The 72,089-nt window shown below is 36.7% G+C and overlaps 2 protein-coding genes across 2 annotated transcripts in view; both read left to right on the forward strand.

The window, feature by feature from the left end:
• The window catches only part of LOC106055992 (uncharacterized), a 34,141-nt gene extending 33,886 nt beyond the window's left edge, over positions 1 to 255 (forward strand). Inside the window, exon 16 of the mRNA XM_056017491.1 lies at positions 18 to 255. Within this exon, the coding sequence (XP_055873466.1) occupies positions 18 to 61 (44 nt within the window). The 3' untranslated portion in view covers positions 62 to 255. The remainder of the gene's footprint in view (positions 1 to 17) is intronic.
• A 3,097-nt stretch (positions 256 to 3,352) lies between these two features.
• LOC106068371 (uncharacterized) lies at positions 3,353 to 52,610 on the forward strand. The gene is made up of 23 exons (XM_056017599.1): positions 3,353 to 3,820; positions 5,528 to 5,724; positions 14,628 to 14,832; positions 17,048 to 17,139; positions 18,203 to 18,291; positions 20,398 to 20,538; positions 22,424 to 22,504; positions 23,652 to 23,707; positions 24,818 to 24,913; positions 28,158 to 28,327; positions 30,462 to 30,598; positions 33,243 to 33,332; positions 34,853 to 35,060; positions 36,435 to 36,660; positions 40,597 to 40,650; positions 42,585 to 42,719; positions 43,831 to 43,986; positions 45,704 to 45,907; positions 48,215 to 48,427; positions 48,975 to 49,169; positions 50,591 to 50,956; positions 52,205 to 52,351; positions 52,523 to 52,610. The coding sequence occupies exons 1-23, from the start codon at positions 3,628 to 3,630 to the stop codon at positions 52,564 to 52,566; spliced, it is 3,495 nt and encodes a 1,164-aa protein (XP_055873574.1). The 5' UTR covers positions 3,353 to 3,627; the 3' UTR covers positions 52,567 to 52,610.
• Positions 52,611 to 72,089: the final 19,479 nt, after the last annotated feature.

The following is a 72,089-nucleotide window of genomic DNA, read 5'->3' on the forward strand; positions in this document are numbered from 1 at the left end:
TGTTTTTTTTTTTTCAGAATCAATTTCTGTCAAGTCTTCGAGATCGACAGACTACCGATAAAAAATTTACAAAGTTTTTTTTTGTCATTAATGTTGTTTAATTTTTACATGTTTTTTGTTTGTTTCAATGTAATACAATTTTAAAAAGTAAAGGAAAAAGGTTTTCTATTCTACTTTTTTTTGTAAATCCATTTCGTTTGACCTAGCCTGCACATATTTAAATAATCTGTCCAGCACAGGGCTTTAATAGTCCCTCAGGCCTGGACAGTCTCCCAGAGTCCGCAGACTATTTGCAACTTTCACTAGTAATCAAATAGACCCATTTTCATTTCTGCATAGTCTTCAAATAAAGTTCCAGATTTATTATTAGGCTTAACACACACATTGTGTGTAAACTTTTTTTTTCTACAGATCCAATATTACAATCCTATCGCTTAAATTATACTGTCATTTTAAATGTATATAAATAGTCATTTTAAAGTTAATTTTTAGTAAATGTAATTGCTAATTAGTTTTCCCCAAGCGGAAGTTTAAAATGTAGTAGAGAGATTTTAAAAAATCTGGCACGTCATGAGTCTCTTTTGAATCCCATTTAGCAAACCCCCCCCCCCCCCCTTCCAAAAAAAAAAAGCTAACAAATATCAGTAGTTTTGAACATCTCAAAGCTATGGTGACAGATGAATGAACCGAACCTGGACTACTGACAGAATTGCACAGTCCATAGCAGCACTTGTAAATCTCAAAAAAAAGTATGGAATGGAAAAGACATGGTCACGCCACTAAAGTCAGTCTGGTGCACACCATGATCACAGCCCCATGTTTATATGCTTGACCAGGGGCGGACTGGGTGTCAAAATCGGCCCGGGCGTTTCTATAAAATTCGGCCCACAAATTCTCTATCATGTGATGGGCTTCCATTTCTAGGTGTATGGGCCCTTAAAAATCATTGTTAAGTCTGATAATGTATTGATATGCATCCATACAGTGAACTCTATATCTTAATAAGCAATAAAGCGTCTTTTTAAACCAGCAATTATGTAGGCCTTAAAAAGATGAAGCCTACTAGTAGCACTGTCTACATTTTATTTTCGGAAAATGTGTTAAATTAAAATAGTATTACACTGCAATGTCTGTGAAAGTTTTTTTTTAAACACAACGCTCAGAGGGCCTTTTATAAAAATAATAATAATAACATAATAAGAATATTATAAAACCTTTAACAACTTGATATGTGCCATAGTGACTTCGATCAGGCCATTTCGGTGGCCCTACCGGCCCATTTGGGTACCGGCCCACCGGGCATTTGCCCAAATGCCCATAAAGCAAGTCCGCCCCTGTGCTTGACGTTGACCGCAGAACAAGACATTCCTACCAATATAACCGAGAAGCTACTGAAAATAGTATAGTTACCACATACAAAGAAAGCATCAGAAATGAAGAGAATTTAATTAATACAGCGATTGAACACAACGATGACAAAAAAAAGACAGAGAAAGCAATGTTTTGTTTGTAAAATGTTTTACATAATTCGGATGTTCCTTCAGAGTTGACGATAGTTTACTTCTTAGTCCAAACCTCCCGCAGGACGACGGGGGATGGGAGCGGGCAGGGTTTGAACCCTCAACCGTCGATAAATCCGAACGACAGTCCAGCGCGCAAACCGCACGACCAGGCAGCCCATCCATGGAAATATAACATATATCTAAAGCAAAAAAAAGGTGAAAGACATTCAACAGATCCTGGTTGGTACCTCAACTGTCAAAAAGACTAAGAATAAGTGAAGGTAATAAAAGGTAATACAATTTATGTCATATTTTTTTTAATGTCGTAAAAATACTTTGCAATGCCAACGTTTATATCAGAGAAAATGTATTCAAACCTTGATCTAACATGCAGCTCAAATAAAAATAATATTTAGGAAGCAGCCTACTACATCAAATAAAACATATACAAAATTATGTTAAATAAGCAAACCATTCCTGTGACATTTTCCTGAATAACATAATTGGATTGCCTACCTCTTAGACAGTAGGTCTACGTACTTTATCAGGTTGCCTCGATTGTCCCCGATTCATACCCTGCCCCTTCCCCCCCCCCCATCCCCGCTGTCCTGTGACAGACTTGGGCTACGAATATTAGATCTATGCACTTCATCAGGTTGCCTCGATTGTCCACGATTCATACCCTGCCCCTTCCCCCCCCCCATCCCCGCTGTCCTGTGACAGACTTGGGCTACGAATATTAGATCTATGCACTTCATCAGGTTGCCTCGATTGTCCCCGATTCATACCCTGCCCCTTCCCCCCCCCCCATCCCCGCTGTCCTGTGACAGACTTGGGCTACGAATATTAGATCTATGCACTTCATCAGGTTGCCTCGATTGTCCCCGATTCATACCCTGCCCCTTCCCCCCCCCCCATCCCCGCTGTCCTGTGACAGACTTGGGCTACGAATAAGATTATCCTCAAATCTGAAGGAACATCCGAAACAAGTATAACAGGCTTTTCTCGACAGAGCTTTTAGGAAACAAAATAAAAAAAAATTAACAAAAGATAAGCAGACAAGAAAATATAAAAGAAATACTTAATGTAAAAAAAAATCTGTCGAGTAATTAAATTTGTCATAGTTCTATCTAGACTAACAATAAAAAAGCAAATTCGAATCCAAGGCTAAATCCTTCTCAGGCTTGTTTATCCAAACACGGAAACCACTCTGCTAGTGGAGAGCTTATTAACATGGAAGATTTTATAGTCATTGTTTTTTTCTATAGTGCCGGCCTATTTCTTTTCAGGTTTTCTGTCCACTGAGACTCAAACGACGACCTATAAAGGTGTCTAATGCCGCGTATACCACCACTTAAGTAAATGCAATTCTTGATCTTGTTCGAGATACCAAACAAAATGATTTATTACCAATAGTTAATTATGTAATTGTATTTTTTAATTTTAAATTTTAAATATAAGATAAGATATAAGATAACATAAAGTTCCCCTTTAAGACCTTGTGGTCTATAGGGCAGATGATGTAAAGGTCATCTGTTTCTGTGGCCTACGGTTAACAAGGGTGCCAAGTGGCCAGCACAACGACTAACCGCCTTTACTTTTCCCTAACTAATGTCAGGTACTCATTAGAGCTGGGTAGACTCAGATCCCAAAGCTCCCGAAGTTAACAATCCCAGTCTTAACCAGGATTCGAACCCCGCTTTACCGCTCAGCCACCGCGCCTCCAAGATAACATAAGATAAGATTATTGTGTTGTCAGGTAAAAGAAATAAATGTGCACAATTTTAGCTTGATCTGAGATTCGGTGTCGGAGATATAGCCCCCTTCTCTTTTGAAGTAACGTCTGGAATATATAACATAACATAAGGCACACATTTAAGGACCTCCCATATAAAACAAAAAAGAAAAACTCTTTCCAAAGACAACGCAGACGACAAAAAAAGAGAACTTAAAACGTCCAGTAGATAATGATGGTTTTGTCTTCCTCTACATAGGTCCATCTTTAGTAGAAAACAAAAAGTAGAAGGCTCCACAGTTACATTAAAAAGTGTTTAACAAGAGATGAACCAGGGTCGTTACGATTAAAAGAGGCCGACTTAGATCTACAGGGAGCCAACGTTAGCAAATGCGCACCAAACAAGTGCTCGACTGTACATCGCCTGTTCATTTTTCCGTGTTGTATTTTTCCTTTCAACACATTGCTCCATGTGATTCTAGATCTACAGCATGTTTCTTTCAGTATCAACACATAGGAAATATAAACATGTTTGAGTTACTTTGTTCAAACAAGTTACTGTTCTTGTGTTTAATTCTTTCTGGTAAGTTCCAGAAGCTAAAATTATTATTGTAATGTAAAGGATCTTCTTCTTCCCTAGAGCTTAATGCCTGAATCAGCCAGGAAAATACCAAAGATTTAGTGGGTTTTAAGTTGATCTATATCTTTTCACATACAAAGATGGACGTAATTATCTAATCATTTAAGAAAACGTTTGTAAGTTATAAGATTAGATTTCATAGTTTGAGATTCAATAATTGAATCATTAAAGATCTCTAGAACATCAAACTGGAGATATTTATGGTAAAGGTTATTCTCTGTAATCTTCGCTTTGATTGCATATTAAATTTGTATATTGATTCTATACCACCACCACTTTCTCCTATCTCTTAGTCTGTTGGGCCGTCGGGGCACCACACAAGATCTGTTCAACGTTTTTCTCCATTCATCTCTGTCATATTTAAATCATATGTTCAAAGATACTAGTATGTGGAAAAAAAAAAGGGGGGGGGGGTGAGCGGTCTTTATGGTCTGAACATAAAGGTACCGGGTTCAAATCTCATGAAAAATGAAGATTTTCAATTACCTGGCTTTTAGGATGCTCCTGATTCAACCAGCTTTTATGACATAAGTTGGAAAAAAATAAAGGCATTTACCGTTGTCATAGATACCTTTAGGCCTACATCACCTGTCTAAGATCGCATACCTTTAGGCCTAAATCATATGTCTAAGATCGCATACCTTTAGGCCTAAATCAACGTCTAAGATCGCATACCTTTACGCCTACATCACCTGCATAAGATCGCATACCTTTAGGCCTACATCCTCTGTCTACAATCGCATACCTTTAGGCCTAAATCACCTGTCTAAGATCGCATACCTTTAGGCCTACATCCTCTGTCTATAATCGCATACCTTTAGGCCTACATCCTCTGTCTATAATCGCATACCTTTAGGCCTACATCCTCTGTCTATAATCGCATACCTTTAGGCCTAAATCACCTGTCTAAGATCGCATACCTTTAGGCCTACATCCTCTGTCTATAATCGCATACCTTTAGGCCTACATCCTCTGTCTATAATCGCATACCTTTAGGCCTACATCTTCTGTCTAAGATCGCATACCTTTAGGCCTACATCCTCTGTCTATAATCGCATACCTTTAGGCCTACATCCTCTGTCTATAATCGCATACCTTTAGACCTACATCCTCTGTCTATAATCGCATACCTTTAGACCTACATCCTCTGTCTATAATCGCATACCTTTAGGCCTACATCCTCTGTCTATAATCGCATACCTTTAGGCCTTTATCCTCTGTCTATAATCACATACCTTTAGGCCTACATCCTCTGTCTATAATCGCATACCTTTAGGCCTACATCCTCTGTCTATAATCGCATACCTTTAGGCCTACATCCTCTGTCTATAATCGCATACCTTTAGGCCTACATCCTCTGTCTATAATCGCATACCTTTAGGCCTACATCCTCTGTCTATAATCGCATACCTTTAGGCCTACATCCTCTGTCTATAATCGCATACCTTTAGGCCTACATCCTCTGTCTATAATCGCATACCTTTAGGCCTACATCCTCTGTCTATAATCGCATACCTTTAGACCTACATCCTCTGTCTATAATCGCATACCTTTAGGCCTACATCCTCTGTCTATAATCGCATACCTTTAGGCCTACATCCTCTGTCTTAGTTCGCAATGAAAGCTGTTCTTTATTTCTTTTATCTTAAGAGTTTGGTAAGGCCATTGAAATCTTTGTAACCCCAAAAGCTACATTAAGTGTAATGGAAGATGACCCGGCCGAAATGACCTGCTCAGGAAAACTGTTCGAAAGTATGGTTAACCAGACATGTATAGAAAGTCTTGAAATTGCTAAAAAGGACTATACGGATTTGCTTGTGCTTTACCATCGAAGTGGCTATTCAATAGTAAGTCATTTATTTAACAGTGTCAATCTTGTTTTTTTTTAAATTATAAAACTTATACCAACTTATTATGACTTATTTATGTCTGTCTGTATGGTAAAAAGTTAGTACACGTTATTTCTCCGATATCCAATCAGGGGCGTAGCTAGAGATGTGGGGGCCCGAGGGATTGACCTCTTTGGGGGGGGGGGGTCCCTTGCTTTTTGACATTCACCATCATGACATGAGATAATGTACTAATAAAAATATATGAGCGTCCATATATATCATTCTCTTCATGGCTCAATAGTTTGGACGAGAAGAAGAAGTAAATGAAAGATCACTCTTTTATTGCTGCGGATAGAGTTACCCGACGAAAAAACAAGAGGGGGGGGGGAGAGAAAAAGTAGTATACACCCGTCACTACAGTTGGCTGCCTGGTCGCACGGTTTGCGCGCTGGACTGTCATTTGGATTTATCGATAGTCCTGGGTTTAAACCTTGTCCACTCCCACCCCCTTCGTCCTGTGGGAGGTTTGGACTAGGAAGTAAACTATCTTCAACTCAGAAAGAACATCCGAAACATGTAAAACATTTTACAAACACTAAATAGCAGCACCGGACTTAACCATTGTGACCAAGAAGTCACGGAAAGAGAACAAAACATTCACATATCACTAAATAGCAGGGCCTGGATTAACCATTAAAGGGCAATATGAAAATCAGATTTCGCGGGGCCAAGTTTTGCTAGGGAAGCTTCTTTCACCAGATTAAAAAATTACGGCTAATGCATAATGCCGATTTTTATTAATCGCGCGTAAGATTGGCGTTTTCCATATTGAATGACACCCCAAAATGAAAATTTTTGTCTGTATACTTCGGTATATTTTAAGGACTTTTTCGTATATTTAGTAATTTCGGGAGATTTCTAGGAATTCCTCGACAGGAGGGCACGAGAAATCTGTTTTCATTTTGGCAGTAAGCATAAAAGGTTTTTTATTTCTTTACCAGCTTCCCGTATGTGCAGTTCGGACTTTTTCAGTTTTTTCTGAAATATATTAATTGGGAGCAGGAGATTTGACCACAATTCCTGATAAGCAAAAGATTCATAATTTTCTACTGCATGAAGAAGATTCTGTGCACTGCTTCTAGTGTCAATTCTTTCAGTGGTTGATTAAAAAAGATTCTCCAAAAGCTTGATGGTTTTGTCGTGATGCAAGGAAACTGCCGATGTAGCTTCTTCTCTTGCGGACCACCTTGTCTTACTCTCCTTTTTTAAACTCCCTGCTCCAGCTTCTTTCGGTAAATTGGAAAAAAGGTTGAACAATTCATATACAGTTCCAAAATAAAGTGACTATTGCAGGATCTATCTCAGCAGAATGAAGAGCTTTAAGGTTCAGAGAGTGATTATCACAGTTCAGAAATGTTGCCTTTGGATTTATGTCTAAGAGACGTTTCTGAAGAACAGACAGACGCCTCTCATTGTGACTCTGCACAGAATAAAAGTCCATTCCAATGTCTTTAAGAGTTTTCAGAGCAAGTTCTTCATAATAATGTCCATCAAGTCTCAAAATTTTAAAGTAACCAATAAATGACTTTTTTATTTCGAAATCCAAGTAACGAACTATTAGAGATACCTGTTCTCGATGAGAAATATCTGTGGTGGATTCAAGCATCATAAATAAGTAACAAAGGTGATTGACTTTCCCGATAATTGATTCCTTAATTTTATTTCCCATCAAGTTAATGAACTCATTTTGAATTTCTGTTGGCAAATAATGCGTCTTCACATATTCGATTCTATGTAAGTGGTGTTTCGTAACTTTAGCAAATTCTGCAAAAAATTTCGAAGATGCTAGGAAGTTCCCAGGATTGGGTGAATTCAGTTTTTCGTTGTGACCACGTAAGCTTGAGTTTGTTTTGTTTTTTTTGCTAAGTACTTTATAGCTACTATTACACGCTTCCGAATATCTCTCCAATACTGCTGATTTTTCAAAGTTTCGCATGAAACAAGTGACAGTTCATCTGGTTCTGTCTTAAGCATTTCTTCTTCTAACTTCTTCTTCAAAGGAGCTTTTCTGTGGTGGACCTTCTTCATGTTCTTTCAGTCTCTCAGGTTTCTTTCATTTGGTGAATCCAACTCCAGGTTTGCTCAATGCACTATGTGTCTTTTCTGATGCCTCAGAAAACAGTACCCATGCAAAACAAAGCAGACATCCCAAGGGTGGAGAGAAGAGGAGCCAAGATCGGTTGTAAATATTTCCTGTTGGAAACTTTCTAGTGAACCATGATGTAAACTTCGTGATTTGTTCTGGGTAAACTCTACTGGAAACAAATACCGTTCATCTTTGTTTTGGAAAAATAATCTACCCTTTAACACAATCTTTGCTCGCAGTTCCTCAGATATAATGTCAGGCTGGATATGTCCAAAGTCTTTGTCCTTGTCACAACACTTTACATGCAAGATGTCACAATGTGTTGTGATGCCGGGGATTTTACTTGAAATAAAATAGTTGAATAAATGAAGATCTAGAATCACAGTAGAAGATTCTTAGTTAAAACAAAACTCTGGAGCTTTATTTAAATACAAAACGTAAGTACAGCTTATGTACAAGTTACAGATCAAATCAACACAAAATATCACAAAGGCTTTTAAATTAGAGCTCTTAGAAGACCGACTGACTACTATCAAAATATTTTATCGACTGACTTTCTCTCTACCCTCGCCAATTCTCTGGCGCTAACTCTTTAAAAAAAATGTCTTTGTTTAATTTCAAATCAACCAATAGATTTGAAACATCATAATCACGTTTTGGGAAAAACCTGAGGTGCTGTCAAGAGTCTAAATTTGTGGGGTAATTCCTGAGGCTCAGTAAGGGTTTATATTTCTTTTAAATGTGAAATGTACAAATAATTCTATAATGGCATCTGTGAAATATAACCCCCCCCCTCCATTTAGCATTTGTATGGTAATAGAAATGCTTATATGTATTAAAAATATTTAAATATACACAAAATACCATACATGAAATTATAGAAAAATGATTGAGGTAACATATGACTATGCTCTGAAAAATAAAGTCAACTTGAAGATAACAATAAAAACAAAATGTAAATGCAGTGTCAGGTATATGAGAATAAAATTATTGATGACTTAGAACACCTGTTTCACTATTCAAGTGGTTATGAAAATGAGACAATATCAATAGTTGAATAAATTAAATCTTGAATTGAATGAGTTACTTCTCTTCATGGTGCTTCATGATAAAATTAAAATATGACATTATAACTCATTTGGTTAGTACTAATGTGAAAATGTGTACATGGAAAAATATATTGCATATGAAAAATTGACATAGAAAAAATTGATGTATACATGACAATCTTCTGAGAAAATAATACTCAATGTGAAATAAATCTCAATATGTGTGAAGCAATGAAAAATTCCAATTATATTTCATGTATCTGTACCATTATAATAGGATATATGCAATAATATTATACCTGAAATAAAATACACATGATTTAAAAATGCATGTCATATGCATAAATGCTGAAACATAGTAAATAAAGTATCTTGAATGAGTGACCTTCCTCAGTGGATTGCTTGGTGCTGAAAAAAATACAACACAATCTGATGTAAAACTCCTGTGGAAATAATGAGAAAACAAATTAATTAATTGATTAAGTATAACTGGATATTGTTCTTCCTTGACGAGTATGAATGATAATGGATCAAGTGGCACTAAATATGCTATAGTACATATATAAAATGTAAGTGTGAAGTTCAGAATACTTCTGAGTTGCCGTCATGGATGTGTGTACGCTTTTTCTAAACTTGAAGAAAAGGTCTTTCAGTTTATGAAGCTGTTGTCTCCATGTCATAATGATCTCACAGATAATGTCTGATTGAACCGCGTTTGAGTTTGGTGAAAATAACAACTGTCCGAAACCAAAACTCAATTTTCTGGTTGATGAACGTTGACGCTGTAGAACAATGGTAGCAGAATGCTTTGCGTTATAATGTTCAATAGAGCAATGACTGAACATGTCTGAGTTCAATCGGTCGATACAGCAATGTTGAAGAAGTTCATTTGTTCCTTTCTGAAGAAAAGTTGCCCCTTGAGTGGACGGAGGATGAAACTTGGTGTTGTCAATGTTATTGCTTTCTGAGTTTCTTTCAAATTGCAGTACTGGAAATGTCTCAGAAACACTGGTAAAGAAATCTGCATGGTCTGGAAACACTTTAATGTTCTTCACTGTTTGTAGTGCTATGTCATTCAGAGTGATGACCTTGGGAATGTCAAATTGATTTGATGATATATCATCCAGAGTGATGACCTTGGGAATGTCAAATTGATTTGATGCTGGTAATGAAACATCTATCTCAGGAATAGGTGTTGATGATGTTTCTTCTTCTTCCTCAGGAATAGTTGCTAAGCTTGTAATATTATCAACTTCTGCTTTGATGTATTCATTATCTGTTTCATGGTAATGTTCAAACATATGAACATGAAATACTCTGGTAACTTTGTTGACATTGATTTCATAAAGCAGGTTGGAAATCTTTCTGGTGATGTGAAAAGGACCTTGCCATTTGTAGAACAGCTTGTTACTCAAATCTGGTAACAGTAGATTGACTTGATCTCCTTGAGCAAAATGTCTTGATTTCATGTGTTCATGTAATATTCTTTGACTTTCAATGTTCTTGGTTGTAATGGCTTCTTTAGTTGACTCACATTCTTTCAAATGAGGAATTTTTGTATAAATTGTAGAGTCAAGTTGAACTGTTTTCCTTTTGTCTGTTATAGCCAAAATTGATTGAAGATAAGTTTCTGCTTCTGGTTCTGGTTCATGAGACTTGTCTTGATTGTAGCAGAAATGTTCAATGCATATCATAGTATTGGTAGATAATGATGCAGATGCAGTCTTATTCAAGTCTTGATGTATGAAGTCATCATCAGTGGTTAGGGATGGGAAAGTACTTGGTAGAGATGGGCTTGTATTGTCAGGTAGGGATGGACATGTAGAACTAGTAGCAGGTAGGGATGGACATGTAGTAACAGGTAGGGATGGACATGTAGTAGGCAGTGATGTCCCTGTAGATTTGCTTGAGTCATGATTCATAGATTCATTGTTGTCAATTCTGGTTTTGTAGTCTTCTTTGTTCTTTGTTTTAGTTATGTTGCTTTTCTTTTGAGTTTGTTTCTTCTCACAATAATCATGTTGACAATGTGAACAATTATTAATGTATTTCTTGACATCTTTGTTCAAGCTAGGCCAATAATATTCTTTGGCAATTCTCTTCTTAGTACTTGTTACACTCATATGTATGGTTTCATAAAACTCATGCTTGGCTTTGATTATTTGTTTTCTGTACTTCTGTGGTACATATATTTGTTCAATTACATTGTACTTGCGGAAAATATACTTTTTGAGAAATCCATCTTCGAGATATGCTGTACGCTTTCTTAATTGCGCTTTCTGGTATATTCTTGTTAATGTTGCATCATTCTTTTGTTCAGCTTTGAATTCGGTATTTTTCAATTTTAATAATTCTCGTTTTAGTTCTTCTTGCCATCTTTTGTCGTTTTCTCTGTCTATCTCAGCTAATTTATTATCAAACCATCTTTCTCGTTCATGTGAAGGAATATTAAGTTTTTCTGCTAAAGCTATGGCTTCACCTATTATGTCTGTTGTTAAAGTCATGTTACAATGTACTTTTGCTTGATATTCTTTTTCTTCCTGTCGATGAACCCATTCATCTGGTTTAGGTACTTGTTTTTCTTTAGCTATGTCAAATAATTCTAACCATCTTTGTGTTCTTGTCTTTGGAGACATGTTGAAAAATATACCAACTTGGAATGTAGAAATATAGTAACGTTTTGAATATAACAAATCAATGTTAGTTATGCCGTAACTGGCTATGAAGTATAACTTTGTTTTACAGTAGAAGTACTACTGGAGTCGTTGTAGGAAGTGTAGATGTATGGATCTATTGAGCCGAGTACTTTTTTTTCTGGTTTAACAGTTGGTTAAATCTGGTCTTCTGTTTACTTTGTGCCAGACAAATGATTATTTACTGGTCTTCTTTGTAATGACTATAATGCCAGTTATTTGCTTTACTGGTCTTTTATATTGCCAGTTATTTGCTTTACTGGTCTTTTAATAATGCCAGTTATTATGTATATTGGTCTTATTCCTTTTGCCAATTACATATAATAAGATTTCGTGAGTTAGACGTAACTCTAACGAAAATCTTTATAAAAGAATTATCGATAACCAACTGACCTGTTAAACACAGAAATTCTGTCCTCCGTTAAATAAGAATGAAGTTCCTTTGAAGAGTTTAGAAATTGGTCCTAGATCTTGAATAAATTTCGTTAAAAGTTGTCCATAAACTTTTATTAGTCGGAGAGTGCCAAATATGTCACAACACTTTACATGCAAGATGTCACAATGTGTTGTGATGCCGGGGATTTTACTTGAAATAAAATAGTTGAATAAATGAAGATCTAGAATCTCAGTAGAAGATTCTTAGTTAAAACAAAACTCTTGAACTTTATTTAAATACAAAACGTAAGTACAGCTTATGTACAAGTTACAGATCAAATCAACACAAAATATCACAAAGGCTTTTAAATTAGAGCTCTTAGAAGACCGACTGACTACTATCAAAATATTTTATCGACTGACTTTCTCTCTACCCTCGCCAATTCTCTGGCGCTAACTCTTTAAAAAAAATCCAAATGTCTTTGTTTAATTTCAAATCAACCAATAGATTTGAAACATCATAATCACGTTTTGGGAAAAACCTGAGGTGCTGTCAAGGGTCTAAATTTGTGGGGTAATTCCTGAGGCTCAGTAAGGGTTTATATTTCTTTTAAATGTGAAATGTACAAATAATTCTATAATGGCATCTGTGACAGTCCTTAATTACAGATTCTTCTATTTCTGGAGAAAGTGATTTTGGAGGACCATCTCATGACTCATCATCACTTACTTCAGATGTTTTCTCTGACTGTGATAAAAGGTATTCCCCTGGAGTCTCTTCAATACTACTGCCTTCATCAAAACACATTGTCACTTCTTCGACTGCTGCATCTTTGTATGAGTCATCTGAATTGTGATACTTTTCTTCCACACGTTCATAGTATTCTTTGTTTTTAGAGCTCTCATCAGGTTTCTTCATAAATGATAAGGATGATGAAATGAACTGCCCTATATAACAAGTTACTTCCTTGGGAGTAACACGTCACAAGTCAGCGCTATGGAAGTTACTCCTTGAAATTTAGAATAACCCCGCACAGAAAGAGTTACTACTCTGTGTGGAATACATGCGACATGGTCACTGACTTACATTCCCACGTGAAAAGTAGGATAACATGACAGTCACGTATTATTTAATTCCTTTAAGAAACAAATTTCGGACACTCATTTAAGGGGCCCCCCTCCCCAAAGTGGGGCATAGGGGGATCTTTAAATTCTCCCTCTCCTCCCCACCCTAACTACGCCACTGCATCCAATCTAGGATCCACCTGACATTTTGCATACCTTTTTTTTTCTTTTATATGACAAAACAAGGATAAATAAAAAAAAAATATAGTTAATTACTATTGTCAATTGGTATCTGGAACAAGGGAAAGAAATCGTCCTTGACTGTTGTGGTGGGTTAAGCTAAACCATTCCTTTTTACATGTCCCCGCTTTAGAGTATAAGGCTAACAATAGATAATTATAAAACATATAATGTTTTCATAATCACTTCTCTAGCATTTAAAAAGTGATCACCCAGATACCTCCTTCTTTCTTGCAGACCTCTTTGTAAACTGGTCCGGGCAAGTGATAGGAGTATAGAGCACTGAGAAAGCTAAAAGCTTGAAATATCGATAAAATAATTGTAAAAATATGTCTAATCACAGAGTTTTATTATTATTAGTCTACGTCTGTTAATAGTTTGACGACCATAGATTCAACTACGCAATTAGTAAAAAAATAACTAATTGCAGTTTAATAGCAAAATTGTCTATTTCTGGCAGCCACCGTTTTGGATATCAAAACAATCATAAAACTCAGTGGAGACTACTCCAACAAAACCATAAAAGTTATTAAACATAAGACTTATAAACAAGATGTATTATAAATTTCCATGCCTGATTCAAGCTAATTGGTTCAACTACATTTAGTATAAGCTTTGCTGTTGTTGTTTTTTTAAGTATTATCTAATTATAATTCTTTTTGTATAAGTTTCATAAACCACCTCTTCGTGTGCTGCCTTGGTGTGAATGCATATGTCACAATTTAATCAGTCTTAGGGATTAAAGGCATGCGAGCTCACAAACCCCAGTTTAGTTACATTACCCTTACAACCCTCAGTTCAGTTACATTCCCCTTACAACCCCGAATCAGTTACATTCCCCTTAAAATCCCCAGCTTATTTACATTCTTACATGTTGAGGACATTTCGTCTAATAGAACGCAAACACTCTCAAAGTACCAGCTCCTGCTTGTAGTCTCATTTTACCAACTACCAACTACAACTAACTTTTGCACATAGAATACAAAGTCCACACAAGAAAAAAAATTAAAGACATACAGCAAAGTTTTACTTTTAATTCTAATATATTGATGTTATAAACTATCCATAGATCAATGGACCTATGGGAAATAACCTGGAAGCCTTATCTACAATAGCTAATCATTAAGGGGACGATATTAAAGATAGATTCTTACTTTGAAAAAAACATTATTCTTTTTTTAGAACGAGACTCACTTTATCATTAAACTCTATTTCACATGTGCTGTTACACTGAAATATGAGAAGAACTATCGAGGACAGCGACTTGGCTTCCTTACCTGGAAGTCTCTAGTTTGAATCTCGGTGAAGACCCGCCTTTTCACCTCAACATTTTGCATTTCATACTTGCAGGTGTATCCAGTTAAAGATCCATCCTGGCAAGTCAGCCTAACAGGTCACGTGGTTGGAAATGAGACTTGTAACACTCTAAGGACGTTGAAGATTAGGCTATACATTCCTGAGCTTAAAATGCAAGACGCTGGAAAATATTTCTGCAAACTCTATACTGTCGATAACAGTTATCTTAAAATGCTTGAATTTAATCTTCGGGTAGAAAGTACGTCTAATCATATACTCTTATGCGAGCAATTCTTGTATATATATATATATATATACCAATTTATATATATCTATATATATCAATTTATACATATACATTTTATTTCGAAAACGGCTCTAACGATTTTCTTTAAAATGTCAAGCTATGTGCTTATTAGTGAGGAAAAAAAATTCTCAACTCATTGGCCACATCCGGAAAACTCGAGGTCGACCGTTATATCGGTTTGAAAATGTCTCATTATCAAAAATTAATTTTGGCTAGAATGTTTTATGAATGAATTTTGTTTTCCATGACGTCAAAGGAAAAAAACAACAACTTCACACCGCTGACGTCACTAGGCTCACAGCAGTACACAAAGACATTTCTTCGCAAACAAGAACAAGTTTTAATAAATCAATTGGCGTAATTAAACATTTTCGCACCATCTTATTGTAGATTGATCTATTATGAGACTATGGAAGAAAAATAATAAAATTAAATTTGTTGATGTATGATTAGTTATTGTCTTAAAAAGGCTTTATAAATTGTTTACACTTTTATCGCGTAGATTCGTTGGTAGCTTTTACTCTGTTATTATTTTGCTGGTGTATTATTGCAATGTGTTCAAGCTTCGAAGTCTGCTGTCCCATACCAAAACATAGGAAATGGTCATAACACAGCTTATCTATGCCTTAATTGCACACAATGAACATGATAACCAGGGCCGGCCCTAACATTTGCGGGGTCCTATGTGAAATGGATTGCGCGCGGCCGAATCAGGGTAGGGATGAGATAATAAGTGAAAATTAAGATTTTGTATTAGAAAATACATTCGTCTTTGCATTACTTTTTTACTAAATGAAAGCTGACGATGCCGTTTTATTTTCTATCACGCGTAGGATTGGCGTTTACCTTGTTGATTGACACCCCAAAATGACATGTTTGTCTACTTTAAGGACATTTATATGAGTTTCAGGGGATGTCCAGGAGCTCCTTGAAAATAAGGAGACCACGGGAACCCTTTTATAAGTTATAATGGTTGAAATGGTTTAAATTAATAATTTACATACATACATACAATAATTGCTCGCTTAAGAGTACAGGATAATTTATTTTATCATTGGTATTTCACTATCCTGTTATGATTAAGCTTCAACGACTCTTTTGTTTGTTATCAGTAAATGTCATATTTGGTATTCATAACACAAATTAAAGTTTAAAGATCAAAAAAATCAATTTAGTTTAATGGGTTCAAATAAACGTTGGCATCGCCAACGGACCTCAAAAACGAAACAATGAAAAAACCAGTCGTTTGATAGCCATCGTTGACATCGTAATTTGTATAGGAGAAATGGAGACGCACGTGGCTCAATAATGTTTGTTTACGCTTGGTGAATGAGGACCATTAGGAGATTGAAGATTTATTGTCGTACAGAGTCTCATGAAATAAGTATACACAGTTTTCTTTTTTTCTTTTACCTCTCTTGATGCTAAAAACCGGTTTAGACAGATGTCTGTAAAAAAATGGTTGTAAAATGTTTTACATGTTTCGGATGTTCCTTCAGAGTTGAAGATAATTACTTCCTAGTCCAAACCTCCCGCATGACGATGGGGAATGGGAGGGGGCAGGGTTTGAACCCTGGACCATCGAAAAATCTGAACGACAGTCCAGCGGGCAAACCGCACGACCAGGCAGCCATCCTGTTATTCTCGAAAAATCGCAAGCTTTCTATCAAATTTTTTGTATTTTATTTTCGCTATTTTGCCACAAAAAAAAGCCGCAGTCTGTATATAAAGCATTGTTAAAAAATCCGACTAATTTCGTATATTTAATGCAATTTTGTTTCCCTAAGTCTACTTATATTCAAAATATATTGCAACATTTTCACTTCCTTTTAAACGCGGTCGAAATAGAAAATTTTTTTTATTCTAATGGCATTAATAAGTTAGATCTAGAGTCTTTTTATGAGACTAACAGAGAAAGAGAGAGAGAGAGAGAGAGAGAGAGAGAGGGAGAGAGAGAAAGGAATGGCATTTTGTAACAATGTCAAAAAAAAAAAGATTACAATCAATAAATCAAAATTAATATTTCTTTTTATTTAGAGACCTATATACAAGTTATAATGGTTTAATTTAATAATTTACACAGGCAGGGCCTATGAAAAAGCGGGGCCCACTGCAACCACTGTTAGGTCATTCTCCTGAGCTCAAATAAATATTGTTTTATTAACAGGACAGCCGACAGTTATGACATTTCTATTTTGGGATCTGTTATCCCGCTCTAGTGTCAATGTCTACATTTGTAATGCAGGATACAAAGCACAGGTCAGTACCTCTGTATGATACATTTGTAATGCAGGATACACAGCACATGTAAGTACCTCTGTATGATACATTTGTAATGCAGGATACACAGCACATGTAAGTACCTCTGTATGATACATTTGTAATGCAGGATACACAGCACATGTAAGTACCTCTGTATGATACATTTGTAATGCAGGATACACAGCACATGTAAGTACCTCTGTATGATACATTTGTAATGCAGGATACAAAGCACAGGTAAGTACCTCTGTATGATACATTACAGAGAATATTAGTTTGCTGTTCTCTATTTTAAAGTACCAATTGCTTATGAATTGACTTTTTAGGGCGATATTCAGACAGACGGACAGATAGATATATAAATAGATAGATAGATAAATAGATAGATAGATAGATAGATAGATAGATAGATAGATAGATAGATAGATAGATAGATAGATAGATAAATAGATAGATAGATAGATAGAGAACAGCGATGGCAAAAGAAAAGCGCCAGAGAAGAAAAGCAAGGCCAATGGCACCAGCTACAGCTGGGAAAACCTGCCCAGTGTGCATCCGAACATTGAGGGCTCAAAAAGGTATCACCAGCCACACCACGAGGCACAGAACTGTAGCTCCCTATATCAGGGGTTCTCAACATGTGGGTCGCGACCCCTTGGGGGTCGATTGACGATTTACCAGGGGTCGCCTAAGACAATCAAAAATATGGATTGGTATTGTCTATTCTTCCATTGCTGTATGTGTGTGTGTGTGTGGGGGGGGGGTCGCGGCAGAGTGGGGGATTGTAAAAAGGGGTCGCCGAGCATAAAAGGTTGAGAACCGCTGCCCTATATGATAAAAGTGGTCATCATCGAATCACTAGATAGATAGATAGATAGATAGATAGATAGATAGATAGATAAAATAGATAGATAGATAGATAGATAGATAGATAGATAGATAGATAGATAGATAGATAGATAGATAGATTGATTGATTGATTGATTGATCGATTGATAGCTTGTCCCATTGATATGTGGGCTGGTCTTGCTTTCAGTGAATGAAGTCATTTATTTTGCAGGTTACTTTTGTCTGCTTTAGAAGAGAAAAACAGACAAGGTCGATAAACAGACATTCTTGTATTGAAGAACAGCTCTTTGGATTGTCTGAGTAAATGTGACCTTATCTTTTACGTTACAACGCCTTCAACTGCGATATATCAAAGAACTTAATTCTATTACCACTCGATCTCATGAAATCTATGTACAATATTTCTATTTTTACTATTCCTGACAAACTTCTGGGTGGGTGGGCTCGAAACCTGTCTGGATACGGATCTCTTAAACGGTTCTAGAGATTTTCCTAGAAATTTGACAGTATATCGATGGAATGAGAATTACTAGCTCGTTGGCCACACTGGTTTTACCGTTATAATTTTTCTACGTTAAAACAGAAATACATTTATACCTATATTTAATTTGAACAGACTGTATGTCTTCACAATTTTCCGCATTTAGGCTCTATTCATTCAAGAGTGTAAAATATTAATGTCCCGGAACATATTGCGCATCGTCTTCTAAGACAAGATCTTAAGTCTTATCATTGAAATAATAAATAATTAATATATATATAAATAAATACAATAAATATAAACGAGGGAAAGAAATATTAAACTGATTCCTTCAGACCAATATACCTTTGTAGTCCCGTGTTTTAATACTCTATGTTAAGTGAAATTTCATTTTTTGAATAATCAAATAATTCTATAAACCAACGAATCGTAATTTAAAATAGTAATATACATTAGTAAATACAACATTGTTTAGTACTACAATCCATAACACTAGTTAATATCATACATTAGCTCATACCATACATTAGTTCATACCATACATTAGTTCATACCATACATTAGTTCAAACCATACATTGTTTCATACCATACATTAGTTCATACCATACATTAGTTCAAACCATACATTGTTTCATACCATACATTAGCTCATACCATACATTAGTTCAAACCATACATTGTTTCATACCATACATTGTTTCATACCATACATTAGTTCATACCATACATTAGTTCAAACCATACATTGTTTCATACCATACATTAGTTCATACCATACATTAGTTCAAACCATACATTGTTTCATACCATACATTAGTTCATACCATACATTAATTCATACCATACATTAGTTCAAACCATACATTGTTTCATACCATACATTAGTTCATACCATACATTAGTTCAAACCATACATTGTTTCATACCATACATTGTTTCATACCATACATTAGTTCATACCATACATTAGTTCAAACCATACATTGTTTCATACCATACATTAGTTCATAACATACATTAGTTCAAACCATACATTGTTTCATACCATACATTAGTTCATACCATACATTAGTTCAAACCATACATTGTTTCATACCATACATTGTTTCATACCATACATTAGTTCATACCATACATTAGTTCAAACCATACATTGTTTCATACCTTACATTAGTTCAAACCATACATTGTTAATTGTTTCATACCATACATTAGTTAATACCATACATTAGTTCATACCATACATTAATTCAAACCATACATTAATTCAAACCATACATTAGTTCATACCATACATTAGTTCAAACCATACATTAATTCAAACCATACATTGTTAATTGTTTCATACCATACATTAGTTAATACCATACATTAGTTCATACCATACATTAATTCAAACCATACATTAGTTCATACCATACATTAGTTCATACCATACATTAATTCAAACCATACATTAGTTCAAACCATACATTAATTCAAACCATACAGTAGTTCAAACCATACATTAGTTCATACCATACATTAGTTAATACCATACATTGTTTCATACCATACATAGTTCATACCATACACTAGTTCATACCATACACTAGTTCAAACCATACATTAGTTCATACCATACATTAGTTCATACCATACATTAGTTCATACCATACATTAGTTCATACCATACATTAGTTCATACCATACATTAGTTCATACCATACATTAGTTCATACCATACATTAGTTCATACCATATATTAATTCTCGCCATAAATTAGCTCATACCATACATTAGTTCATACCATACATTGTTTTATACCATACATTAGTTCATACCATATATTAATTTGCGCCATACATTAGCTCATACCATACGTTAGTTCATACCACACACTATTTACACCCGAATAACATTGTATTCACTTTTACTTTTTAGCACCAAAACTGACTACTGTTACTTGAACACCACTCGGAGTGTCACCTTCCAGTTAATATATGATAATTACTTCTTCAAAGAAATCTTCATGGCGATTCCTGTCAGCAGATGGGGAACAGAGTATCGATTGATGCTTTTCAAGTGTGATCCGTTCACGTGACCTTGCTATTACGATAACTCAAAATTAGTTTTGCAATGACAATTAGATTTTAAAATTTAATAATGTTCAAGTAATTTGTTAACTGCATTTGCACTTAAGGAAGATTAGTTAAAATATGACTTCTGGAAAACAAAATTAATTGTATGTCACGTATTGCTTTTGGAGAGTTGTGTATTGTCTCCACAATCTTTCGCGTACGTAGATTTGGGGGCTCTCATTCAACACACTACTAGCACTCCCAGTAAAAAACAATTATCTTATCTGATCTTATCTTATATAATACAGACGTTACTTCAAAAAAAGAAGATGATTACGTCCTACGCGTCATGCATTTAGTCATGCTTATTAACCAATGACTTAAATTCTGCCAAGTCACTGTTTTTTCCTGGCTAGCTCAGTCAACCCATTCCATGCTCTAATAGCACTAGGGAAGAAGGAGTATTTGTACACATTTGTCCTAGCAAATGGGACGAGGAATGTGCGCATATGGTTTACTTAAGTTTATTGCTTTTAAACTCAGTTCAATAAACTAAGTAAAATTTGTAAAATACCACTGACTGTCTGACTGAGGGACTGATTTATGTATGTATCAACAGACCTCTTCAACTGTTGTACGGATTCGTAGACACTTTCCTTTTTACGTTCTAGGTCCTTCCTAAGAAAGGACTTTCACAGGCTCGCAAATATGACCACTGCAATGAGCATGCTTTATATTAAAACCTTTGCATTTTATTTCCGGAATTTCCCCAAAAACGCTTATTGTATTTTTTTTACAGTACTAACATTTCACACTGGCCTTGCCCGTTGATTGGTTCCCATTGTAAATTCTCCGTCATAGATTTTGACTTAATTTAGAAAGACCCCCCCCCCCATCCAAAACATACGCGTGCATAAATGCTTTAGATCAATCAATTTTAGTATCCCTTTTACTTTTCTTCTCCCGTCCCCCCCCCCACACACACACACCCGGACCTCTCACTCACAACAAAAAGTTGTTTTTCTTTCCGTACAATCCCTGACTTCAATTTGGCTTCTTAATTCAATATTTAACGTACCCTACGTTGCTTTTTGATCGTACACAGCCACCCACCCACCCACACACACACACACACACACACAAACCCCCCCCCCACACACACACATACACACAAACACACACACACACGTTATTACACCTTTGGACTCTTTTTTTTTTTTTTATAACAACTTCGATCTACCTTTCACAACCACACTTTTCAGCGTTTGAAATTCCAAATAGACCTACGACATCTTTATTTAGTTTTACCTTTTCGGCCTATATCCTTTAATCATTAGGCAAACATTTCTTTGTTTTTCGAACGACCCAAATAGAATGTCCCATTATTTAAAGAATTGGAGAATGCGTGACGGAAAAGTAGCGTTAACAATTTTTTTTTTAAGGAACTAAACCCAACAACTTTAGCCATATCTGTGAATACTGAAGAATTAGTTTCCGTGTTACTATTAAACAAAATAATGAATTACCAGTAATTTATTGTGTAATTGGGTAGTTTTTTTAAAAATTGATTTATGTCTTGCCTATGTCAGTGAGTAATTGTGTGAAGTTTCCACTTGATACGAGAATGGGTGTGGGAGAAATAACATGTGAACTACTTTTATCAGACAGACAGACAGTGTGAGTTGTAAAAAATCTGGCAAATAGACACATTTGTTCACACTTTTCCAGACAGACAGAGAAAGTGCGTTGATATTATCATTGTAAAAATGTGTCAGCATTAATTGACATTTAAAAAAAAATCTGGTTTATTGGGTTCGTTAAAGTTAATAAATATATGACGGTTCACCTGTATAATATTTTTTGTACAATCCTGATTGACTATTCTACAGTAATGGAATCTGTACATTGTTTTCTGAACAAGACACAACTGTCTATGTGGACAGAGGTAATCAGAGGATCTCATTACCAAGGCAAGTTACGTTTTAACTTGCAACTTGCACATTCTTCATCGGCAATACTTTAACACAGATGTCTAAAACGGCTTGAACGATTTTCGTACAAATCAACATTTCATCTATATCTTTGCGATAAGAATTACCAGCTAATATGAAACATAGGGAAAACTATGAGTCGACAGAATGTCTAATCTTCTTAAATTTAATTTAGGTCTAGACTCACTAGGGAGGCGCTTGGCTCCCAAACCTGAATCCAAGCTATAAATGGGTACATGACATTAGTTTGTGAATGTTAAGGCGGTAGGCCACAGAAACAGATGACCTTTACATCATCTACCGTATAGACCACAAGGTCTGAAATGGGAAATTACTTAGACTCGCTAGACTATTTATCTTGAACGCATAGGTCATAGGTCATCTGGTATTCCCTGGTGTACTCATTAAACAGTTTACTAAATAAATTAAAGTTCAGGGACATTTCAAGAGCCATTTTTTAAGCCTGGACCTATAATCCTATCACCAAACACCATAGCTTTTATATAGCACTACTTTCATGCTTATAGCATGCTCAGAGCGCTTTGGTCCAATCTCAGTTGTGGACCAGTGGGGGGAGGGGGTATCTAGGAGTAGGTTTTCCATGCTGTCTTTAGGCGCTCAGTAAACAGAACTCTGCTCGAGTCGGGCGTCGAACCTAGAGCCCCCTTCATAGGTAGCCAAGACAAGCCAAGTTCAAGCGCAGTTAGCCTCTCGACCACGCTTCCCACGCTTTATCACCAGACAAGAATTCTATGTACTCTGACATATGCCATATCATTCGTTATTTACTAAGAACAAAGTAGTTGCTTTTACAAAATCTCATCAGCTCTATAGATGGTGAAGGTCATGTTTTATATTTTCTCCTTGCTTCCTAATGCCATGGTTTTATTTTATTTTTCTTTTAGTTTGTGCCATTTAGCATAAATTCATGAATTCAAAATTATCGAATTTTACCAACTTCATGTGCTTATAGTTAGAATCTATAATTGCTTTATACTGTAAGGATAAAAAAAAGTATTTATTACATATTGATCAAAATATTTTAATAAGCGTATATATATTAGGACTATGGTAGACCGCGAAAAAAATGTCTGTATTTTGAGTCATATTTTTATTTCATTTCTAGATTAACATCAGTAGTGTACCCTAGTACACCAGTCACAGATGATTACGGTTCATCCGGTAGATATCATTTAATTTATTTTCATTAGATAATTTATGTGTAATTAGCTGCGTTTTACAGTGCTTTACAAAAGCAATTCTTTTTTTTTTTAAGTTGCTCGAGTCAAAATTGAAACTCGAGCTTCCATCATGAAGGGTCGACATGTTGTCCTGTAAGCTCTTGAGATGTAAGAGCTTTTAAAAAGGGGTTACAGTCAGTTTAAAATTGCTAACGAACGATATTATTTTCTTAATACGACTTATTTCCCTTTACCTTCTTCCACACACACACACACACACACACACACAAACACACACATACACACACACACACACACATATATATATAGGCATATATATATATATATATATATATATATATATATATATATATTGAATAACAACAAACATAGATTGAATAAAAACAAACATAGATTGAATAAAAACAAATATAGATTGAATAAAAACAAACAGATTGAATAAAAACAAACATAGATTGAATAAAAACAAACATAGATTGAATAAAAGCAAACAAAGATTGAATAAAAACAAACATATATTGAATAAAAACAAACACATATTGAATAAGAGCAAAGTAAGCCAGTTATAAGAGACGCGATACACATAGACACTGTATAAATATCTCTTATCTTCTTATCTTATATAATACAGACGTTACTTCAAAAAATAAGATGATTACGTCCTACGCGTTATGCATTTAGTCATGCATATTAACCAATGACTTAAATTCTGACAAGTCACTGGTTTTCCTGGTTAGCTCAGGCAACCCATTCCATGCTCTAATAGCACTAGGGAAGAAGGAGTATTTGTACAAATTTGTCCTAGCAAATGGGACGAGGAATGTACCTATATCTTTGTGTCTTTCAGAGTATTTTATTAAATTTTGTTTTTGTCTTTGAAGATTATGGTTCAGTGTTTTATGTATAATTGCTACTTTACTTTTGAGCCTTCTGTCCTGAAGGCTTTCTAAATTTAGTGATTTTACTAAAGGTGTTACTCTAGTCAAATGTGAATATTCGTTTGTTATGAATCTCACTGCTCTATTTTGTGTCTGTTCCAGTTTCTTAATGTTTTCTGGAGTTGAGTCCCATTTATTTATATCTTTGACAGAGCCCTGGATGTCGTATACTTTGAGTTCGAACGTCCCCTTTGGTGTTTTTACTACCACGTATATCTTTGGGGATCTTATGTCTCAATTTCACATTGGTAATGTACAACCATTCTGTTTGATTGACGCATTCGTTTTCAAGTGTGGTACAATAATATTCACACATTTAGAAGCTATTTTGTGTTTAATTCCACGCTTATATTAATCCCACTTTGTATGTTTTTTTTGATGCGTATAGCCATCCTTAACCAATGTTCTCAAACACTTTCATTCATCCAATCCTCATTAAATCGTACATTGAAACGGATGCTCGATGAAAACACATTGATCAAAAAAAAAATCCATCAATGACTAAATTCAGTGTTTCCCGTGCAGTGTTTAGACGATAATTAGTCTTCTGTAAGACCTGGCTAGCTCTTTCACAAACTATTGAAGTTATTAACGTGTACACAGGGCCGGCCTTAGCCATAGGCAAATTAGCCAGCCACTTAGTACATCCGATTGGCGGGGGCCTTGCATCGGACTACAAATCATTTTTAGAGAAAAAAAATAAACAGCCAAACTTGGATAAAACACCTAGCCTAGCAAAGCTTTGTTGCTCTATGTCTGCTGAACTAGCTTTTTAAGTTTTTACCATGACTTAAAGTTTAGTCAAAATGTTTAGATCTACTTGACTTACCAATTTTATAAAACAATTTTGGTGAAAATGTCGAAATGCAATTTTCGAGACTGGTGCATGAAAAAGCAAACAAAAAAAAAAGTGGATGGCTTTAGAAGAAGTGGTAGAAGAATTGGCCGATTATCAGGGACAAAAGTCATGACTTCGGTGACGAACGATGCACGTGCAAGCGAGGCAGAGGAGAGCCAGCATACAGGCTTTGATTAGAAAGATTTACACTTATACTCATGTCCAATGAGCAATAACGAACGTGTCGAAAACAGATTGAATGATTTCGATAGAGATAGTGATATTTGGGTGGGAAGCGTGGTCGAGAGGCTAAGTGCGCTTGGCTTGTCTTGGCTAATATGAAGGAGGCTCGAGGTCCGACACCCGACTCGTGAAAAGTTGCGTTTACTAAGCGCCTGAAGGCAGCACGAGAAAAACCTCTCCTAGATACCCCCCCCCCCTCCAACTGGTCCACAACTGAGATTGGACCAAAGCGCTCTGAGCATGAAAGTAGCGCTGTATAAAAGCCATAATTTATTTTAGGTTTTAATATTTTATTTTATTTTATTTATTTTAATAAATTCCGTGATATTTTTTCGTTTTTTTCAATGTATTTAGGGATTACGCCTAGGGCCTTTCAATACCTAAACCAGGCCCTGACTTGTAGATATTTTGTTAAACTGATTGCAAGAGCCGGGCTTGCTGAGCATCTATAGGCAGCACGGATATCCCCCCGCTGGTCCATAAAAGAAATAGCACTATAGCGCACTCAACGTGTTTTAAGCTTTCTCCTACATACACATTCACATACACATGCACATTTACATTCACATTCACATACACATTTACATGCACATTCACATACACATTCAGATACACATACACATTCACGTACACATTCACGTACACATTCACGTACACATTCACAGACACATTCACATACACATATACATTCACATAAAACATACATATACACATTCACAGTTACATGCACATTCACATACACATAGATTGAATAAGAGCAAAGCAATTAAAAACACTATTAAGAAGCAATCTTTCGAATATTAATCATTATACCATTTCGTTTTTCATTGTTTTCCATTATAGTACCAATTAGAACGTAATCTTCTTTTTTGAATTATAAAAGATAAGATAAGATAATACTAACTTTAAAAAAAAAATCTTTTCGAATACAAATGATGAAAGAATATACTTACATAATGCTAATCAAAACCATTTTAAAAATTATGATTAGGGGCCGCTGTAGCTGAGAAACAAATAGAAAGACTTAAATCTAAACCGTTATATAAACTTAGATGACGTGTTTCTACTGAACATTTCACAGTCGAGTCTCTGTGTGTAATATAAATGTATCCCTATGAAGCCGTAACACCAACCGACTATATTAAAATAAATAATCTATAACCCAGCTAAGTCGTGACCTCATCAAATGTTGCGTTCAAGGATAATTATGTTGCGTCTCTATGCAAACTACTTATACTAACAGTCCCACACCCGTAATGCCCGACACATTGGAAAATAGCAGTGATTTATATAGATATTGACTTCTACCTCTTCCAGAAAGAGATGTCAATTCAATAAGGCCTGCAAGCCTAGAGCTCTAAGAGCCTTTGGATCCACTCTTTTGGCAATCAAACGCTTCGTCGAGATGTGGATACTGCTTATGTTATCTTATATAATAAGACGTTACTTCTAGTCAGGGCCGGCCTTAGGCTACTGCAGCCTATGCGGTCGCAGTGGGCCCCGCGCTTTCATAGGCCCCGCGCAAATTCTTAGTGTACATTATTAAAATTAACCATTATAACGTATATAAAATAACAGGGTTTTCGCGACCTCCTGATTTTCCAGGGCCTCCAGGAAATCTTATGAAAAGACAAAATATACGATAAAGTCCTGAACTTTTTTTTGAATTTATTCAAATCTCCTGAAGAATAGACGAAATTGACATTTTTGGGTGCCAATAAATAAAAAGTGGCATTGCGAGCTTTCATTGGATAAAAATTTATTGCAAAGACGAAAGTAGGCCTATTTTCTAATTAAAAAAAATAATAATTTTGACATTATGCTTATCCCTAACCAGACTAGGCCCCGCGCAATCCTTTTCGCATAGGGCCCCGCAAATGCTAGGGCCGGCCCTGCTTCTAGTCATGCATGTTAACCAATGACCTAAATTCTGCCAAGTCACTAGATATCCTGGCTGGCTAAGGCCACCCATTCCATGCTCTAATAGCACTAGGGAAGAATGAGCATTTGTACAAATTTGTCCTAGCATGGGACGAGGAATGTGCCTTTATCTTTGTGTCTTTCAGAGTATTTCATTAAAGTTTGTTTTTGTATTTGAAGATTATGGTTCAGTGTTTTATGTATAATTGCTACTTTACTTTTGAGTCTTCTATCCTGAAGGCTTTCTAAATTTAGTGATTTTACTAAAGGTGTTACTCTAGTCAAATGTGAATATTCGATTGTTATGAATCTCACTGCTCTATTTTGTGTCTGTTCCAGTTTCTTAATGTTTTCTTGAGTTGAGGGGTCCCAAACGGAGGATGCATATTCTATTATTGGCCTAACCAAGGTTAAATAACATTTTAGTTTTATGTCCTTATTTTATGTTCTTCAGTCTATAATTATCAACAATACGTATATCCTTTCACTAGAAACCGTAATGCCTGTGATGAAGCTTTGGAAATACGAATATATTGCTTACTGTATTTTGAACCACGATTGTCAATGTGTTGTGTACTCATCGTATCACCATTTAATCAGAGTCACCAACATTGCAAGTAATAAAACTAACATTTACGTTATGAAACTGTCAGCCCTTCCGGTAAGTATATAGATCAATAGGAAAGCGTTTGATACCATTTTTCTGTTTTGTGTTATTGGGGTATTTAATAATTAAATGTCAAAGTTATCTGTTTCAAAAAAAAAAAAAAAAAAACAGGAGGCGATATGAAAAAATGTGGTGGTAATATAATGGAAAACAAAGAAAAACCAAAATAATAAATATAAAAATAGGAAGATTGGAAAAAAAATTTAAGAAAAAAAGGCAAAAATTATTTTTTTCAAATCGTTAAAAAAAATATCAGAGCTTATATAAAGGAAAGAGCTCATGTATATTTAGTCGTATCTCTGAATACTGGAAGATTTATTTCACTTATTTGTATTAAACGAAACAATTTGTTAGCAGTAATTATTTGATAAGTGGGTGTTTTTTTTATACATTCGTGTGTTGTCTATGCCAATGAATAATTGGGGAAAGTTTGTACAAAATCCGAGAATGTATTTAGGAGAAATAACGTGTTCAAACTTATTAACAGACAGACAGAGAGAAAGATATAAACAGAAAGACAGACAGAGTGGGTTGGCATAGGTTTTATAAAAATATAATCAAATCCATGATATTACTGTTAATAACTTAATATGAGGCGTAGGACGTAATCTTCTTTTTTTGAATTAACGTCTGTATTATATAAGATAAGATAAGATAATACTAACTTTTTAAAAAATCTTTTGGAATACAAATAATGAAAGAATATACTTACATAATGCTAATCAATATTTCCAAATTCTTTGCACCGGACACTTCAAAATGTTTACTTTTCATAATGGATGCCTTGGGTAGCAGCTGCGGCTCTGCCTCCAGCAAAATATTCGTACATTGTTTACTATCTGGCCATATTCGGCTCCGGCCGAACATCACTGCCGGATAGTAGGCCGGATAGTAAAATATAAACGGTATACTACATTTCAATTAATATTTATAAAGTTGATGGCGTTTTTTTTTTAAATTTCTGTTTAAATTTAAAACATAATGATGGGCTTAAAATATATGAGTATGCAGCGAACATCTTTTATTATAAAGACAAGGCTTGTTAATATAAATAGAAATGACACTTTTACATTATACATGCGCTTTACGTACAGAGCAGCAATGGCTAGAGCATTTTTTTTCATTTGTCTTGACATTTGAGTGGGTTAGTTAACACGTTACTGTTATATTCGTGGACTACGTCACGCTGACCAGACGTCTATCTAGCTGTGCGGATGGACAACTCCCACCCCCTTTGATATGTTTAGTCCATCACATTCAGTTCATAGATTGACAGGTGACCACGAGTCTAATACGATGGGCGTAGGTTTAGGGTAAGTAGATGGGCGTAGCCAGGATGTTTTTTTCGGGTGGTTGTGATGGTGGTTTGGAGGGGATTTTTTAAAAACTATTTCCGGTATTTCAAGCCAAAAATGCATATTCTGAGATATCTACAGTGTATTATGCTGCTATTAAAATATTTTAGTTCAAAAAATTAATCTGCTATTCTTACTTACTTAGATCCTCCCGCACCGTTCGACGCATTGGGCAGCAAGCTTCCACAAAAAACTGTAACTGTCACTGGCAATGTTTGAAGCCTCTTTCCACCTGTTTTTTTAAACAAATTCAAAACCCCCTTAGCTACGCTCCTAGAGACTTTGGTGACCGTAGTTTGCTTTAGAAGAATATTGAAGAGACGTATTTTCAATTCAAAACTATCTGTATGGAGATTTTAAAGTTAAAACCATCTGAAAGCGTTTTAAACATAAAGTCTTATGGAAGAGGGGGGTTTAAACTCAAAACCCCTTGGCTACGCTCATAGAATTTTGAGTGTGTAATTGGCTTTTTTTTATATTGAAGAGGTGGTTTTTAGCTCCAAACCCCGCTTTGGGTGGTTTTAAACTCAAAACCATCTGGAGTGAATTTAAATTTAAAGCCCTCTAGAGGAGGTGTTTTTTTTTAATTCAAGGGGTTGGCTACGATCAAAGAATTTGAGTGTTTAATTTGCTATTTTATATATTAAAGAGGTGGTTTTTAGCTTCGAACCACGCTGGAGGGAGGTTTTTGACACAAAAACCTTCTATGGCGGTAGTTGTTGAAATCTCTACTGCTATTTTGAAATAAATTTAATTTTGTTTGTGTTTTCCAGTTACAAGGAAGATCGTTAATTATTGTTGGCGAAAACACAGTGCAGGTTATCGTTGCTTCCAAAAATTCGAACGCAACAGAACATACATTGTTTACAATTGTCCCATCCAGTCTCTTCGTGACAGAGTATTTTGCAATGTAAGTCTGTTTATTCATCCATTTTCAACGTAATTTTTTTTTGTATTAGATGAAAAGAAACTTAAGCTTTAAGTAAGTGAGTGGATAAACGCAATATGCTGAGACAGAATATTGACACTAAATAAATAGTAGGCCTACTGTTGAGTTTTTTTTTTTTCTTTACTTGTAAACTTAAATTCGTGAAACTGCGTTGCGTGGCTTAATATCATAACAATATTCGTAATAATTTTAGGAGTGATTTTAAACAACATTATGGAGAGAGTGTGTGTTGTCCAATAAACTCAGAGGTAACCCCTTTTGAAGAAGGAAGTACTGGCTTATTATTATTATTATTATTATTATGTTAGAAATGAACGAGTAGTCATTCTCTGTCGCTGCCAGGGTCGAGTTTCGCTAAAGAGAAACAAAATTCATCGTAGTCCCTTTAACAGTTTCCACTGAGGAATTTTCTGGTGATGTGGCAGGTCTGCAGCAGTACCGCCCTCTGACAGGCAACGAAGATGTTCCTAGGAATGTTAAGGGCCTTGAAGGTGTCTGTGAGGTCAGTTGTTATTATCCCCTCGGTTGATATAACAATGGGGTATATTGTTATTTTGGACAATTTCCATAGACGCTTATCTCCAAGCCTAGGTTCCCATATTTTCTTTGCTTTTCTATCTCAGTTTTTCTCAAATTATGAGACAGTGGTACGGCGATATCGATAATGGTAGCGGTTTTTTCTTTTTTATCGATGAAAGCAGATCCGGGCGATTGAAATCTACCGTTTTGTCGGTCAGAATAGGCCTATCCCAGTACAGCAGATGTTCAGTAGACTCGAGAACCTCTTGCGGAGAGTATTTATAATAAGGGGGAGTGTCCTTACCGATCAATTTGTACGTCAAAGCCAGGTGTTGGTGTATTAACTTTGTAACTTGGTTATGGCGACCCAGGTAGGCTGATTCTGATAGGGCTGGACATCCTGCCATAATGTGTTCAATCGACTCGCCCACATTTCCACATTTTCGGCATTTGTCGACAACATTGAGTTTCAGGATATGCTTCTCGTAATTTTTTGTCCTGATTACTCTGTCCTGTATTGCTGTAACAAAGCCTTCTGTTTCAGGGTAGAGATGACCTGCTTTGAGCCATGTTAAGGAAGCAGCCTTGTCGATGTTGTCCCCATGTAATGAAGCCGGAAATTTTCCGTGGAGTGTTTTTTCTTCCCATTGGCGAATCTCATACCCTGCGTCGTCCAAACCTATATTGACATCAGCATTGTGTAGGTTCAGAGGGGTTGCATCGGAGTCGTATTTCCGTAGGAAGGAAACTAATTTGTTGCTGTTTGTTGCTGGAGGCGAGCAGTTTTGATCGTATTTTTAAAACTTGCATCTTACACAATTTGAAGATGTTATGTAATCCACGACCCCCATCCTTCCTGGGCAGGTATAACCTTATGGTGAAGGACTTGGGGTGTAGGCATCGAAACTTGGTTAGTAATTTTCTAGTGAGTCTGTCAATGTCATGTAGGTCGGTGTCAGTCCATTTGATCACACCGAACGTGTAAAGGAGCACAGGGACGGCCCAGCTGTTTATTGCAGTGATGAGATTACTGCCAGACAGTTTGGTGTTGAGGATTTTATTAACTCTTTGCGTATATTTGCCAAGAAAGTCCTCTTTTAATTTCTTATGGTTTATCTTGGCATTCTGGTTTATTCCAAGATATTTATAAATAGAGGCGGAGTTCAATTCCTCGATGCCTTCAAATTCAATGTTAGTGTTCGTTGCCTTGCCCTTTTTAATGCTTATGATGCCACACTTATCCAGGCCAAAAGACATACAGATATGGTCACTAAAGCATTTTACCGTTTTGATTAAGGTGCGTAATTTTTGCTCGGTTTCTGCATATAGCTTTAGATCATCCATGTATAATAAGTGGGACACACATTTTGTACATTTAGTGTCAACCCTAAAACCGTTTGGAGTAATGTAGATAGAGGATTAATCGCTAGGCAGAACCAGAGTGGAGATAATGAGTCACCCTGGTATATACCTCTTCTTATGTGCACAGAACCTAGTTTATCACGATTAAGGTGCAGATTTATCTTCCAATTATTCATACAGACTTTCAATAGTTGTTTTATTCTTGGGTTGATTCTATGAATGTCCAGGGTTTTTAATAGCCAATCATGCGGAACTGAATCGAAAGCTTTTTAGTAGTCGATGTAACACATGTGTAAATTTCTCTTTCTTCTATTAGCTTGATGCAATATAATACCATCTATAGTTAGCTGTACTTTACAGCCCATCGACTCTTCAATGCAACCTTGTTGTTCATCTGCTAGTAGCTTATGGGCAGAACAAAATTTATACATTTTACTTTTTAAAAGTGAAGTTAATAGCTTATACATCACTGACAGACAAGTGATAGGGCGATAGTTTGATGGTTGGTTCGGATCCCCTTTTTTGGGGAGGAGAGATGTTCTCCCTTCAGTGAGTTCTAACAGCATTAAAGACGGTTCTTATTATTATTATTATTATCATCATTATTATTACTAAGGAACGAGTATTTATTCTCTGTCACTGCCAGGATCGATTTTCGTAAAAGAGAAACACAATTCATCGTTCAGTTTCAGATACTAAATCTATCATTCCATTCTTTATGCAGGTTGCCTGACGCGTTTAACAATCATTACATCGTAGTCATAGCTGTAGAAGACTTAAATGATTATACGCTAAATGATATGGCTTTAAACAGGTGAGTCTTTTGTACTGCTAGCGGTAGGATTTTGTACCGAGAAATCTTGTTTGTTTTTTTTAGCATTTTTTTGTTACAATCCCTCTGTTCACGTCACCTTGATCCAGTATCATGGATAGCTGATCTCAAAAACGGCTTTAAAAATTTTCCTAGCTATTTAACATATGATAGAGGCATGGTGGCTGAGCGGTTGACTTCCGAACCGGGAGTCCTGGGTTCGAATACTAGTAAAGACTGGGATTTTTAATTTTGGGATCTTTGGGCGCCTCTGAGTCCACCCAGCTCTAATGACATTCGTTGGGGAAAAAGTAAAGGCGGTTGGTCGTTGTGCTGTCCGCATGACACCCTCGTTAACCGTGGGCCACAGAAGCAGATGACCTTTACATCATCTGCCCTATAGACCACAAGGTCTGAAATGGGAAGTTAAACACTTGATGTCATATGTCTTGAAAAGAATCACTAGCTCTTTGGCCACACAGCAAAAACTCTAGCTGGACCGTTACAATTTTTCAAAGTAAAAAATTTAATTTCCTTAAATAGCTTGAGCTCTAATACGATGTTGTATTATGAATGAAATTTTCTTCACGACATGATTAGATCATACTACAGAAATGTTTCATTCCGAAATAGTGTTGCAATGCATTTAATGACCAGTAATTTCAATTGTTAAAAAAAAATATTCTGAAGCAACGAAGTTGTGGTCTGAGACAATTAGTTTCGAATAAAAAAAAAAAAAAGAAAAAAAAAAGTAACTACGAATAAAAATCATGTATTCTTACATTGACTTAAATTATCATTCTTGTCGTCTGGCTTTATATGCTCTTAGATCTATATTTGTTACTCCTGCTCTTTATTTTATTCTTTTGACACTTCACTATCGTTTCATAATTGGTTTAATAACAGTGGTGGGAAGCGTGGTTAAAAGATAGAATCCGAACCAAAAGAAATGGCTTGGCACCCGACTCGGGCAGAGTTGTGTTTACTGAGCGCCCAAAGGCAGCACGGAAAACCAATTCCTAGATACCCCCTCCTCCCCTCTGGTCCACAAATGAGATTGGACCAAAAGCGCTCTGAGCATGCTATAAGCATGAAAGTAGTACTAAATAAAAGCTATACTAATAATTGCAATCTGCGTAATTACATTATATCAGTTCAGGATTACTGCTGCATATCTACTAAAGTACAAATAAAGAGAAACAAAATTCCAATGGTCTTATGCGACCCCCAACGGGGTCGCAAGCCACAGGATGAGAACCCCTGCTTAAGGGAGAGAAATACTCAAAATTTAGTTGTTCCGTTAAACACTGACCAAATTTGTGACAACTTGAAGGATGAAAGACTAATAACAAATATTGGTCCACCCAGCTCTGACATTAGTTTGGGAAAAGTAAAGGCGGTTGATCGTAGTGCCATCCACATGACATCCTCGAACAGATGATCTTTACATCATCTTTCCTATATATAGACCACAAGGTCTGAAAAAGGGAAACTTTACTTTATTTAGTTTCCTTTATCTACAGTTTTCCTGAATATCACATTATTAGCAGCTACTTGAGCTTACGAATTTTACAAATGCAGTTGAATCCGACCCTTCATTCGCCGTTCTATCTGAGCTCTCAAAGTGGTCGAACTTTTGGCTGCTATATGTTTGGACATGGCAATGAAAGTTCCTATGCGACACCCATCACCTTTGGAAACACAAGCAGAGACTTTAATTATTCATACGATGTACGTAGTGAGTTCTTGTGTTATTAGAATTACAGTTAACACTAGAGTAGTATTAAGACAAGCAAACTAAAAAAAAACAAAAAAAAAAGAAAATGATTATTATAAAAATACTTAGAAAAACAAAAAAAAAACAACAACACAAAGCTTATATTAAGTGTCATTGTATCAATTAGTTTGGATCAGCCATGTGATTAAATTCGTAATAGATCTAGTCTAACAATAATAAATTTGTGCGAGTAGAAACAATGTATTGTCATGCTTTAAGCTGTCTCAATGACCTAGGTTTCCTATCACTTGTATGGGCCTGTTGGAAAGGGAGGTGGGGGGGGGGGAGGGAGAAATTAAAGAAGTATCTACCTGAATGTTACCGTGATCACTTTTTTAAATTCATTTAAAAAAAAAAATAAGTGCGACTTATATTGAAACTCGAGGGCTGAAGCCCTCTTACGCTAACACGCTAACCACTGTGCCAGCCAAGTGTTTATGAAATAGAAGATTTCATTGATATCTTTTGTAGTTTAACATTTTTTAAGCGACGACCCAATTCAAGGGGAATAATTCAATTAACAATAATTAATACATTTGTTGTTCAATCGCTTTTTTTTATATTCATTCTTGTTTAGTCCTGTACAAGAAATAATTGTGCACAATTTCAGTTTGATGTGGAATTGGGTGTTGGGGAAAAAAAGTGTACGAAATATGTACCAGACAGAAAAACAAAAACAAAAAATAAAAAGTAAGTTTATTTAAAAAGTAAAGTTCCGCTTTCAGGCCTGCAATGTATAGGGCACGACAGATGATGTAAAGTCCATCTGTTTCTGTGGCCCACGAATGTACGAGGGTGTCACGCAACCATCACAACAACCAACCGCCTTCAATGTCCCCAACTAAAGTCAGAAAGCAAATAATAGCTCGCTGGACTCAAGGGCGCCTTTAAAATCCCGAAATTCAATTAAGTCCTCACCACGACTCGAACCCAGGAACCCAGGTTCGGAAGCCAAGCGCCTAACCACTCAGCCACAGTACTTCTATTATTATTTTTAACTATCGACAAGTACGTTTGACTTAAAATTTAAATCTTCTTATTAAGAATTTAAAAAAATAGTGTTTATTATCAAAATATATACACTCGTCCGACAATGATGTAGAAACATAGACAAAACAAAATATCTGATATGTTAAACTATTTTAATTTTTTTTCATTTCATTTAAATCTTTTAGTTCTTGTTTTTAAGTTTTCACTTCAGTTTCCATTTGTTTCCGTCTTTCTAGAGCTCTCTTTTAATTGTTTTCATTACTATTTGTTTTTAAATTTATTTTATATTTATATTTTACATTTATATTTTTCATTTTTACTGTTTATTTATATGTTAGCATACAACCACAACTTCATCAACCAGGGCTACGTCAACAACTTTCACTACTACTACCATACCAACTAGCACCACAGCAACGACTACCACCACACGAAGAACTACCACCACAACAACGACAACAACAACAACAACAACACCGTGTACGCCTAGCCCACAGAAGGACGGAGACGGGAAAGACAACGACTGCGATGGTTACATTGACGAGGAAATTTCAAATGAAAAAGGTCTGATAAAGGTTTTATTCTTTATTTCTATCACTTTAAACACTTTAATATAATGTCGGCAACAAAAGCTACGTGTCAAGTTTGCCGTTTCTGTAGCAAATGTGGTTTCACAGGGTGGGGTCGCTAGCTCCACGCCAAACCCTTCTCTTTTCTCACTCGCCGTATCAGAAACCTCTTTAGTAAGAAATGATGATGATATTACTTCCCTTAGAGCACGGACAAGAAATCGTGTAGTGCAGGGGTGGGCAAATAATGGCCTGCCGAAGTGTGCCCACACATTACACATATAAAATTGCAAATATATTAAAAATAAATCATTGTAAGTATCTATAGAAATTATTGAAACTTTTGATTCTTATCACTTATAATGGAGAGGCTAAAGAAACTTTGTCTCTAAACGTCCTTCTAAAAAGTTTAAAGTAAACGAACATTGTATTTAATAGCAATATTTCGATAAATTCAGTAGAAGACATAAGCCCAGGCCAGTATTTATTCAATGCTATGAAGAATTGTGTTGAAAGAGTTGGGTTGGCTTGTACAAGATGGCAAGGGTAACAACTGATGGAGCTTTGACTGAGAAAAACAACCTTTTTAATAAAATAAAGAAAATATCCCAAACATAACCTAGTAACTGGAAAGTTTACAAAGAAGGCTACATTGAAATCATTCATATATGACTGCTGCATCATTAGTAACTGTGAATGAAGCACAGGTCCGACCCTTGGCATAGTATGCAGCTTCTAAGGTCCATGATTGTTGGGGGCCTCGCACAGGAAATACGCTTTGATTTATAGAAAAGGAACAGCGTAACTTGAATTCAGTTTTATTGTTCCAAGTACACTAGGTCTTAAATAAATTGCATAATTTTAGTTTTTTCCCTTTATTTTGTATTTTTATATTTTATTCGGGGCCACCGAATTCACTTCGCCTATGGCCTCCAAGTATCCGAGGCCAGCCCCGACTGGCAGTTCCGAAAAGTACGTGAAGATTTGGAATTGAAGCATTCTGATATTCGGCAACACAGGGGTATTCGCTGGCGAATCATTAGATCAACATGTAATCTCAAGGAAGAACATGTTAGGTTCCTTGATGGACATTGACTGTGACCCCTGCCTAATATTTCTGATGGATAGTTGAAGACAGACTTCGTGTTTATCATGGGAAGCATTGCAATTTGTTGTTTGCACATGAAAGGTATGTGCATCTTAAATCTTTTCAAACAAAGATATTCCATTTCTTGAGGCCAGCAAGAGAAATTAAGGCTTTATCATTTTACCTTAGCTGAAAGGGGAAACTATTTCTATTAAAATGTTTGAAAAGTACAAGACTTATTTGGATTCCTTGATTGTGGAATTTTAAAACAAATTTGAAGACGTCAAGAACTTGAAACCAGTTTTCAATAGCCTCAGTTCACCATTAAGACTAAGACTAAGACTGCTTTATTGATCCTTACGGAAATTTGTTGTGATTACAAGGACTCGTTTCTCATATAAAGACAACACAACAGAAACATACACATAAATACAACAGACAACATGAAGAGTTCATTCAGCGACTACACACAGGTATCTTGGTGCATTTCATGTTCCCTGATCAATGAGTGGCGGTGATAGAGTCTGACCGAGTGAGGTACGAACGAGTTTTTGTACCGCTCCGTTCTTGTTTTGATTGACAGCAGTCGCCCACTTCGCGACGACCTGGCGTAGTTCTGATGGAGCGGGTGGCCGTTGTCTTCCAAGATTTTTTCGATTTTTCTTAGGCACGTTTGTTCAAAAGGTTCCTTTAAATGTGGTAATGTTGTGAGTGTAATTTTTGATGCTTTTTTAATGATGTTTTCTAGACGTTGCAACAGTTTAGATGAGGCGTTGCCTTGCCAACAACTTATTCCGTATGTTAGCAGATTTTGTACAGTTGCGCCGTAAAATGTCTCAAGGATCTTCTTGTTTAATTTAAAACTGTTGAGTTTGTATAGAAAAAAGAGTCGCTGGGCTGTTTTCTTTGTCAGAGTTCCAAGGTGGTCTTCCCATGAAAGCTTGTTGTTGATGATAACGCCTAGCTATTTATATGCCTTTACTTGTTCTATAGATGTAGTGTTTATTTGCAGTTCACGTAGAGTTTGTTTTTTCTTTCTAATTATTAATGCAGAAGCTGAATCAGCTCCAGCTCCAGATGACATACCTCCAAGCAAACTATGACCTGAAAGAGAAGTTATAGTCAGTTCCTTCGCGGGAGTTTTATGGGTGCCAGAAGCTGTATATCCACACTTTAAGAAACTTAAAACTTTCACATTTTAAGCAACCACAATTTATCTTTAAAAAAGCTTTCTTTTTGTTTGAAAATTATCAAGTGTTAGAACAGGTCGATGTTTATTGAAAATAATTTGACAGTAGTCACAAGAATAACTAGTTCCATGGCTCCGGAACATTATGCGGCCCGCCTAGTCCCCAAATTTTATTAATGCGGCCCTCGGTTGAAAAAGGTTGCCTACCCTTGGTGTAGTGAGTTTTAAAGGGATAGTTTTTCAAATTTTAGTTATTGACTTATTTAAATTCTGCGTAAAAAGTTGTAATAGTAAACATTATATCATTTTTTTATTTAAATGCTCAGAAAATTTTATATTTAATAAATTAGGCAAAAATTCTTCACGCCCCCCAAAAAACGGGGTTCTGCGAGATTTTGTTTTAATTTATTTCATGCGTCACTTCCATAAACAATACTGAAAGAGAAACTTGATTTAACCAATCGTATCGCTTCATTCTTACAGTAGCTGTTAGGCTGTTAGGCTTAGTGACTGCCTAGTCCAGAGCTATGATACAGTTATATATATAAACATGTATAGATAGATACAAAAGCATTAGGATAACCAACACGAGAAAAAAAGTAACATTTTCATCTAGGCCTCTTCCTATCCCAAGAAGTAAATAGATCGTGTGTCTGAATGATTCGAACAAACTGGTCAGTGTAAGGCTAGTCGAGACTACGTGTAGTCAGTCATGACAAGACAACCAAGCGATAGTGTTTGTTGTGTGTTGATTGGGCTGGCGAGAAGATACACACTGCCGTGATTAGTCAAGCATGTAAATCTACTTTTAATACACATTTTTTCTTTGCTTACAAGATCCTAGATCTAACTGCATAGACCAAGATATATTTCTTTTACGAGAATGTAAACTGCTGTAAGGTCTCCTGTTATACAATAAGTCAATAGATTAAAACTCCTTTGTAACGTCACATAGAAACCCGCTGAAAGTCTGACTGTTTTGGATGCGCAGGAAAATTACGTCGGAAAAACATCAATTACTAAGTTATTATTGCAAATTTTAAAAAAGTAGAATATATTCATTATCTGTAAATCAAAACACATATTATATCAAAAATTGTCAAAACCATCGGAGTTTCCCTTTAAGGTCACCTTGTCCCCATACAAGGACAGATCTGTTCCCGCACACGATCCAGTTGTCGCTCCCCCCCCCCCCCCCCATTAACTTTGTCCCGATCGCCCTTCTTGCCAAACGCGACATTCATAAAGAATCTGGTGTATTGTTTCATCGTGTTGTAAGCAGTGGCAGCGCTGTGTGTCTCTCGGACCTCATTCACTACGACGAACGGTCACGTGATAATATTGATAAAACAAAGAAGAAAAAACTGTCACGTGATAACCATTTTTGATAAAAATTAGATCTAAATTTGTATAGAAGAGATAGGGAAGCACTTGACTCAGTGTTGTTTGTTTATGATGTTGAATGTGGTCCATTGAGTGATCGACACGGACCGCCTGTTGCATGCGTCCCCACGATCTGGTCTACTCATCTGCCACCAGGGTTTGGTAACTTCGTAGTTATTCATTTATTGAGTATAAACATAGTTTGATTCTAATCTACAATCTTATCTAATATAAAACTAATCTATAACAAAGATTAATTATCTTTTTTGCAGATGACGATAGAGACGGTCTAACAGATGAAGATAACTCAGTTCAGACAGAAAACGGTATTTGTAAACTCCTAGTAAATTTCCTCGCCTACATTAGTTGTAGCTGTTTGATTCTCAGGCGATAGTTTCCTCTGGAATGCCATGGGCTAGAACATATTTCTCTTTAAACAACGTACAAGAACATTTTAGTTGGAACACATTTGACTTCAGGGCACATATAGAACTTGGCCGGCCTTGTCCCAGACCAGTCGTCATAGAAGGCCTCAACACTGATCTGTGACGTCACCACATGTGGGCTGTTAGACCAACAGCTCATTACTCAAGTCACGCGTCTAACGTCCGGTGACGTCGCAGGCTCGGGCCTTCAATAAACGTTTGGTCTCGCCTTCATTCAGGCTGAAGGGTGGATCGAAAGGCTATTTTGGATGTGGATATTTAAGATTCATTATGGGGTCTATCTGGATTTCTACAAAGCTTATATTAACTCTATCCGTCTGTCTGTCTTGCAGAATTCTTTTGCCACTTTTTTTTTCTTCCACCTCCAATTCTCTGGTCGAATGTCAGCTTTGATAATATACCGCCACCACGTCATAAGTCCGATGTCACTACCTTTGAGTTTTTGGTCTAAACTGCCCCCATTATGCGACGTAACAGGTCGGTTGGGTTTGTATGTTGCCGCTATCCGGAAGCTTATTTCTTACAGGGAGGACTCATTTTTGGCAACAATGTAGATTCACACTAAAGTAATTTTTAATAGAATAAATATATTTCTACAGAATCTGAAACTCAAGAAATAAAAAGCAGTTTTGGCCTCAATTTAAAAAATGTTTTTATAATTGATGTGACAGATTTCGATAATTAGCAAGCAAAGAAAAAAAAGGAATACCCTTTTTAAAAAAAGCGTATTTAAGGAAAAGAACCGGTAATTACTGTCAATAATATAATTTGTCTGATTGTTAGCTCCCTTTATGAACTGGTTATTGTTTAATTCGTTAATTTTATTTTATTGATTCGTATAATGTGAATAATTTCAACTTTATCAGATAATTAGAAGTGGGAAAAAAAACTTGAAAATGGATGGCTGCCTGGTCGTGCGGTTTGCGCGCTGGACTGTCGTTCGGATTTATCGACGGTCGAGGGTTCAAACCCTGCCCGCTCCCATCCCCCGTCGTTCTGCGGACTAGGAAGTAAACTATCTTCAACTCTGAAGGAACATCCGAAACATGTAAAACATTTTACAAACAAACAAAAACATAAATAAGGAGAATAAATCCATATATACATCAATATATCTCATTAATTAGCACAAATAATACATTACTAATAATTGGATTAATGATTGGATGGATCTGGTCGTGCGGTTTGTGCGCTGGACTGTCATATTCGGACTTATCGATGGTCCCGGGTTTAAACCATGCCTGGTCGTGCGGTTTGCGCGCTGGACTGTCGTTCGGATTTATCGACGGTCGAGGGTTCAAACCCTGCCCGCTCCCATCCCTCGTCGTCCTGCGGGAGGTTTGGACTAGGAAGTAAATTATCTTCAACACTGAAGGGACATCCGAAACATGTAAAACATTTTACAAACATTTTTTTTGCACAAATAGTTAATTAACAAATTGATTTATTGTGCTGTTTTAATTTATTTTTGTTAGGTACAAAGAATAATAGTGCAAAGTTTCAACTGTATCCGAGAATGGGAAGTGGGAGAACTCTTGTTCAAACTTTTTCCCAGACAGAGCTGATATAACTTTGTAAAAACTAAACTCTAGCAAGAAATATGTGCTTCGATACTTAGATTCTCTCTACAATAATTCAGTGCAGGCACGACATGGCCTAAATTGTGCCGATGTGCCTCAAATCAACAAATCAAATCAAATCAAATCAATAATTCAACACAATTATGCTTATCAATAAGCTTATGATAATTAACACACTAAATAGCAACAGGTTGTAACAATTACAGCATTAGACTACAACTGCTCATTTACCAGGATGTCTGCCTGGATGGTATGGAACTTATTGTGACATGCTGTGCAGATGTGAGAACAATGAATGCTTGACCTCTGGGGATTGTAAGGAAAATGTCAGCTGTCTTCCAGGTTTCTTTGGGCAGCAGTGTCAGTACAGTATGTTGACCTTTGACTTACCTAATTATAATACATGGCTTGAAAGTTTAATTTTGAATTGAACAGATACAAAGACTCTCGTTTCCTGGTTTTTAAATAATATATACAGACAGACTTTCTGATGTCATCTTCACATGTAATGTTTTTTTTAAACTGTGATATGGACATATACTTCGTCTGCTATTAAAATAAGGTTTTATGTTTGTAGTACACATTTTATTAGACTATTTCCTCAAGAATAATAAAGTAAAGTAAACGTCATCTGTTTCTGGGGCCTACGGTTAACGAGGGTGTCAAGTGGCCAGCACAACGACCAACCGCCTTCACTTTTTCCCCAAGTAATGTCAGGTAAACATTAGAGCTGAATGGACTCAGAGGCGCCCGAAGATCCCGAAATTAAAAATCCCAGTCTTTGCCAGGATTCGAACCCCGGCCACTGGTTCGGAAGCCCAGCGCTGTACAGCTCAGCCACCGTGATTTCAAGAATAATAAAGATATAATATTTTTATTGTAGAATGTCTTTTAAAGATTTTGGCTCTGCCAGGCTCGACGTCATTCTACGGGAAAAAATATCATTGTAAAGTTAACACTTTGTGACCTATAGGGCAGATGATGTTAAGGTCATCGGTTTGTTTTGCCAACGATTAACGAGCAGGGTGTCATGTGGCCAGAACAACAAACAACCGACTTTACTTTCTCTACTTAAGTCAGCTATCCAATAAAGTTTTGTGAACTCAGGCGCCCTTAAAAAATTCCAGAATTTCAAAATCCAAGTCTTCAATAAGATTCAAACCGAAGATCCTAGGTTTGAAAGCATAGCGCTTAACCACTCTGCCTTCGTGCCTCGTAGAACTCATTGTTTGTAGTCTCCGATTAATAGACATTTCTCATGATATGGCAAGTCGGCAGGAATGCGGCCTTCAGACATGTAATAAATATTTTCATATGAAATTCATGCTCATTAAAAACTTTTTTGAGATGATTAGTAGCTACCCCATATCCTCGGCTGATATCACTATTGGAAGTATTGCATATTTTTTTTTTTTTTTTGTTAAGGTATATCCAAGAGTGTAGCATATCAAGTTAAATAAATTAATCTCTCTGTCCACAGAAGACCTGATAATGACATCCACAGTAAGTCAAGAGGAAATGAAGTTTCGTAGCGCCACCAAATGTCAACAAAACTTTACAGCGTCTAGCCCTCTCGTAATACGATTTCCTGGTTTAACTCGAATTTCCTGGATTAAAATAGAGGCTGTATCAAAAGGTAAGATCTAAAAAAAAATATTTTAGTTCCTGGGCTTACAAAGTTATAAATCTTGTTCATGCATTACAATGAATACAGTAAAAATAGAGCATATCTTAATCAATGGACTTCATTCACTCAAACGAACGGTCACGTGATGGCCGATGATAAAACGACGACAATAGGATCACGTGATATCCATGTTTGATTCGAATTAAGATCGTAAGTTGCATATAGTTGATAGGGAAGCACCTCGAAGTGGTCCACCCATGCAGGTAAAAATTCAGGTGTTAACATTTCAGAAAGAATATCAGAATGAAAATCTATCGAAGGCAAATGATAGAGAAAAATGGAGAAAGGAGGCTGACAAATCTTGTGTGGTGCCTCAACGGTCCAGCAGACCAAGGGATAGGTGAAAGTGAAGGGGAATTTCGATGTGAACCTGGCCTGACTGATGTCATGTAATGATGATCTAATTATTCTGTAAAGGGTAAATCTCTTATTCGAAGCCTCAGGGAAAAAAAAATCAATTCGTAAAAAGAATCTCCTCTTCCTTTTGTTCAGTGTCCGGTGTACGTAGAATCGCGCTGCAGTTCACGTGACAATATGAAAAACTACGTATTAATTGTTGTTTTAAATAATATTCTACTTATATGCATACTAAATAGAATTTTGCCCTTTAAAAATAAAATTAAACATTCTTTTTGTAACTGATGTACTTAGTATGACCGAACGTACTTAACTTAGCAATACAATTGTAAAAAATAATTGAATACACATCTGCAGCTGTATTGGATACACATCTGCAACTAAAAAAAATTAATTGAATACACATCTGCAGCTGTATTGGATACACATCTGCAACTATATATTTCTTTCTCTATTATCTTATAAGCCTATATACAGGTCCGGCCTTTGCAAGTGCGGGGCTCCAATGCGAAACGGATTGCGCGGGGCCCAGTCTGGGTAGGGATAAGGATAATAAGTGAATTTTAAGATTTTGTATTAGAAAATAAATCCGTCTTTATATTTTATTCATTCTTTACTAAGTACAAAATCATGATCAAATTTTACGCACCTTGAATGTAGCGAAGACACACAGTACATCATCTAAGTTCTATTTCCTACCTAGATCACGCTGAATAGCAAGAATTGTCAAATTGTTCAATCTATCTTCGTGAATTGTTGACTTCATGTAATTCTTGATTTAGTTTGAGGTGCGACAAGCTTCTTTCACCAGTTACGGGTTTTGGGAAAGCAGTGTATCTTTCATTAGTGGACAGACTAGCTAAAATTTCTACCGGAGTTTGGCAGTATTTAGTAGAATATGCGTTAAAGTTGACAATTTTGGCTATTTTTCAGGAGACTATTATGGGTTTCCAGGAGATTCTAATAACTTTAGAAGATTTGCAGGAGTTCTTGGAAAACCAGGAGGCCTCTGGAACCCCATTATTTTATAATGGTTCAATTTAATAATTTACACCTCGAATTAGCGCTGGGCCTAGGGAAGTGCGGGGCCCACTGCAGTCTCATAGGTTGCAGTGGCCTAAGGCCGGCCCTGCCTATATATTTATCATTGTTATTATAAGTTTGTATAGTAGTGGTAGAGCCACAGTAGTTTTCAATATATAAAGAAAGTAAAAGCCGTGTAACAATGCTGTAACAGAAATCTATAGTCCATACACTGACAACAACGTATTACGAATTGATATCTATATTTTTCGTTTATTGTCTGTAGATAGTCTAAAGGGCCTTCAAGTCATGTACGAAAGCACTTCAAGACTTTGCTATGCAGGGCGTTGTTTGGAGCGAAGAGATATTTTACTTGGAACTGACACACTGATCATCAGCTGTAACATCCCTGGCTACATATGTCAGATCAATATTTCGTTTAGTGCGCTCAACAGTCCCAGACACTGGTGTGCGGTTTATGTTAGCGCAGGTAGGGGAGAGCATGCAGGCTATACAAAAATATTAAAAATTGTACAAATTAGGGTATCGTTAGATTAGTGTTAGATTAAAAAGCATTGAGACATTTTTTTTACCCCCATCGGCTGTTGGCTATACAGAGTGAATGATCCAAGACAAGCGGCACTGTCCGTAGGCTGACTAGGGTAGGATGAGTCCAAAAAGCCAGAGCATAAAGACATTTTTAAAATTATGGACTAGATTTGTTTAAAACATAAGTTTTTTTTTTTTTTTTTTAAAAGTGTGTGTATATTGTAATAAAGTTCTATTTAGTTTTGTCCACAAACAAGTTATTCAATTTATTTCAAGTTTTATAAGTTAAGATATAATACACCTACAGCGCCTATAGTTTGTTTACCAGCACTTTGGTGCTACAAGTTAAAGACCGTCCAAAACAATATAGCTCTATACCTTTTATAGCTATTTTTTTATATAGCGCTACTTTCATGCCTATAGCATGCTCAGAGCGTTTTTGGTCCAATCTCATTTGTGGACCAGTGGTGTGGGGGAGGGGGTATCTAGGCGCTCAGTAAACGCAACTCTGCCCGAGTCGTGTGTCGAACCTCGAGCCCTCTTCTAGGTAGCCAAGCCAAGTTCAAGCGCACTTGGCCTCTCGATCACTCGACATATACCAAAGACACTGTGGCAGATAACAGCATTATTAACTCTAATTTAAAGAATAACAAGGCTTGGTTTCGGTTTGCACTCTATCGCTTAATAAAACGTTTAGAGTCAAGAAAGGAAAGTTCGCGAATTAAGGATTAAGTTGGGTTTTGGTGATTTATAAGCTTCAGTCGATAATGTATTAATGAAAATGATTACATCCTGGTAAATCTGCTGCAGGTGTGATGGATGTTTATCTTGTGCTGAAGTCAACTGTAGATGTTTGTTAGATTTCAATCAATTACTCAGCAAGCGTTTGGGTTTCTTGTTCGGGTGTATTCAATGTAGTTAAACAACAACACAAAGATAACACACATCTATTTTAACTAGTGAAAAGATGTGGTCAACACTGATGAACAATGAATAATACGTTTAATCAGTTTAATCCAATAAAAGGCCACAGCCTTCTCTGTCAAATAGAACACGTCTTTACCCAAGAGAATCCTATCGCTAACTGATTTTCAGTCTATCATCTAAAATACCCCGAACGTCACTAGTCCCGTTCAATATACGTCTTGTATGGTGCGTCTCTAACTAACTAATAATATAAACTAGGTGCCTAACACAGGACGGAAGTAGATAAAGGCGAGTAAGTTTCAAACTCTACTTATGTGACGACTATCGGAAGTGCTAACCACGCGATGAGACAGACAGTTGTGAGAAACCATGTAGGTAAAATTGTGTTCAGTGCTGCTACCTGGCATGCAGTAAACTTTCTTAAACTTTCATCTCATCTTGCAACTTGCCTTTTAATCAAACCACGAAGAGAAAAGCAAAACTGGGGTGGGGGTGGTGCCTGGCATGCTTCGTAAGTGGCTAAGGATGACGTAATTATGTCAAACTGTCTAGCCAAATGCGGCATGAATGTATACTCTCAAAGTAGCTTTTCTTTTCTTTTGTTGGAAACAATTTTTTTTTAGAGATTTCCATTTATTAAATATTAAGAATGTGTTGCTTTTCTATGTTTCAGTAAAAGTTAGGGCCTTATTTTCAAATTCAAATAAATTCCAAATAGGGCCGGCCTTATGCATAAGCAAACTAGGCAGCCGCCTAGGGCCTCCGAATGGTGTGGGACCTCCCAAAGCTAGAGAAATCATTGCAAAACGTGGATCGATTCAAACATAGCTTAACTCTTTCTCTCCGTACTGACGATACCAACGTTGATTCCACCAGAATGTGGTAAATAATTACGGAGAGAAAGAGTTAACTCTATGGTTTCACTAGCCGGGCTCTAAGTCTCTACTATAATTCAAGGTTTATTTGCAAATGTTAAGATCTGTTTGTTAAGACCAAGACCGCTTTGTGGATCCATATGGAACTTTGTTGTGATTACAAGGACTCTTTTCTCATATAAAGACAACACAACAGAAACATTCACATAAATAGAACAGACACAACGTAAAGAGTTCATTCAGCGATTACACACAAGCATCTTGGTTTATAATTCATTCTGTAATTTTCGGTCTTAATTTTTTTGTTTTTCTATTTCAGTGGGGGCCACCCTATTCAATTAGCATTTAACCTCCCTATACTCTTCGCCTAGGGCCTCCAATTACCCAAGGCCCTGATTCCAACTCTTAACTAATCATACCTGTACACTATGTCAAACTATTTATAGGCCGCAATCTTGCACTTGGCAAAAATGTATCAATGTCCAGTTACTCTAACGACACGAATGGAGTTATCAGCCGTGGGTCACTCTCCGTTGATGGAATTACAGACAGCGCTGAGAAAAAATGTTCTACCACAAATATCAAAGATAAAAAACCAGTCTGGAGAGTTACATTTCCCTCACCTGTAGTTGTATTTGAAGTAGTCATTCAGTTTAGAGGTAAGGATTTACTTTCCTTGCATAAATCAGTCTATATTTGAATTCATTTCTTATAACTTCTGCTTCTTGGTCTCGTGAATTATTTCAGTGTCCAATCAGTGTCCAATCAGTGTCCAATCAGTGTCCAATCAGTGTCCAATCAGTGTGTCCAATCAGTGTCTAATCAGTGTACATTTTCGAGACAATTTGTATTTTATTAAACAATGTTCTAAGAGGATTGAGGATCAACGGCATGTTAATAGCATATGGATTCATTACATATGAATTGATCTACAAACACTGGATACAAAGACGGTGGCCTGTCCTGTATTGTGCTTTTCCAGGCCTGGGAAACCCCTACCACTGGGAAACTCGGTCAGGGCGCTTCGTGTGTTCCCAGACTCAGTGGGGCTTGGTGCAGCACTCAAATTAGGGATTAGGGTGTAGGCCCAATAATCTCCAAATATAAAGAAACATGTGACAATATATCAAATAAAAGTTTCCATCTTTCTAGATCTACAAGGCTTAATTCCTTTCATGTATTTTTGTTTGTTTGTTTCATCAACAGCTTCATTGAATGAAACGTTCATAGTACAATTGTTAGACTGCAAAGATCAAGTCATCTCTACCTTCAGCGGAATCACGGAGCCAAGAGTTTCATTCATACATAGAACTAGACATGGCCAATATACTCAGAGTGTGGAAATAACTTTGAATAATTCAAACAGTGCTTTGTCAATCTGTGAATTTGAAGCTTATGGAGGTACTTTGCATTTATTACTTTTTTTTCTACAGATTATTTTAGTATTGAGCAATAAATGCATTTGAATATAAATTATGTATCAATTAATAGTGTGAACTATAACAAGTCTTCCCAAAAATATAACATTCCACAACAGTTTTCCAAAATAATAAGAGGGCGGTACTGCTGCAGACCTGCCACATCACCAGAAAATTCCTCAGTGGAAACTGTTAAAGGGACTACGATGAATTTTGTTTCTCTTTAGCGAAACTCGACCCTGGCAGCGCCAGAGAATGACTACTCGTTCATTTCTAACATAATTATATTAATAATCATAATAATATAAAGAAATTTGTCTTACAATTTGTGCATTACATCAAACAAAATATTATAACTATAAAAAATTTACATTCACACCAGACTCACTCATAATTTACATGTGACAAAGTTTATATCAGATTGTTTCTATTTAATGATTTGATTGCCAGGGGAACAAAAGAGTGTTTGTGTCTGTTTGTCTTTGCTATTGGTGTCTTGTACTTTTTGTTTTGTGATGGTAAAATGACAGAATAGTGACCCAAATTATAATATAAATACTAAATGAAGAATTAAATAAACAATAATAAATAATACTCAGAGAACATTTGTACGAATACCTTTTCATAGGGCGTACGTTGGAGGTGGAACATAAGTAATACCAGTAATCGAATTCACGGATATAGAGTTAATGGTTTGGAGGAGTATCATTATAATGCGAGATGTGCCAATTAGCTGTAACAGATTATAAAATTAAAGTGTTTAAGTGGGGCCGGGTTGGTGTGTGTGTGGGGGGGGGGGGTTAGAGATAGGTGTGGGGAGAGAAAAGTGATATCGAATGGACAGGTCACTTGTGAGCTTGTTTTGGAGGGCGTTTTAGAGCGGGCCACTCCAATTAAACGTATCATGTACTAGAATACACTGGCCAAAAAGGGTATTGCTAAAACGCAAAAAAAAATATTTTTGAAGATTAAAAATAAAGAAGATACAGCCAAAGTATTATATAAGCATTAAGATTTGCAGAATGAAAAAAAAAGGGCATAGGCCAAAAATTATCATTGAGCCTATCGAATATTTTGAAATTACCTGAAAATCGTCAGTTAGCGTAAATACGATTTTTTATTAAGCCTGAAACAGGGAGGGAAGAGAAGAAAAGACATATTCTAATCATGTGTCATGGACTGCTCCAAGCTATTAGTAAGAAAAAAAAGGGCAGGATCCATCCATGTCAAAAAAACAAAAACAATATATACCCAGGGATCAAATCAACGGGTAAGACCGCTGGGAAATTATAGTATTAACATTTCAAATTCCTCTTTTCCATCTATCTTTATAGTATTTAGCACCTGTTGTTTTTTTTTTTCATTAAAGGCACAATCATTTAAATAATTATATTATATTTTTAGAATGTGCACCTCCTGTTTATGGACCAGAGTGCACAGACATATGTAGCCTCTCCTGCATAGATCAAAAGTGCACCTACGAAGGCTACTGTTACAGCTGCGCCAACGGAACTGGAGGTCCGTATTGCTTCGACGGCTGCCTGGAATGGTGCGCGGACTACGAAGAGGCTACAATGGCTATCACCTCCACGACAAAAGTGACGTACGCCCCGCATAAACAGACTGGATTTCGAGTGGAGAACTTCTGGTTTTACTTTATGGTCTTTCTCCTCCTCTGCGTCTGCTGCTGTGGATGTAAAGGGTCAGACAAACGTCAAGACCAAGTTCTTTTACAGCGATGGAAAAAGAAGGAACCTTTGCTACTCAAAGGTAAAAAACACCTAAAGACTAGCTCACAATACATTTTTTGTTTAATATTTAACGTTATAATCAATATATTCTTCAGTACTACACCAAACTGCCAACTACAAAAATTCATAAACAGAAATGTAAGTTGTCATACAACTACAGCAAAGGAATTACCTTTTTTATAAATGATACAATATTAAGGTTTGTCTTCCAGTTCGAAGAGGAGGAGAGAAGCATTACACCTGGCTACAGAGTCTTAGCTGCAGTCTACATACTTTGTTACGTCCAGCGAAAACATAACCGCTATCAGCTGGTGGTCGGTTTAGATTTTCTTTCCGCCAAGTCCCCACATTTTGCTTTCAAATGTGAATCCCGCGGCATTTGTGATAAATCTACAGCTGTCTCGTACAGAAGCCACCGGCTGCCAGGTGCTCTTTTCTTCAATTAAAGCCAAACTGGCATGCAAGCTGGTCTTTCAAAGTGTTTTCAGTTGGTTGGGGGCACCTCTGTTGCAGCGACCACCTTTCAGCTCATAAAAAAAAAAAAAAAACACACCGCCTTTGTCAAACGGTCGTCCACCATACGACTCGTCGGCACTGCCCAGCCTAGCTATCGAACTAGCTGGATGGCTACCTGGTCGTGCGGTTTGCCCGCTGGACTGTCGTTCAGATTTATCGATGTTCCCGGGTTCAAACCCTGCCTGCTTCCATCCCCCGTCATCGTGTGGGAGGTTTTGACTAGAAAGTAATTATCTTCAACTCTGAAGGAACATCCGAAACATGTAAAACATTTTTTAAAAAATATATTTTTTTTTTACAAAAAACTATAAGCAGTCCCGGCTCTCGCAAGTACATCTCTATTTAAAATGCGGCCTCAGCAATGCGTGCCCTATTGGAGCTTATATGAAAGCGTTTAAGAAGTCTTAGTTTCTTTCTGTAACAAACCAATTTCTCGAATTTACGGAAAGGGTTAGGAGAACAACTGCTTTCTTATTAAAAACATAATTATTACATTGCCGTCCAATTATATATTGGAGACCTGTATTGGGTGGAAAAAAAACAACAACATTATTTCTTATTATAAAAAAAAACATCTATTTTATCTAATTTTTCATAAAAATCATGACAACGTCACATTTTCCATATTATTACCAAAAATTAAATAATAATTTCAAAGTATTAGACTTTTCAAAAATTCTGAAATACAAACTGAATGAACTCGAATATAAGCTTGTCTCATGTTCACAAACAGTATCGTTCTCGTTTGCAGAAACTCCAGTGGAGTCAAAAAGGACTTTGTACACGTCACAATTGTTTAGGTCTTCAACGTCTGTAGATGTAGTGGAGTCGAAAAGGACCATGTATACGTCATCAATGTTCAGGTCTTCAACGTCTGTAGATGTCACGGAGCTTACAGGTTCTGCACGTATTAAAAAAAAAGTGGCTCTAAATATTCCATTGGATTTTTGTTTTTTTCAAACATTCATTACTTAGTAAGCGAGGAAAAAATCCTTGAGTAGAAGACGAAACTTTATTCGTAACGAAAGTATTTGTAATGTTTTTCTTTTTTTTTCTTTTTTTTTTCCAGAATCAATTACTGTCAAATCTTCAAGATTGACAAACTACAGATAAAAATCTACAAAAGTTTTTTGTTTTTGTGTGATTAATGTTGCTTATTTTGTACATGTTTTTTGTGTGTTCCAAAGTAATAAAATTTTTAAAATTAATGAAAAAAAATGTTTTTCGATATTATTACAGTTTGTAGATACATTAGGTTTAACATGACCGACACATTTAGTTTGTAGATACATTAGGTTTAACATAACCGACACATCTAGTGTGTAGATACATTAGGTTTAACATAAGCTACACATCTAGTTTGTAGATACATTAGGTTTAACATAACCGACACATCTAGTTTGTAGATACATTAGGTGTAACATAACCGACACTTCTAGTTTGTAGATACATTAGGTTTAACATATCCGACACATCTAGTTTGTAGATACATTAGGTCTAACATAACCGACACATCTAGTTTGTAGATACATTAGGTTTAACATAAACGACACATCTAGTTTGTAGATATATTAGGTTTAACATAAACGACACATCTAGTTTGTAGATACATTAGGTTTAACATAAACGACACATCTAGTTTGTAGATACATTAGGTTTAACATAACCGACACATCTAGTTTGTAGATACATTAGGTTTAACATAACCGACACATCTAGTCTGTACATACATTAGGTGTAACATAACCGACACATCTCGTTTGTAGATACATTAGGTTTAACATAACCGACACATCTAGTGTGTAGATACATTAGGTTTAACATAACCGACACATCTAGTTTGTACATACATTAGGTTTAATATAACCGACACATCTAGTTTGTAGATACATTAGGTTTAACATAACCGACACATCTAGTACACGTTGTTTCTCCGACACACCCAATCTCGGATCAAGCTGAAAATTTTGCACAATTATTACTTTTACCTGGCAACACAAGAATCAATAAAAAAAAAGTATAAACCAATTCGTTAATTAACTATTGGTTATTAATTATTTCGTTTGGTATCTCGAACAGGGGAAAGAAAATGCACTTGACTGAAGTGGTGGTATAAGCTGAATGAGTCCACTGTATAGGTCGCCGCTGTAAATTGAAACAATATATGTATTTGAGACTTGACTAGAGAGAGCTATATTGTCTCCAGATCTAGATACGACCAACGCTGTTTAAACAATCGTCAGAGAAAAGGAAAACGCCTTGGCTTCCTGCTGCCATGTTGTATTCTTGAAAGAACTATATAATCATATAAAGTCATAAGCACTCAATAGCAAAGTGGTTAGCACGTCGGCCCGAGGAGGCGTGAGATGAGTTTAAATTCAGGTCGTCCTTTTTTTTAAAACAATATTTTTAAAATCCAATTTCGGTAAAAGCCATCCAGATATCACTTTATTTTTTCCTACTCTCCCTCTCTCCCGGCCGCTCAATTTCCAAACTGGTCCAGGTAAGTGATAAGATCGTAGCGTCTTGAGAAATCTAAAAGCAGGATATAGCGCTAAAGAAAAACGGTAAAAATATTAACAATTCAACAGACGTAACTAGAACAAATACAAAATAGAGCAGTGCGATTTACAACTAACGAATATTCAAATTGAATTAGAGTGAGCATACTTTAACCTATCCTTTAGTCTGTTGGACCATTGGGGTAAAGGTAAGGTAAAGATTTGTTGACCTCTTTCTCCATTCCTCTCTGTCTTTTGCCTTAGTTAGAACCTCTTTCAATGGCAGGCACGTCTCCATTAGAGTAACACCATTAGTAAAATCACTAAACTTAGAGTCACTTCAGGACAAAGGAATAAAAAGTGTAGTAGTTATAAAAATAATAATATGGCCTGTCTTCGAGTACGAAGAATAATGCTAATTGCAGTATTCCTGTTGGCAACACAGCCCCAGCTGCGACCTACATATTTTGCAACAACTAGCGCAAGCATATCTATTGTTATGTAGTAATAATTTTACATAAATCACTAAATCATAATTTTCGAATACAAAAACAAAACCATATGAAATATGGTGAAAGACATCAAGATAAAGGAATATTTGTTAATCTTTCCATACGACAGAACGAATTCGTACAAGTGCTCCATCTTCACTAGTGCCATTAGAGAATGATATAGGATGTCTAAAAGAGTCAGAAAAACAACGACTCTGCAGAGTTTCAAGGCCTTGATTGACATGCATGACCATTACTAATGACTAGATTGACACATGAAATGCATAGAAAGTAATCATCTACTTTTTTTTAAAGCAACGTCTGTATTATATAAGATAAGATCTATTACAAATTAATAGATACAATCAAACTTCGTATAAGCTTTGTAATTTTTTTTAAGTATTAATTTTATACTTTTATTGTTTGACGAATTCGCACCATTGAAAATTCTTTCAAACCTCAGGAAATCTGCTCATTTAGCCCCGATTATTTCCTTTCAACACGTTTTATGATTACTTTATGATATTCGCTTGACTTTTGTTCTCTGACTACACACTATTTCGCAATTACTCGATTTAACATGTTCTTGATCTTATTTATAATAATAGGTCTTTTGAGTAAGTTGCTTTAAACCAAAGATATCTAGTGTAATAATGTTAAGTTCTTGCAAACAGTATATATTCTAATAATACTAATAAACTCAACTGGAAGCGTCCATTGTCTTCCGAGACACCAGGAGTCATATCTTATACTACTACTAATACTAATAATAAACCACAAGAGGTTATCGAGTCTACGGATCATCTACTGTACTGGGATAGGCCTATTTTGACTGACGAAACGGTAGATTATATTCGCCCTTTCAGACCTTAAGTTCTATAAAGATCTATATGGCACGGTATGTAAAAGTCATCTGTTTCTGTGGCCCTCGGCTAACGAGGGTGCCTTGTGGCCAATACAACGGCCATTACTTTCCCCAACGTCAGTTACCCATTAGAGTTGGGTGGACAACAGAGGCGCCCTAAAGATAAATTTTAAAAATGTCACAAGCTTCGCAAAGATTTGAATCCAGGACCCATAGGTTTAGATGCCAAGCGCTTTACCACTCAACCACTGTGCCTTCGGGGCGAGCGTTAAGTGAGCTTAGAAAGACAACGGCATAACAGAGGCGACCCCCTCCCTCCCTTTTCTAAGATCCTTTAAAACTTTGTAAACTATTAACTCATCTTTTTAGTCTAGATAAGGCTGTTTGCATTGACTCCCTTGCTGACAAAACCCGCTGTTTGTGTTTACTAAGCCCGAGACGGCAGCCTAATATAAAGGGGACTTCTTCAGCTTATACCACCACTTCAGTCAAGTAATATTTCTTTCCTTTTTTTTGAGGTCCCAAACCCAAACAAAGAAATTTATTAAGCCTAACAAAATAATTTCTACAACAAGTTAATTAATTTTTTTTATTTTTTTTATTGAAAAGTACACGTCAGATAAATTGCAAAATTTCTATTTGATACAAAATTGGGTTTCGGAGAAATAACGTGTTCAAACTTTTGCCCAGACATACAGACAGACAGACATAAAGAAAATGTGTAGCTTATTGTGTGTCTATGTAACACTGCACTATTCTTTTGAGTCTGATTTTAAGACATTCGACCTATTTTTATTAGTTGTTTTTCTTTTTACGAGATACTGCTAAGACAGTTGAAATCTTTGAAAAACTACAATATGATATAACTGTAATGGAAGATGACCAGGCCACAAAGACCTGCTCTGGACATCTTTATCGATGTGATTCTAACGATTCATGTATAGATGTCCTGGCAATAAGTAAGGAGGAAAATAAAGTCGATTACTTACTGCTGGCGTACCATCGAAATGGCTCTTTCCATGTATGTCGAAAATAATCTATAATGTAAAGTACAAAGTAAAGCTTATGTATGTGGGCCTATGTAGGCCTAAGTATGTATGTATATCCCGAATGGAAATCAAAACCGTTTTTGATAAATATTTATACAACTTGGTATAAATGTTCCTTGGGTATTAACTGGAACCGTAACGTAGTGTTGTAACCCTGCCTTGCACCAGTGCTTGAGGTGCGCACTAGCGCACTAAACGTAAACAGAAAGACACTAGAATGGAGAGAAGAACAGTACATCAGGGATTGTGAAGAGTCTGAATGTTTGGGAAACTAAGAGGCCAACTTTTGTTGTAGTAGGGACCTGGAGCGAAGCGGGGAAGGCTGTCGTTGGTCCACATTCGAGTTAAGTAGCAAAGGACTGGTATACTTAGTAGTAAGACTCTGAGGAAGCTGAAGGATGTTATGTGTTTACCCTAGTGAATAAACACAACTATTTATTTCCTGTTAAACTGTGTTGAGTTGCATGCCTATTCGTTGAGTGCCTAACCGAGAGTGGCTACAGTATGTAAAGTAACCCTAAAACAAGTTTAAGACTGTTAGGGTTGTGTTAAGGCCTAAGCTCGTTTACCCGGGCCCCTGACATTCAACAGGCACCTTCGTGCTTACAAATAAATAAGTGATTCACTGTTGACTATGTAATTGTTTAATGACATGAATATAAGTTTTGATGACAAACTGATGGAGTAATGACATTGCATTTGAAACATTCTAATATTATGGATATATTAATTAAACAGTAATTCTAAACCTTGCTGTCCGACAACGTGACACATAAATGCTCGCAATCACAACAAAACACACTGCTGAGTCTAGTATTTAGTGTAGAACTCCAATCCCATACTAACTCCACTAAAAAGGGTAACATAGAGGAATGTCAAAAAAAAAACTTTCACTAGCATAATAAAAACACTCCATCAGCTTACAAGCAAGGCAACAAAAGAAAGTGCGTTCAAAACTTGTGCACTTAATACACATTGGTGCTAGAATGTTATAACCTACGCACCAACAAAGACCATCAAAAAAAAAAAAGTTGCCCAACTCTATGAACGTATTACTATTTCATGGATCTAGGTCATATAGCCATGTTTACATGAGACAAGACCGAATGGTCATGCATGCGCATAGCGAAGGCTCCATATAGATCTAATTGTAAGAACTACACTTTGCAAAGATAGGTGGGTTGTTTTTTTTTACTTTGACACATATAGTCCATTCATTTGACTATTTAATAAAATTAACCTTCAAAATTGTGTTTCAAAAAGAATTTTTACATAAATTCATTCCTTATATCTGCGAACTTAGACGTCTAGACGCACCTTATATTCATTTATGTTATCGCGTGATTCTCTCATTAGACAAGACGCATGCGCAGAACTTAAAATCTCTCGAAGCCTAGATCTAGATCTAATTCAAGTCAAACATGATAGATCTAATCTTCAAGAAGATAGTTTTATACTTTAGCACACGAACATACAAAATATAGTCCAATCACTTTAATAATTTAATCAGATAAACCTTCAAATTTGTTTTTCTAAAGCATTTTTACCTACATTCTAATTTGTATACCTGCGACTTAGCCCAATAACACGATGTCACGCACTTCTTACATTAGACACAACCGAAATTGTGGTAAATAAATTGCATGCTTTTTCTATTTTTTGGGAGGTCAACAAATTTACTTCGCAAAGGGCCTCAGGTTACCTAAGGCCGGCTCTGAGTGTAGGTTTCTCTGATGGACATATGGATGATCAGTGCACTTAGACACACGGTACCGAAAAAAAACTATAAATCCAGAATATAGATAGAAAACAAGCAATAGAGAACAAAATAATTAAAAACATTATCTAAGGGAAGAAACACCTCAGTACTACCCTTTACCTTATAATTACTGGGTTTATCTCCCTTTCTACACTATGAAACAAAATTAATTAATGACTTGACTAGCTAAGTGGTTAATTTTAGGATTGTTTCACGTGTTGTTATCGACTATGAATAAATATGCAACATTTTAAATTGATCAGAGACTAGGAAGAGGGAGAAAAAGTGTAAAACAGTAACAGGCGGACCATCAACTTATAATATACTATATCTAGACTGGACATGGTGACTTTATAACACTACAATTTTTAGATACATAATCTAGAAAGATTTAGGTAATCAATCTATTTAAATGTACATAAGATGATTTAAATCAACATGAATTATTTCGATCTAGTATTTTTGAAACATTATCTCAATGGAAACAAACAGGAAATGGCTTTGTTTCAAATATTTGCGTGAATATCCGAGAAATGGTTTTGCTTTATTTTCTAAACTTTGAAAACTAAAGATCATTACTTTTCTATGAAAAAAGAGTTTACGTAAATAAAAACAATATATATATATAGGTCTGTGAATCGATCAGTCGCGGATAAGAATTTCTTTCCGGTTTCCAGTCTAGTATAATATATAAGTCTATGAGGCGGACTAAATCCAGATATATAAAAATTATAAATATGTATATATTTATTTATATATATATATATATATATATATTCACACATATCAAACAAAAATATCTAATCACCAACAATTAATTAACTAATTGTTTAACTTTTTATTGATTCATGTATGTCTTGTCAGGTTTAATCTATAATTAAGCAAAGTTTTAACCTGATCCGAAAATGGGAAACGGGAGAAAAAAAATTTTCAACATTTTTACCAGACAGACGGACAGACAGACATAGTGAATTTATAAAAAGAGTGAAGTTAAAAGTGCTGAGTATATTGAATGCATGGCGCTCTTAGGGACAAGTGGGGTGATCCATTAACGAAGATGCAAAGGGCAGAGGTTCTCAAACTTTTTTTTGCAAAGAACAAACCAAACTCCTGTAGAAGAAGAAATCAGAAAGAGAAGATGGGGCTGGATAGGACACACTCTGCGCAAATTGCCTGCTAGCATAACAAGACAGGCATTGAAGTGGAACCCATAAGGCAAGAGAAAGAGAGGGCGTCCTAGAAGCACCTGGCGACGCGAACTAGAGGCAGACATATTAAAGTTTGGCTACAACTGGAACAAGATGGAAAGACTGGCCCAGGAAAGGGGACTATTGTTGGCGGCACATACTCCAATAGTGGTGGCGGGCTGTAAGTAAGTACCCAAACCTCCCGAGGAACGATAGTGGATTGGAGAAAGTAGGTTGCGAACATAGGGTCACCGTGATCATCAAACGCCAGCCCAGAGCGCATATTACACGACCAGGCAGCCATCTACGAAGCCGTAGTTAGTGTTATGATTGTTTAACAAAAGCTTGTTCTATAAATCCATTTTTTTTTGTTAAAATTTTTAAGGTCAATATTACTTGTCAAGGTCAAGAAATACAAAGAGAGACAATTAATGATCATTCGTGCACCAACCACACAATCTCAGCCGCATCAAAGTAAATATCGCTATAGCTGCAACGTTGCTAGGACCTTGTCTTATCTTATAAAATGCAGGCGTTACTTTAAGAAAGAAGATGATTACAAACTACGTGTCATGCATCTAGTCATGCATGTTAGTATAGTAAAGTTCCTCTTTCAGACCTTGTGGTCTATAGGGCAGATGATGTAAAGGTCATCTGTTTTTGAGGCATACGGTTTACGAGGTTGTCATGTGGCCAGCACAACGACCAACCGAATTTACTTTTTCCCAACTAATGTCAGGTACCCATTAGAGCTGGGTGGACTCAGAGGCGCCTAAAATCCCGAAATTAAAAATCCCAGTCTTCACCAGGATTCGAAACCGGGACAGCCGGTTCAGAAGCCAAGCGCTTTGCCGCTCGGCCACAGCGCCTCCCATGCATGTTAACCAATGACTTAAATTCTGCCAAGTCATTGGTTTTTCTGGCCGACTCAGGCAACCCATTCCACGCTCTAATAGCTCTAGGGGAGAAGGAGGATTCGTATAGATGTGTCCTACCATGTGGAATGTAACATCTTAAGCTGCAATAGGACTATGACTTGTGATATGACGTAACTATGATTTGGGATTTCGGGCTGTGACGAAGAAGCAATCTAAGTAATGACGTCACTGTGAGGAAAATAATATCAAAACCGAAGATCTAAAAACTTACATGCTGTTAACTTTTTTTTTTCACAAAGCTTATATTAATTCACTCTGTATATCTGGTAAAAAGATTGTACACATTGTTTCTCCGACACCCAATCTTGGATCAAGACAAATTGATGGATAGATAGATAGATAGATAGATAGATAGAAGTAAATAGTTAATTTTAAATTTGCTTTTGTAACTCTATATTTCATTCATAATGGAAGTTACTGTGCATAACCTAAATTTAACTTTATTACTTATTAGGAAACAGTTTACAAATCTACGACAGAGTTTCATTAAATGCATAAAAAAAATATTTCCGCCATATGATTTCACAGTTTTGATAATGATTTCACAGTTCTTCTGGCTCGGTTTATGCGCTTTTTTTTCAAGAGACTACTTTGCATGTAAACTTTGATACAACAACAACACATATTCAATTACGCAGGCAAGATGAGTTCGTATCCTTTTGATACCTTAGTTACGTATACACACATCTTAACGTAAACCAACCTGACATGTTGGCGCCATATAATATACCATGTACTTTGGTTTCGGAAGGTTGTCATTGCCGGAAGTGGTAATGGATGTAAGCACTCCACTACCTATAAAATGCTTCCTGATGGCATGTGTCTCAAATAGCCTCTGACAACCAGTCGAACTCCTGGCCTTCACGTGTAGCTCAGATGTTGAGTCTGGCGGAACTGTTTTCACTAACAGGAGAAAGGGGCAAAGGCGAGTAACTGTTGCCTTAACCAGTAATCTTCGGGCAGGAGGGGCTCGTTAGCTATGGCTGGCTACCCACCTAGGAGAAGGAAAACTGTGAATTCAAAACTATGTTGCCTTGCAGCTATACCGAATCATGAGAAAAGCTTCGGGAGTCAACCCAGAGGAAAAATCAGGAGCTGGCGACCCTAAGGCAGATTGCAGCACCCAGTGCTACACTCTGGCAGAACGCCGCTGACCCCAAACTGTATCGGCACTGCCGTTCCTTTGGATACATCAGCTGCGTGGAGTGGGGGGAACTGATGTGTGGGCGACATCGTTCCGACCACAGCTAATGCCCAGGCATTCATCTCATTTCCTTGAGATGATCCATAGTCGCTTCGTGACTGAAGGAGGCCATAGATAGATACTTTAAGCTCTTATAGTGATGATCCCAGCAGGAAGAAACATGTCAAAAAATGAGGTGCAAGTAACTAGGCCATTACTACGGTAACCAAATAATCATTTATTCAGCCATCGTCGCGTAAGGGCATAACTCTTCGTAACAAAAATCTAAAAAAGGGTGATAACTGTATAAGATTACATGAATGTAAGTGTTTTGGATAAGAACCTGGATAAGTTGGAACATGATATTATTAGAATTAATTTTAAAAAATGAAAATAATTTAATTAGATTTTGGACATTATAGTTTCACACTGAAATGTCACTTGCCTTGCGTAGTAATAAATTATAATATGGAATAACAAAGGCATAGCCCTCGGCACCAAAATCAGACTGATGCGCTTACATGCTTGTGAGTCTTAAACGCAGGCTGCATAGCTAGAGAGGAGGATCCTAGCAATGTAATTGAGATCTTATAGAAGGATTCTAGGTATCACATTTAAAGACCGCATCACCAACCAAGAGATTAGAGACAAGAAAAAGTAGAAGAGGCAGACAGAGAAAGCGACGGGTCTGAGATTGAAGGAGGCTCTAACTGCGTCAGAAGACAGAGAGAAATGGATAAAGGCGGTCGACAAATCTTGCAGGGTGCCCTTGCTGTGTTAAATACTACGAGATGTGTAAAGGTAAAAGTAATAAATTACTTTAAATTGAATTGTAACTGGTCTGAAACACAATGCATATAAACTAGCATAATAACCGAAGCAAGTACAATGATTTCATGTAAAGAAACTATTTAATCAAAGATCCAATGCAGTGTTTCCTAAACTTTTTCATTAACGGAACACTTGGTACTTAATGAATATCTAGCGGAACACTTTGCTTATTTTTTTTTATTTAGTGAGAATTACATAGGTAATATACAAAACTATAATAAGACCAGAGCAATGTATGGAAGTGAGACCTGGACACTGACAAAGACATCTGAAAATTTACTTAACTTACTTAATTCACTTGGGAAAGAAAAATTCTTAGGAAAATCTATGGTGCCATACAGGATGAAACAGGGTGGAGGACACGCACTAACCATGAGTTATATCAATTATATGAAGACCCACCAATAGTGAACGAAATAAAAAAGAACAGACTACGTTGGGCAGGTCACCTTGAAAGAATGTCAGACAACAGAGGGGCGAAAATCGTATACAGGCAAAAGCCAAAAGGCAGGCGACCCAAAGGCAGACCCCGAATGCGATGGATAGATGACGTGGAAGCAGATCTGAAGCAGCGTGGAGACGAAAGGCCCAGGAGAGATCTGAATGGAAGGATGTGTTAAAGCAGGCCAGAGCCCTCCATGGACTGTAGCGCCACTGGGATGGATGGATGGTCTACTAGTTAACTATTCCAGTAGTTTGTAGAACACCTATTCAGTCCTCGCGGAACACTAGGCTACCACGGAAACAACAGATGATTTCTACTTTATTTATGCTGATGATAGCTACGTTTTTCAAGCGGCTGATTTCTACCTTACATATGCGGATGATTGCTACCTTCTCTATGTAAATGATTTTTTCTATCTAAGCGAATTATTGCTACCTTCTTTATGTGGATGATTGCTATCTTCTTTCGCGGAGGATTGCTACTTTCTTTATGCTTATGATTGCTACTTTCCATCTCTATGTGGAATATTGTTACCTTTTTATGTGGATGACTGCTACCGTCATCTTTGATCTACGGAATCAATGATAATGCCATATTATCAATGTAGCTAGAGCTACAGCATTCATAAGCTAATATGTAATAAATATTTTAACAACAACACTACACTGCACTATGTGTATACAGTGGCGTAGCTAGGAATTTAGGGGCCCGGGGCTGGACTTGACCTCTTTAGGGGGCCCCTGCATTTTGACATGCGACATCATGGCATGAAATAATGGCTTAATATGAAATGTAAAAACTAATTTCGGACACTCATTTAAGGACTCCCTCAAGTGCGGGTGTGGGGGGGGGGCGGGAATTTTCAAATTTGGACCCCCTTTCCCCCACTTTAGCTACGCCGCTGTGTGTATGTCTAAGTCCCAAACTCAATTTTCAATATTAAGTGTCTGTTGTTTTGCCATTACTTTTTTTGTCATGCAGGTTACCTTTGGAATTCGATACCCTAAACATTACCTGGTTGTTATAGCTGCAGAATGTTTAGAAGATTATAAGCTTAATAATGAAATATTAAAAAGGCAAGTAAAACACAAAGTAATTTAAGTTTCCCTTTTCAGACCTTGCGATGTATAAGGGCGTTTCTGTGGCCCACGGTTAACGAGGGTGTCATGCGGCCAGCACTACGACCAACCACCTTTATCAAACTAATGTCAGGTGCCCGTTAGAGGTGGAAGGAAGATCCTGAAATTAATAATCCCAGTCTTCAACAGGATTGGAACCCCGCTCCCCGGTTCGGAAGCCAAGCGCTTTTCCGCTCAGCCACCGCGCTTCCAATTCAACTATTACAAATTAATATTTTATTTAGTATAAAAAGGGAAACAAATCATACTTGACAGATACGGTAAGTTTCCCTTTCAGACCTTGTTGTCTATAGGGCTATAGGGCAGATGATGTAAAGGTCATCTGATTCTGTGGCCTACGGTTAACGAGGGTGTTATGTGGCCAGCACAACGACCAACCGCCTTTACTTTTCCCCAACTAATGTCAAGTAACCATCACTCAGCCTCCGCCCTTCCAATTCAACTATTAGTAATTAATTACTTTATTTAGTATCAAAAAGGGAAAGAAATCGTACTTAACAGATACGGTGATATAACCCGAATTAGTCCCGTTGATAAAGATTAAGCCTTGAGTAGACACGTTTTTTTAATGCATTTTTAAAAGTGATCACGGTAACATTCTTCTCCCCCCCCCCTTTTTCCTTTTATTCCCCCCCCCCAACTGGTCCAGACAAGTGATAGGATCTTGGGGTATTAAGAAAGCTGGAAGAATACTATTGTTGGCCTCCTTCAGTCGTAGAACGACTATGGTTTATCTCGCGCACTTCCTCGTGTGACTGTGGAGCCCTATTTTGGAGAGACACTCCCGTCCACAAATATCGCAGGTTAAGGTGGTAAAGGAGCTAGACATTTTTCGTGTTTCTTCCTGAGCTGAGACCCATGTTCTTTCGCTGCCCATAGCTTATTTGGTCACTGTCTCTCTCCATACGGTGTGGTCTAGAGCTATGTCTTCCCATTTATCAGTATTGATGTTCACTGATTTGAGGTCCCGTTATTACATCTATGTAACGGAGGTGGGGGCGACCAGTTTTTCTTAAGCCACTCGCAAGTTGTCCGTAGAGGATGACTTTCGGGATGCTATTGTCCTCCATCCGGCGAACATGTCCAAGCCAGCGCAAGCGGCGTTGTCTGAGGGCTGTAAAGATGCTGGGAATACCTGTTCTCGCCAGGATCTCAGTATTGCACACTTTTTCTTTCCATGTGATTTTCAAGATCCTACGGAGATATCGCAAATGGAATGAGTTGAGTTTATGAAGAATACTATAGCGCTGAACAAAAACAAAGTGTAAATTAAGACCATCTTGTATACATTGTGTTTTTACGTTGCATACCATAGTGTTCATTTTGTATGCATGCAAAACAATAATAAAAATGTCTAACTGGGAACCAGAAAAAACATTTTTTTTTATTTTCGATCTATACTTCCAGCTTTCCTGATAAACAAGTGCTTGGCATCTACATGAAATTACGTTCTTATTATATTATATTATAGTTCGTCCATCGTGGTTCGATGATGACCACTTTGTCATCCAGGGGGCTGAGGGCTTTGCACTGGGGTTTTATGCCTCCTCATGTGGCTGGTGAGACCTATGTGATCCCGGAATGTTCGGCCGTACACTTGGAAGGTTATTCCAGCTGGAGCTAGTGTCGTTTGTCTTGCTTTTCTTTTCTGGCGTTTTTCTTCTGCCAGCGTTGTTCTTTTTTCCTCAGCAACCTGTGCGCCAGTTTTCACAGCGCGACGCCATGATGCTCTGTCTTGTGCCTCAGTCTCGCAAGTGCCTGGGTCTATGCTAAACGCTTTCAGAAAAGCTTTGAGGGTGTCCATGAAGCGCTTTCTTTAACCATCTTGCGAGCGCTTTCCTTCGCTTAGTTGGCCATACAAGAGTCGTTTAGGGATGCGGTGGTCTTCCATTCTGTAGACGTGACCTGCCCATCGCAGCTGGGCATTTTACAAATGACATTGCAAATGAGTCTGCATGCCACTTTCTCTGTTAGCAGTGATAGTGGGCGAGTTTTTGGCTGTTATATTTTCGGGCGAGGTGGTATCAATACGTATGCGACACCCATCAGCTTTGGAAACACCAGCAACACCTTCAATTTTAGGCTTACAGACAGCGTACGTGTTGAGCCGCTATTCTGTAATTTTGTTCGATTAAAATTTAATTTCCCCCGTCACTATTGAATATAAAGTAAAATAAAAAACAAACAAAAAATATATTTCTTTTCTAAGACTTAGGTCCTCCAGCGCCGTTCGGCAAATAGGCCGGCAATCTTTCTTCTCAGAGATCGTTCATAGTCAGCTTACCCAAAAACATTATTATTGCTGTAAACATATTAATTTGATTGTTTATCAATTTCTATTGGCCTAACTAAGACATTGCAAAAAAAATTATTTAGAAAAAGTCTACGTAATAAATATTTAACAAATCGTAAATTGGCAGTGTAGGCTAGCAGCTAGCAGGAAGTGGCCCCGTGAGGAATAATATATAATAACTTTTTTTTTTTTCAATTTTTATATTAAAGTACATCTTTTGTAACATTTAAAAACAAAAATTATTAAAAATGTGTTCATATAATTTAAATTTTAACTTTTTATTAACAAAAATTCTATGAAGATTCAGTAGGAAAAACATTTTTTAAAGTAAGTTTTTGTACAATGAAAACTAATAACAGAATTATTACAAAGTATGGCCATGACAAAGATGAAAACATTTAAAATGTAACCCAACAGGACACACACTGAGCCCCCAACAGGACACACACTGAGCCCCAACAGGACACACACTGAGCCCCCAACAGGACACACACTGAGCCCCCTTTATTGCAAGTCTTTATGCAAACCGCATATCGTCTGGTTGTGCCGAGGTCAATTCACATACGTTTAGTTTCCGATAACATCATTTCCAATGGCACTCTTTTGCAAATCAAGGAGTGGTACTTCTACTTTTTTTGGGCTGTCACCACTGCAGAAATCAAGAGTTCACAACATGTCTTCTGAACGCAAAAACGTCCAGAGGCTGTGATGTGAACAACTCAGACTGACGACAAAGAAGCCAAGCATTTTGTAAGCATTAATCAATTGGCCAGGCAAAAAAGGGGCCACCACCACTTATTGGTTCTCATAGAGATCCTGTGTTTGGCTTCATTTTGGTCAGCTCTGTCAACTCCTCCCATATCTTGATAGTGAAGTGAAATGATGTTTGGTTGTGTAAACTTAATAAATGGGCTTTCCTTATTTGACCATGGCTGGACTGCTTTCAATGGCAGGTCACCAGAAAAGTTGGAAGCATTAGAAACAACACTGTTGTCATTCTACTGTAAAATTATTAAATAGCCATGTCTGTCAGATCTTTAGTTGTAAAATCATCTTTCTTTTATTGTTCATTTCAGTCCTAGGCAACAGTGGACCTTGTTTAACTCTGTTGGCTCTGATAAGGCCTAGTCGTAAAATCATCTTTCTTTTTTTTTCATTTCAGTCACTACGTGTGAAGAAACAAGTCCTTTTAAGTATAAACTGCCTTTTATTGTGAAGCATTCAAACATAACATATTTACAAGGCTAACATTATCTACAGATAACCAACTCCATTGGATGACTTCCTTCTTGTTTTGATCACACTCGAGACCTCACGCAAGCCCAGTAACTCCCAGGTCTCCAACACTTGGCCGTGTGTCGCGCTTGACCACACATAGTAGCGTGTCACAACACTAGGCAACAGTGGAAATAGTTCAAGCCAGTTGGCTCTGATTATATTGCTCCTATTCCCTTCTCTGACAATCAGTTCATCACTGCTAGAGTTGTGAAACAGTTACTAAAATATAATCTGCGGGGTTCTGAAGGAAGACACGCAATAATATTCAGAACAACGCCAGGGCCTAACCCAAGTTCATGTCTATCAATTGGTTACCGAGGCACCCATATAAGGATCGTAATGAGCGACATAGCCTGAAGGGGGGGCTAAACTCCATTGTTTGTAGCCAAACCGTACAGGTTTATTTTTTTTTATAAATTGCTTGTCAGAATGTATGTTGAAATATTGTACCATGGTCTCATCGATGATTAAATTTTGAACTGATAAGAAATTTCTAAAGCACATTTCATTCATAAGATTTAAATATTGTCTCATTTTGTTTTGCTTGTCCATGGAATCCAGATTGTTGTTGTCTGAAAGATGAATGTATCTCAAGTGTTCATCAAATCTGTTTCAGCTTGTATCATTATAAACCGCCTAGATGCCACAATCCTCACTGCGTTCCCAGAACATCTCCCGTCTTGAAAAATAAGAACAGCCTGACAAAAGAGTAGCTATACAGGCTTTAATTTCTGAGGCACTCGTTGAACACTGGTGTGTTCCTTTAACCTCTCTGGCCTACTTTTCAGTATTTAAAACTATAAAATCTTTTATCCCTGAGTCAAAGAACTGTTCAAAAAAATGCACGAGTTAATCCAGCTCCTGTTCTTCCTTGGCTTAGGCGCCATTAAACCACGCGGCATTTGTTTAATTCCATCCACCGACGATTTAATCCATAGCTTCTTCTTTCTTTAGACTTTCCTTTTTTTACTTGCAGAAGTTTGAGGCCTATTTTGTTCATCATTACCAATGAAGTTATCTGCATCTCCATCGTCAGATGTTGTATCTTAAAAAAATGGAATTAAAAAATAAATATTTCTGTAATATGGATCGGAAAGTGGTGGCTGAATGGTAAAGTACTTGGCCGTCAAACCAAGGAATATTCGGATCAATGCCCGGTGATAACTGGGATTTTTAATTTCGTGATTTTTTGGGCGCTGCTTATTTGTAAAGGACACCTGGCTTTAGTTAGGAAAAAGTAAAGGCGGTTGGTCGTTATGCTGGCTACTAAACAATCTCGTTGACAGTGGGCCACAGGAACAGATAATCTTTACATCATCTTCCCAATAGATCGATATGAATGCATTGGGGTACTTCACTACAGATAAGACTTTAATAGTTTTTATTTTTAGTATCATTCTCTACGTTTTTCAAAAACAGTTTTAATACATTGTTTCCATTTGCTGAGTCTTCAGTCCTTATACTTTTGGTAGGTAGACCAAATATTTTAAATCTCTCATTCTAGCTCACAACTACCACACCGTGGTGTACGCCCAGTCCACAGAACATCAGGGACGGACTAGATAATGACTGTGATGGTTACATCGACGAGGAAGTCTCCAACGAAAAAGGTTTGATAGAGAATCATTACGTTTTACCCAAATGTTTTAACATAAAGATATCTTTCGGGTAGAGTCCCGAAAGATATCTTATTAGCCTAGCTTGAGTGCGACAACACATGTACCGGAAGCTCAAAATTGGAACCAGTGAAATCTGCCCATGTGGAGTATCACCAGAGAATGCCGACCACGTCCTCCAAAACTGATCTTTTTACCAAGAGGCCCGTATAAGACATTGGCCCCAAAACACCCCAATAGAAAGAAAACTATACGGAGAGCTCCCTGATTTGGAAACCGCTGAGCAGTTCATCTCATGTATTGGTTTAGTCATCTAAACACTCCAACATAACAATGAGAACGAAGAAGAAGAAGAAGAAAATCCCAGTCTTTTTCTAGGTTCCAACACAACGCCAGGTTCGAAAACCAAGCTCTTAACTCCGCAGCCACCTCGCCCCCATTTATTTCTGAAGGAAGGGGACACCTAGTGCTTGTACAACAAGCATAATGTTTAAACACTTGGTATAAATTTTGTGCAGCAATAATACAAATAATAAAAAGAAATGTGTGTGTTTTTTTATAAATATTTATTTAATGAACCCCTAGGAAGCCTCTAAAATATGAACCCAAAATATGCTTTTTCTGCAGATGAGGACTACGATGGCAGAATAGATGAAGATAACTCCAAAACAACAAAGATTGGTAAAGCTGAAGATTTAAAAAAATATGTTAAAATCATGCTAGTGTTTGTTTTATGTATACACAGGGGCCAACTGGCTATATGGGCAACTAGGCAAATGCCCGATGGGCTAGTGCCTAAATGGTGCCAAAATGGCCGGTGGGGTTGCTGATTTGGCAAAATTAAATGTCAGTAAGCCTCTTAAAAACTTGATTGATCTCGCCTTATCTTTCATAAAAATCTCGACATACTTAACTGTGTATTAAAGCCACATAATCCGAAATAATGGATTCGCTTATCGCAGTTTACCGTGATTCTGTATTAATCCTCCTTGCACACTAAGAGATTAACAAACAACATATGGCCTATGTTTTTTTTATAGTCTTACAGAAGTCGAATTAGTGTGAACATACACGCTTGAATCTACAACGGGACTCTGAATTTAAAATTATTAAGTATTCCCTCATGCTATGATGTAGTTATGTTTACAACAGGTCTGTAGACCTACTGATGGTGTTATGTTTAAAGCCGTTTGTATACCCACTGATGTTGTAGTTATGTTTACAGAAGTCTGTAGACCCACTGATGTTGTAGTTATGTTTACAGAAGTCTGTAGACACACTGATGTTGTAGTTATGTTGACAGAAGTCTGTATACACACTTTATGTTGTGGTTATGTTTACAGAAGTGCTTAGACACACTGATGTTGTAGTTATGTTTACAGAAGTCTGTAGACACACTGATGATGAAGTTATGTTTACAACAGTCTGTAGACCCACTTATGTTGTAGTTATGTTTACAGCAGTCTGTAGACACACTGATGTTGTAGTTATGTTTACAGAAGTCTGTAGACACACTGATAATGTAGTTATGTTTACAGCAGTCCTTAGACATACTGATGTTGTAGTTATGTTTACAGAAGTCTGTAGACCCACTTATGTTGTAGTTATGTTTACAGAAGTCTATAGACACACTAATGTTGTAGTTATGTTTACAGAAGTCTGTAGACACACTGATAATGTAGTTATGTTTACAGCAGTCCTTAGACACACTGATGTTGTGGTTATGTTTACTGAAGTCTGTAGACCCACTTATGTTGTAGTTATGTTTACAGAAGTCTATAGACACATATGTTTACAGAAGTCTGTAGACCCACTTATGTTGTAGTTATGTTTACAGAAGTCTATAGACACACTAATGTTGTAGTTATGTTTACAGAATTCTGTAGACACACTGATGATGTAGTTATGTTTACAGAAGTCTCTAGACACACTGATAATGTAGTTATGTTTGCAGCAGTCCTTGGACACACTGATGTTGTAGTTATGTTTACAGAAGTCTGTAGACCCACTTATGTTGTAGTTATGTTTACAGAAGTCAGTAGACACACTGATGTTGTAGTTATGTTTACAGAAGTCTGTAGACAGACTGATGTTGTACTTATGTTTACGGAAGTCTGTAGACACACTGATGTTGTAGTTATGTTTACAGAAGTCTGTAGACTCACTTATGTTGTAGTTATGTTAACAGAAGTCTGTAGACACACTGATGTTGTAGTTATGTTTACAGCAGTCTGTAAACACACTGATGTTGTAGTTATGTTTACAGCAGTCTGTAGACAAAATGACGATGTAATTATGTTTACAGCAAGCAGTCTATAGATCCACTGTTACTAAAACTGACTCAGTGAAGGAATGTCTTCTCTAATGTGCATTATATATTAGGATTGGTCGGTTCGTCGCAAGATCCAAGAATTTCACAGCTACGAAATAATTGACAAATCACAATTATCACTTAAACAGTTAATCAACCAAATACAAAGCGAAAGGTAAAGGTAAATAAAACAAGGTTACAAAGAGAGTTTGTGTGGTGATAGCGAAGAGGGCTATGGTTGAGTGTTCAATGGAGGTGATAGCGAAGAGGGCTATGGTTGAGTGTTCAATGGAGGTGATAGCAAAGAGGGCTATGGTTGAGTGTTCAAAGGAGGTGATAGCGAAGAGGGCTATGGTTGAGTGTTCAAAGGAGGTGATAGCGAAGAGGGCTATGGTTGAGTGTTTAAAGGAGGTGATAGCGAAGAGGGCTATGGTTGAGGGTTCTAGGAAGGTGATATAAAGAGGGCTGCCTTGTAAAAAAACTGCCCCAATGGCTATTAATGAATTGAGGGTACATTTTTTTAAAACTCTTTCTCTGCTAACTGACGATACCAGCGTTGATTCCACCAGAATGTGGTAAAAAATTACGGGGAGAAAGAGTCAAATCATCAACTAGTGCCAACGTAAGTGACTTGTGAAATAAGTTTTCTACCCGTTTCTGCAAGTGAAGAAAGTGCTACAAAGCAGGATTTCTTGCTAAAGACATTTATCAGTTATAAGAAAGTTTCGTGTTACTTCTGTTTTAATGTTT

This window comes from Biomphalaria glabrata, chromosome 18 (genome assembly GCF_947242115.1).
Source record: "Biomphalaria glabrata chromosome 18, xgBioGlab47.1, whole genome shotgun sequence".
Classification (NCBI taxonomy): Eukaryota; Metazoa; Mollusca; class Gastropoda; family Planorbidae; genus Biomphalaria; species Biomphalaria glabrata.

Bases quoted from the DNA above. Each gene is read 5' to 3' on its own strand.
- LOC106068371 (XM_056017599.1), top strand. From the start codon at position 3,628: ATGCGCACCAAACAAGTGCTCGACTGTACATCGCCTGTTCATTTTTCC. The intron at 30,599-33,242 runs GTAAGTCTGTTT...TTCTTTATGCAG, and splicing joins GTGACAGAGTATTTTGCAAT to GTTGCCTGACGCGTTTAACA. The intron at 33,333-34,852 runs GTGAGTCTTTTG...CTTTATCTACAG, and splicing joins AATGATATGGCTTTAAACAG to TTTTCCTGAATATCACATTA.